We start from the raw sequence: 68,023 nt of genomic DNA on the forward strand, positions 1-68,023 counted from the left end.
ATGTAAGTAATGGAATCTTATATATCTATACGTAATAGATAAACACCGAGATCATTCATGCTAGATTATCAAGACTAAACGTAATTACACATCAGGACTCGTGTGTCGGAGATTAAACATGTTATTATCGGTCACGAACAATCGCCGTCCTGACACCAAATTATCAGTGAAATACTCTTATTAAGAATATATATATCCCTATAATCATACATAATATAAATAATTACACTATCTAGCTAATTAATTATATAATTATATGATCCAGATTTGTTTACATGAGTAGTAAAAACTACAGAGCAACACAAGCAACCAATTTATAAGAGATGAAAAGAATATCATAACACTTACGGGTTTGGGTTCAACTACAGAAACTTCCAGTCGAGTTCTTCAAGATCTAATTATGAGCTCCAGTTACTCGATCTTCAAGCCTTGGTCTCCGGTCTTGAATCTTCGGGACTGGACTCTCATCGTTTGGATCTCCAATGGATGACATCGTAATCTTCCAAGTCGTAATCTCCAAATGACCAACAATAAAGTGTGGGCTCTCTCGTTATCTCACAACGACTATCGATTTAGGAGTTCGAGTCGTGTCGTGTTATTGGGATTGGAATCACGAATTCCAAGGGAGAGAGAGAAAAATCGGACACCACATAGAGAGAATGGTTGAATTTTTCCTCTTATTTTCGTGTATCACACGTGTGTCTTTTGTGTTCTCCATGACTCCTATTTATAGTGGTAGGATGAAGATATTTTAGGAAGCCATTGGGGTTTCCTTATTCTCCTATATTCGTTCATATTTTGTAGTTAAGCATGAACCATTGGATCTTGACTGCAAATACTACATTTTCTCTCATCCGTCGGATCAGAATCTATGATATTATATTTCCTTATTTTTCTCTTATATTTAAGGAATCTAGATATTTGAGAATAATAAGGACGACATCTTATTTTCTTATTAAATGGAGAGAATATCTCAACTATTATTATTCTCATAAATATTAGGAAATTATTTATGAGAGAGAATAAATGACAATATCTTATTTCCTTATTTAATAGAGAGAGAATATCTCAATCATTATTCTCTCCTAGATATTATGAAATTAATTATGAGAGAAAATAAATGAAAATATCTTATTTCCTTATTTATTGGAGAGAGAATATCTCAAACATAATTATTCCCTATCTTATTTATTTAGTTACTAGATTTCTTTTCCATAAATCTAGCAACTAATCACAGAGAGAATATTGGGTATTTAGGCAGCCAACATAGGTATACTGGACCTTGGAATTTTTTGAATTTTACAGTGTCCGCGGGGCCCAACTTAAAATTCAATTAATTAAATACTTGTTCCTAGGGATGGCAATTTGACCCGTTACCCGCGTTCCGGCCCGTTACCCGATTTATTCGGGTCGGGTAATACCCGTTCTTTTTGGGTAAACGGGTAATACCCGTTAAGGTTTTAACGGGTCCGGGTACGGGTAACGGAATAGCCATCCCGTACCCGGTTACCCGGGACCCGACCCGTTAACTTTTAAATATTTAAAAATATAATAAATCATATGTTTACCTAATTAGATGATATATTTTAAACATTGTTTTTATACATAAGAATAAAAAAAAAAAGTTGGTTCTTTCATATAGACTACAACCAATCTTTCATATAGCACTTTAATATTTTTCACCTAAATTTTATTATTTTTAAACTTTATATTGTTGAGAGATTTTTATTTTATAAACGGGTAAGCGGGTCTACCCGACCCGCTACCCTTTTTTTAAACCGGGTAAACGGGTAACGGGTCTAATATTTTTAACCCGCTTACCCGGCGGGTATCTCCGTTACCCGGCCCGTCTCAAAATTCGGGTAAACGGGTCCGGGTAACGGGTAAAAAATTATAACGGGTACGGGTAACGGAATAGGTGTACCCGGCCTTACCCGTACCCGTTGCCATCCCTACTTGTTCCAACAATAAATAATTAATTCCACAATAAATATTTTATTCGTCAAATAGACAAATTTCTGAATGAATGCTGCTAAGATAATTAACAGTTGTAAGATCGTAAACAATGAATCTTATTATTACTTGAGAGTTCTTATTCATTTTTATCAGAGCCGACTGGGGGTTTATGGACCTAGTAACAAAAGCTCCTACAAATCTTATTAATATAGACGAAAAAATCATTTATCTTATTTAATCGATTCGTTAATCTTGGTGACACTCCACAAAATGAGCCAAGAATGCACTCTTCTTATTACTATAATTATATTTTACTCATCGTAAGAGTGTCGGTTCAACTCGTACCGAGTAAGGTCAATTATTATGTTACTTTTCTTGATACATATGAGCCATAAGCATCGTTGTTTCCCCAACGAAAGATTCTTTCATACGTACTTACTACGAAAGTGTGCACAATCAATCGGTTCTGGAATCAACCCTTAGGTGAGTGAACATTGACCTTCTTTCAGGAATGTTGGATTCCGTATCTGGAATCAGTTTCCGCTCAGATCATATCTCAAATTCCCAAGACATAAGTGTTGTAGCATCTTCAAGTAGCCATTAACGAATGAGTCAAAGAACCCGATAATACAACCTAGAAGTTCATGACCACTTCAGGATTTATTCTTAAGTCTCACTGTGACCATCATAGTGACCCTGGTTAGTGTGTCGTAACGGTACTTAAACGACACATCAACAACCAAAATCAGTCCAGGTCATACACTCACCAAAAGTGTAGAATGCTCTCACCAAGTGATTCTTCACTTGCATTCCACATATATGATTTTAGATACATCTGTCCAGGCATGTATCAATCATCGATCAAGTTTTGGTTCACCGCCCGAACTTAGATGCCCAACATGTAATTCAGTTTAATACGGAGACTAAGGATAATAGTTGTTATTGATTCTCACCACAAAACAACTCACTAATCAATCATGCTAATAAAGTAAACTTCTTATTAAATTCAGTAAACATTCATGTTTATTTTATTATCTTCAGTGGGTGATATTCGTAACAATCTCCCACTTTGACCAGAGAAGATAAGGTAGATAAGGTAGTTTCCTTAGATCATTAATGCTTAGCCATCGTAGAACAAACAGCTTCGATCTCTGACCAGGATTGAGATTCCCTACTTGTGGATTTTCTCCTTAATTTATATTTCAATTATGTTGATCAATGTCCCATTAAGTATTCTCCAAATACATGCTACTTTGTAAGTGTTCTTTGACTTACCAATTAAGGTCAAGTCAAATCGTTCGTAGGAGTTTTACTAGTGAATGCACACTTCACAAATCTTTTTAGATCATACACACAACTTTATATCTTTTAAGATAAGAAGTTCACCCATTCTTGGTGTATATCCCATTTGGTGCCAAAACTAGTTGCACCACAACATGTTTCAATATCTCACTACTATCCATAGTGTGATTTATTGAACGTATTTAAAAGAACTATATTGACATATTTTCATTACTTGGTTATTTATAGTTTGTCCTTATTAGTCGTTCTCATATTCAATATACACACTACTAAAGATTTACTATATTTTAATAACCTAAGTATCTCACTATTTCCAGAAATATTAGTGTTCAATACCTTATTATTTCTTGGAAATTTACTTTTGTCAAAGGTTTGAATATTAATCCTCTTAATGACAAAGTTTCTAGCCTCGCCAATCAAGATTATACCTTATTTCAATAAGTATGTATATGAGACAAAATAGAATGAGTTTGTCGTTTCTAAACTTCAAGTTATGGAAACAGTTAGCTCAGTCAATTTACTTGTATTATAAACTAGTCGACCACTAAATATTGGTGACTTCATTCATGACACATACTTAGGAGTTACACAATGAACATTTTTCAAATTTCAATTTCAGACAAGCCTTTATGTATAATTACATGTGGTTTGTTTAGCCCTTGAATCAGCTTTTCGTATTTCAAAAAGTTTAGAAGAATAACTACCTAGATCCATGTCATAAATTTTTCAGAACTTTATCCATTTGGACTATTCATCTTCTTATTTGAAGACCCTGATGAACTAGTTCATGGTATCAGAGAGAAGAGCAAGATCAATGTCAATGTCTTTTCTCAAGGGTTAAATATCTTCTTTACCAATTAGCTTTTAAAGGTCGAACACATTCATATGTCTATTTATATATCTTTACGTTTCCATTAAGTTATTGGCTTGAATGGTAGATCTACTAAAACGGGTTTATAACTTTAGCTAGTTAGTTTGATCTCTTGTGATATTTCATGATCAAGTCTTTTCATTCAAGGAAAGATATTGTTGATAATAGTGATAAGGATCCAGTCAAGGATTCTCCCACTCGTTTATTAATTTCGGTGGCAAGTTAACTAAAAATGATGCTCCAATGCAATGATTGAATAATAAGGGCAAGATTCCAGTTAAGGATGATCCCACTTAATTATTGAATAATAGTGGCAAGGTTTCGGTTAAGGATGCTCCAACTAAATCAATATATTATCAACATTAACTTTTTGTTGTGTCTTCTTATTACCTCCCACTCGCACAAATCATTGTTGATATAAGGTAGGTAATAAATATTTAGACGCAATCATTGCTCTAAATAGTTCTTTACAATTAAATATATTCAACATAACAAATAAAAAAATCAATAAATGCTAATTAAATTTCTAACAGAAATTTATAACTTAGAAAATATAATTGTGTTCGTCTATAGCATATCAACGTCATTCAATTCCTTCCTATTCTATTCAATCATAGGGAAAAATATTCATGCTTAAACAATATCATAAAGGCATCCAATAATAAAGATAGAAATATTCAATGACACAAGCATGTGTTCATAAATAATGTAATAAAATATAAGGAAAGATAAGATTCATAATATCCGACACAATAAATGAAAGTAATAAAACTAGTGAGAAATTAGATCGTCATTGGAGCATGAGCTTCTCTACAACTTAGGCTTGAATCCGACATTGTTTAACAAGCTCATTGACACTTTCATGCTCCATCAAATCTGCTCTGCAACACAAAAAGAGGCATGCTCGTGATTAATTTTCCTCAAACAAGATTTTTAGGATATCTTTAATCATGGATTTTAAAGTATCATACCAACATTCTTCTTATTTTTCTCAAGCTCGTTCAAGTACAAAGGACAATGCATCTTCCAATGACCTTCAGTGTTGCAGTGGTGACACTTACCAACATTATCTGGCTTCTTCTCTTTCCCTTTTCCTCTCTTCTTGAATTTTCTCTTTTCCTTCTTAGCAGGTGCTTTCCCCTTTGAAGTACTAAGGTGTGCCTTAGATGACTCAGCACCAGAAGATCATTTCTTCTTGTTTTAGGCGCCCTCCAGCGAAATCATCTTGTACCGCCGTTTGGCATCAACGGGACATGCCGCCTGACCCTCGTCATTGTCAGGAAGACGTTCGACACAATGCACTCCCATTACAAGGTCATCACATTGAGGGCTTCTCCTTCCACATCGCAAACACAATCCAAACTCTTAATGTTCCTGAACATGTGGCTCTTATACCATTTGAAAACACCACGTGTTAGATGATATATACACCAATATTTTTTTTAAAAAAAAATCAGTTATAGCAATATTATATAGTCATGATATATATTTAGTACATTATAAAAGTTGTTTGAGATAACCAATATTAAACAATCGGATAATGAAAAGTTGTGAAATTTTTTATTGTTAATTAGTTAATTTAGATATATAAGTAATTCAGCGCTTCGGCGCTGAAATATTGGTATATATATATGTATATAATCTCGGAATTTTTTTTTAATTATTCAATTTTTACATGATACATCATATCTTTGATTACATTGAAAATTTAAACACAAATTACAATATTTAATCTTCAAATGTTAATATTGTATTTATTAGGGATTGAATCCCTTTATGTAGAGGTCGTTTCATAGACTAGAAAATCTTACCATCAAGTTAAGTCTTTGGAGTGGTAATCTTGATGGCCCTTAAAAAACAAAATATTATCTTTAGCCTTAGCCCTTGGGGCTTAAAAAAAACAAAAAATTGGCTACGTAAGCCACTTAAGTTTAAAGAATTGTAAATTAACCAATTTTTGGTAAATAATTTGTAAATAACCAATTTGCATACGTGGCAGCCAATTAACTACCTAAAATATATGTTTGGTTGTGTTAAATAAGGCTTCTATTAATTTGTTAATAAGTTTACTTGGCTATTTACAAGAAATTAACCAAATGTGGGCTATATCTCAATCCACTATATCCGTGTGGCTATATAACTTAATAACCCTAAAAAAAAACTAGATAATCTTAAAATTTCTAAAAGCTCTCGAGAGGTCCCACACAATGGTTGCCAAAACTTGACCACCCACATGACATGCTTTACTTTGGGGTAATTTAGCTTACTGCCCTTAAAAGTTGAGAGCTTTTACTCCGTACCCTTAAAAATTTCATTTTTAAGTGAGTACCCTCTATACCTCTCTCAATATACCCTTTTCTTTTTTTTCTTTTTTTTTAAACAAAACAGCAAAAAAAAGAAAGGGTATATTGAGAGAGGTATAGAGGGTACTCACTTAAAAATGAAACTTTTAAGGGTACGGAGTAAAAGCTCTCAACTTTTAAGGGCAGTAAGCTAAATTACTGCCCTTAAAAGTTGAGAGCTTTTACTCCGTACCCTTAAAAGTTTCATTTTTAAGTGAGTACCCTCTATACCTCTCTCAATATACCCTTTTATTTTTATTTTTTTTATTATTTTTTTTAAACAAAACAGCAAAAAAAAAAAAACAGCGTACCTACTCTGCTTGGTACAGGGTTCTCGCTTGCACACCACACCAATCATCGAGTCAAGCTTCATTCGGGCGGTAGACATTCCGGTGGCGAAGCCGAGTTCCGACGACGGCGACGATATTGACGGTGCAAAAACTCAACCCCTAAACAAATTAGGGCTTTGTGTTTAGGTAGTTTCATGAATGAAATTTTTATATTTCGAGTTTGATACTTCTTTTTGTTGTGTTAGATTGAAAACTTTGTTAGTTTTGAACCAGAAAAATATGTATCCAACTCGATGAAACTTTGATTGGAAAATATTTGAGAGTTCATACCCTACACATATTCGCACTAAACAAACACTATATAAATACTCCAATTTGTCTCTCTCTCACAATATCAACCTTCCAATCAATCGTCTTCCACTTGAACATCCCACCCTAACCAAACATGGACGCCCGACCCACCATGGTCACCGTCGACGAGGCTCTCCGAGTCGTGCTCGGAGTCGCTCGCCGCCTTCCACGTGTCACGGTGCCACTCCACGACGCGCTGGGCAAGATCTTGGCCGAGGATATCACAGCCCCTGACCCTCTGCCTCCATATCCAGCTTCCATCAAGGTGAGGTGACCTCTAATCTCACTTCCCTAACTGCTTATTTCGGACATCTCACAGATCTTTTGATTAGGATGGATATGCTGTGGTGGCTTCGGACGGGCCTGGCGAGTATCCAGTAGTTGCAGAAGCCAGAGCTGGAAATGATGGTCTCGGAATCACCGTCGCTCCTCGAACTGTTGCTTACGTCACTACTGGAGGCGAGTTAGGCTAACTCAAATGGGGATTGCTTATCATTCATGTGTCTTAGCTTAACGGTTCGACTAGTGCTAGGTTACTCTGCTTTTCATTTTATTCTCATGATATGTTTGGAACCTTGAAAGTGATTGGAATGTTCGTATGTCTTCCTTATTGAGGATATATGAAGAACAAATTGGTAAAACATGCACAACTAGAATTCATATATGTATAGAGTACAGTGAATTAGAATTACAGGCTCAAGGTTTTACTCTTCGGATTTCATACGCCTCTCCATTCCCTCTCTCACATCTCGTGCCTTCATCGTGTCCTCTTATTTTCCTCGACTTCCTTATATGATACAGAATTTTTTTTATTTTCCCTAAAGTTATTTTCTCACAATTTTCGTTTTCCTTAGCGGTGTGATCAGGTTCCAAACGGGGCCATAACGACATGGTACTTGTATTGATGATCATTGTGTAACACTCTGCCTTCAGGACCAATCCCAGACGGAGCCGATGCGGTTGTTCAGGTTGAAGATACTGAATTAGTTGAAGAGTCTTCTCTAAAATCAAAGCGAGTTAAGATACTGATACAAACAAGCAAAGGGACAGATATCCGCCCAGTAGTAAGAGCCCAAAACTCTTTTCTTTTCTGTTAATATTTGAAAATATATGTTTTAATCGCTGAGTTTAGAAAGCACATTCATGTAATTATTGATTTTCAGGGCTGCGATATTGAGAAGGGTGATGTGGTGCTAAAATCTGGAGAGACAATTGGTGCTTCGGAAGTTGGCTTGCTTGCTACAGTGGGAGTCACGATGGTGAAGGTACTTGAAATGATGATCTACTTTCTGCACGACAGAATAGTGATTTTTGTTAATATCTAGTGTTTTCGAGCCAGGTTCTCCGTACCCCAACTATTGCTGTTCTATCTACCGGAGACGAACTTGTAGAACCCGCGACGGAGTGTCTAAATCGTGGGCAGGTACTATATTTTAGAAATACTTGCGAGAAACTCACAAAAGTTCATCTTGCTTTCTTTACTATGTTATCTGCATTCTATAAAAATTTATTTAATGTTGTGTATGGGTTCTGTTATATGAGTAGCTTGCCTAACATAGTTTGTTTTGTTGAGTGAATACAACTCTCTCTGAAACTGCTCAAACTAATTATGTACTATATGTTAATTTCATAGCGGTGATATACACCTTGGTTTTGATTAAAAGTCGAGAATAGTTTTCCTGAGTGGTCTGGATAGTTCAGCTGAGATTTGGATCTGGCATCTGCAGATTAGGGATTCAAACCGTGCTATGTTATTGGCAGCTTCTGTACAGCAGCATTGCAAGGTAGTTGATCTCGGGATCGCAAGAGATGATGAAGCTGAACTCGAGAGGATTATGGATACTGCAATGGCTTCTGGGGTCGACATTCTTCTGACTTCCGGTGGTGTTTCCATGGGAGACAAGGATTTTGTCAAGCCACTTCTCAAGAAGAGAGGAACGGTTCATTTCACTAAGGTTGACTAAGTTCATAATTTGTATATATATCTTAGGCTGTCAACGGGCAATTGTTGCTTGTTTAGTCCAGTTTTTTTTTATTATATAAAAACTGATATTTAAGTGTGTGATTATATGTCAAACCACAAATGTTGATATACTTGATCAGATCAATGGTAAAAGTTCTGTCCAAAGAAGAAGATAATGGAAGCATGTAGTACTTTTACAAGTAATTTAAGGGGAAAAAATTCCCTGATAGAAATGGAAGGCGAACCCTGATAAGAAAGATAATGATTACAGTGTGTAAGACAAACAATAATATTCTGCATTCAATTAATCTCCAAATTTTTTGGGTCAGGTTTGCATGAAACCAGGAAAACCTCTGACTTTTGCAGAGATTGGTGTGAAGACAGCTGAAGAAATGCCACAGCATAAGATTCTTGCATTTGGGCTGCCTGGAAATCCGGTTAGCTGTTTAGTCTGTTTCCATCTCTTCGTGGTACCAACGATCCGCCATCTTGCTGGCTGGGAAAACCCTCATCTCTTGAGGTTGTTGAGACCTCTCTCTCTCATCTTTGTCACTCTTTTCTCATCTACAAATGTATCTGTATGTCTAAACGACACTGTCGCAGTGACTTTGTAGAAAATTTGGCAACTAATTAGCATTTTTTTTTCCTATGTACAGAGTGCAGGCCCGTCTTCGTCAGCCCATAAAGACTGACCCATTCCGCCCAGAATTTCACCGCGTTAAATTACGGTGGGAGGTTAATGACGGATCAGGAAACCCTGGGTAAGCTGTGCAAAAAAATGACCATCTTGGAATCTTGTCTCATCTTGTCTTATTTGATAGACAGCCACAAACCTTGATAAGCCGTTGCTGTTCAAGATAAGTTAATACAAGATAATACTGGTAACCGAGAGACCCGGATGTCTCCATAGATTTACGCCAATTCAAAATACTACATCCCTCCCGGATATCCATCTACTCATAACCAAATAATATTTATAATCTAATTTCCTCTACGTACTATCAATAACCCTAAACTCCAATAGTATGGTATCTATCCTAGTTCGTCTAGTCTCATTAGTTCTATTTAGTCTGTAGCTGTTTCTTTGAAATTTTAACTCAACTGTTTAATTATTCCAGATTTGTTGCTGAGAGTACTGGCCATCAAATGAGTAGCCGGCTTCTTAGTATGAAGTCTGCTAATGCTTTATTGGAGTTGCCAGCTACAGGAAGTGTAGTGCCTGCTGGTTCTTCTTTGTCAGCCATCGTGATTTCAGATCCAATGGCTGTATCTTCTACGAACTGTCCTGTACAAAAAAACGCCAAAAAAGAATCGAAAGCTGTTGACAATCCGGTATCAGAGTTCAAAGTAGGTATTCTTACAGTGAGCGATACTGTTTCATCAGGGGTGGGACCTGATAGAAGGTATGCCATTTTGTATTTCAATTTATCGTAGAGTTTCGAAAAATGGAACATTATGTGCATCTATGTATATTTGGTGTTTTCATGAACCTGGCATTTGTTCCGAACAAAGCGCATCTTCCTATCTATACCTATTTTGAATCATGCTTTCAATAAGGTCGCTTTCTGGATGCTAAATTGGTAGCAGATGTGATGTTCCACCTTCTCAAAGTTTTGAGTAGGAAACGGTGATTTCTCTGCAATAAAAGTTTTTCCAGCTTGTTTAGTCCACTAGTGGCTAATGATACATTTAAATCTATTAATCAAATGATGAACCCGATTATCATTGCTTGAAAATGAATCACTGTAAAAAATCGATTGCATCTGGATACTCCTTTTTGAATGTTTGTTTCATAAAGGTCACTATTTGATGCCAAAGAGAGCAGAATTAATATACTCCTTGTTGAAGTAAAGCATTGGAGTTACTAAATGCTTTGCAATATATTTTTAATCTAATCTCAGCCCAGTCATGAGTAGTCGAAGGTTCATTAATCAGATATCTGTCTGATCAAGGCTAGCATTTTAACATTGAAAACTCATAGAAGTTGGACTTGCTCTTTTATCTTCTTCCAGGCATATGAGAGTCTTTCACTGATTTGAAACTTCACTTGTCTTTGTTTGAATTTGAGTTTAACTATGGCTTCTGTATGTCCTGACGTGATTATAGAAGTTTCATATATTACATTTTTTTCCCTCAGTGGTCCCAGGGCAGTTTCTGTTATAAACTCTTCATCAGAAAGATTGGGTGGAGCTAAAGTTGTTATTACAGCTTCAGTCCCTGATGAAGTCAGCAAAATCAAAGATGTTTTGCAGCACTGGAGTGATATTACCAAAGTGGATCTCATTCTCACCCTTGGTATTTTCTTTCATTTAGCGAAATATATATGCTTCGTATCGTGTATCTCAAAGCTTGGATTGCTAAATCAGATTTCTTTATAATAAAGGTGGTACTGGGTTCTCCCCTCGGGATGTTACTCCTGAAGCAACAAAAGAAGTTATCGAGAAGGAAACGCCGGGACTCATCTATGTCATGATGCAAGAGAGTTTGAAGGTAAGCATCGTTTCACAATGCCCTCAATTGTTTTTTTTTTTTCTTCTTCTTGATCTGATCAAAACATTTGAAGATGACTAGAACAACGAAGCTTAATGGAACGAGGATATAAATGAGAGAAACTTTGGGACATGAATTATATGCAAATTCGTTAAATTCACTCAAATTATGTAAAACTGGATGTCTTGTTTTATAAGCTAGTTGAAATTTAGGTTTGGGATGAAAAAAGTTAAAAGTGGAAAAGAGATGCCATTTTTTGGGGGATCAATCTTTCTTATTTTGAAATATTTGGATACATTAAAACCTCGCCTCTCTGTATCTAAAATAGGTGACGCCATTTGCCATGCTCTCACGATTTGCTGCAGGAATTAGAGGTTCAACGTTGGTAAGAGCTATAATTTTTTTTCTCATCTCCCATTCTATCCGGGGAATTTCCCCATAAAATGAATTAGTTTTCGATTAGAGTAAATTAGATGAGTTTTGGCAATAAGAACATATTGGCTATAATTAATTGGATAAATATTACAGATAATCAACATGCCCGGGAACCCAAACGCGGTTGGCGAGTGCATGGAAGCATTGTTACCTGCTCTTAAACATGCTTTGAAGCAGATTAAGGGCGACAAAAGGGAAAAGCATCCCCGTCACGTTCCTCATGTGGAGTCCGCTCCAGTGGACGAGTGGGAACGCAGTTATAAATCGGCCTCCAGTGGCACCAAAAAAGGCTGTTCTTGTGACTAAGAAATTCTGGATAAAGTAACGTCAAGTTTGTGATTTTTGGTCTCTGCACATCAAATTAACTTTACCCATGACAGAATGAAGGACTCAACTTTTTCATGCCTAACTAGGAGAAGTGAACGGTGGTGACTAACTGGTAAAATGCGGATTCGTCTTGAGAATCTCTGGAAATGTTGATATCAGAAAGGGGCTCTTTGTGTCTTATTTTAGTTCTTGCCTGGACGTAATATTTGAAGTTCAATTTTCCGAAGAATTTTAGTTGTGAACAAAATGTATGTTGTTTAGATCTTAAGTGGCCATATAGGAAAATAAATAAAAGGCAGAAGCTGAATAATGTTGCCACTGGTGGCATTAATTTATCTTGTTTCCTTTGTTAGAAGCTGAGGAGAAGTATTTACCCTTTTGATTATGTCCATAATTATTTTTGTTTTATATAAAGAACGGATGGGAGATTTATGTCGTGTTTGAGTCTTTTCGACTGAAGACCACTTGAGAGAAAACAGGAGAAAGTTCTATGAAAAAAAAAATCTTGATAATGTAGGAGATTGTCATATACACGAATGAAATGATACATTTTATTAACATGATATAAGTGCAACATGTGTTAATTGGCATGTTGGGTAATATGTTTCGGCAATAACAGTAGCTCAATCTACATCATTCGGTAAATAAAAAATAAGCGACTCAATCTACACCAAGTATAATTAATTCCTAACAGAATATTGATTTTAGTTATCAGAAGAATTTAAGTATAATCAATTCCAAACCGAATACTGATTTTAGTTAACAGAAGAATCCTAAATCCAATTTGAAATGCAAATCGGTAAACAAATAAAAAAAAAATGTATCTAGTTTTGTTCGTTTGAATGAGGCCGCGCATCCATATATTTTTTTTTTAATCGTGGTACCTAAGTTAGATGCGACTAAAATTCACGAAACCCTGACATTATCAATTGGGAGATACTCCAATGGCCCCAATTGTTGCTTCTAAGGGGGACGGAACTAAAGAACTATAAGGTCCCAAGAATCACTCTTACCACTACTGGACCAACGTTGATCTTGGGATTCGCATCCATATGTTTCAAATGAAAGAAATGGTTATCAGACTCGATTTGATTCAGGACTCAATTTTGAACTGAAGATGACAAACTAGCATGCGACATGTCATCCATACCAACGGCTGAAAGGCGAGCTCAAGGTTTGGCGACATGATCCAAAAGGATTTAGATGTTATATAGCAATGTTTTTCAGGCGCCCAACTTGGCGTCCGAAAATTTGAACATGTCCACACTTGGGTTTGAATTAGGATGCTTGACCACCACTTGAACAGGCCAAGCATTGTTCCAAACAAAACTCCAACACAAAAGACAGTCGGCAACCAGAGGTTTATCTATAAAAATTCTCTCTTATTATCTTGATCAGGTGATACGCTAAATTTAGTTTTATTTTTTTATTTTCTAATTAATTGTCATTGCTGACAGAAAAACCCGCGCTGGAAAACTAAACTCCGCTTAAAAACAATGGAAAACCCACCTCATATCGCTAATTAGCCTAAAGGGCCGTTTTTCACAAAAATTCATGTTTCCTAACTCAAATAAGACCTGACCTCCACATAAACAGTCACTTCCTTCAACACCCTTTCCTTCACTTCCAAAAGCCTATAGAAGCAAGTAAAAAGAATTCTACATCAGCAACCGCAGAGTGATCACTACCGTAACGGACTACCCACAATAATCAGCCTCTATTGCTGATAATTTAAAACCGACTTGGTCTTTGTGCATAGGAAAAAATAGAGGCTTTGAACATCTGGCCAAAAGCCTTGTCTACAAGCTCCGGTAGTCTATAACGGTGACTTCGTCTTCGGGTGCATCTAGATCTTGGTAGCTGCGCAAATAAACCGACTTACTATTATCATACTCCAAAAAGCACAAATAAAGACATATATAGATATATATAGGATCCTTAAATGTCACGATTTAAACTATAGCGTTTAGATCAACTATGAGCACGTTCTCTGTTGTTGATTACTAAAGCCGTATGTTAAGCCCAAACTTTACAAGCTAGCACGGTCCAATGAGCATGCACACACTAACAGTCTATTTATTTTCCCAAAAAGCTAAAGGGAAATAAAAAAAAAGGTATAGCTTCATCGGAGAGTACCTTCTTATACGCCGTGGGTCCTGGCGCAGTGCTGGCGATAAAGCGATGAGTGGGGACGGGCCGTGTGGTCCCGGCATCCCGTTCCTTCCGCCACCTTCGAAGGGGGAAGGACCACCCTGATCGTGAAACATTCTCATCGCAACCTCAGGCGGAGCCGGAACAAAAGGCCCTAAGGGTCTGACATGGAAATCGTAGCAGATAAGCTTTTTCAAAGAGAAAGGAAACACCGAGACACATAACGCTTCGACAACTCAATGATACGAGGACATACCCAGCGCCTGGAACAGGCATTAGTAATGGCGGTGCTGCAATGTCCGATGGGAAGCTCGGAGCAACGTGTATCCCTTGCCCACCAAATGCGTCGTAAATCGGATTTTCAAGATTTCCAGCGTTGGAACCATCACCGTGCTGCATATTTTCAGGTCTCTCAAATCTTTCGCCTCCATTGGCACGATTATCCCTTTCCCTGCGGTTACCATGCCCACCCTTTAGCCTGATATCTCCACCAAACCCTCGTCTCTGTAGCCTGTCCCTCTACAAATACAACGACAAAAGGGTAAGGATTCGCCAAAATCATTGAGCTACAATAAACAATACTAGTGACGAGGAATGAAATATGAAGCCAAGTATAATGAAAATTCATCCCGAGGAAAAGAAAAAAACACGAAAAATCAACAACATGGTCTATTTGCGTGACTTGTATATTCATCACTAAACAATAAAATGGATACTACTTATGATATATATATTATACCTGTACAGGTTGCTGCATGATAGGAGTACCACCAGGTGCATCAGAATCGCTGCACATAATATCAAAGACTTGATCATCTGAAACAGTCATCTATAAGATATAACAGCATAAAAGAAGCATAATATTTTTTAACAGAGCAGAAAGAGTATTATTAAACAATGTACTGCCAAACTCTCAACTTACTTCATGTAATTCTGGAAATACAACTCTTCACGTATTTTCACAGTAAGATCCATCACAATTTCCGGGTGTTTCAATTTAAGGTGTTTGAGAACAAACTCAGAGGCGTGAAAAAGCTTTGTGCAACCCTTGGCTCCACAACCATATTTCCACCCATATTTTTCATCCCTAATTTTACGGACAAAGGGATCTAAACCTTCAGCAGCAGTTGTATCTATCTTATCCTTAGCAGTCATTATTTCCAAAGGATCTTGACCCTGCAGTCTCTCTTGCCACCGTGAATCAAGTTTCTTTTGCCACTCTGCTGCTTCGTTAGTAGTGATGTCACTGCTCTCTCCTTCTGCTCTCACATGCCTGAGACCCTTGGGATCGGTTGCTTCAACCATTCCATAATAATCCACTCCATGAATACGCCAGAGATAAGTTATAAGTGTGTCTAATAACTCCGTACCCTCAAGTCCCTTGACAGCTGTCAATCCCCGAATGATAATGATCGGACCACTGGAGCTAGAGTGTGACTTTTCCTTGTTCTTGTCATTATCGCATAAAATGTTTTCCTGGATTCCTTTTTCAGAATCTAGCTTGCGGACAAGAGCCAGTGCTTGTTCTATGTCAAGTTGTATTTGTTTGGGTTCGGAACTGACTGGGTGAGCCTTAGGGGCAGCTGTCAGAAGATCAGCATCCTTAGTCGGGGTCCTACCACGGCGCCTTCTTTTACCACCAACATCAACTTCGTCCTCGGAATTTTGATCAGTGGTCTGTCCTGATTTATTTGGAGCTGAGGTACTGTAACCTGGGCCTCTGCAAGAATGTATAACTATTAATCTTCCACGACAGAAATAGAAAATCGTTTCTACATTGTGAAAACATGAATGTATAATTTATCAATACTCACAAGTCCAGTGCTCCACTCTGCAGATTAAGCAGGAAATCTTTAGCAGCCTTCCGTGCAACTTCGTTCCTCCTGACCATAGAGATACGCAAGAGAACATTCAATATCAAGAACAACGGCAGAAGATCAATTGATCCACTCAAGAGCACCGCCATAGTTCATGGGTTCCTTCGGCTCAAAGTGAACAGTTTAAATTCTTCATTTATTATATTAAGCAGGAATACCTCTCTATCACAGCAAGTAAACTTGTCGGATGATACTTGTCCTTCATCCTATATGATATTCAAATTCAAGTAAATAACAAAAATTAAATGAACAGGAAAATGAGGGACTCAAAGAAAATTGTTAAAATATGCGACTTACCATTCCTCATCCTTGTGAGCATTAAAATAAACTCGCTTCTGGGTTGAAATATACTCAGACTTGTATTCTTTATATCTGCGCTCTGCTTCACTTGGAAGAATATCATCTTCAAGCTCCTGAATGAATTGCTTGTACGACATCAACCCTTCCCTGGAGACATTTATTTGTCACTTTGCAAAGTAAATTGAAAGAAGTGCGTAGTGGTCATTTTTCTACAAATGAAACTGCTGATACAACATAGTCGAGAAATCTCTGATCTCATCTAAGCAGTAAGCACTACAAAACCTTGAGCTTATTGTGAGCTCCTTCAAGCTAGCTCTTTATTGGATTCAAACAGTCATATGTGTCCAACACCAATGACTACCCATACTTAACCGCAATGTTCTTGAATATGGTCATCCGAGAGTTGGTAATCACTGCGCTATTTACCCACTGATTGACAAAGATTAAACAATAATCGGCCCAATTGGACTAGTGCAATCAAGTAGTTCAATTGAGTCGACTATTATTTAATATGGTCGATCATGAGAGAAATGATCATCTTCACAGCAGGAACATTAAGAATGATACAATATCTGACAACTCTCAAGGCTTATAAGGCAGTAGAAACACTGCTATCATTATGGTGCTAGAAAGCTGAGAAAAATATGGTCTCTTGATGAAAAATGTCAGTTCAAGTGGTGGTGACAAAAATGGAAATCTGAAAAATCAGCTACCGTGAGTAGGTGGAAGCCAACAACATGGTCGAAAGTTAGGAATACCATATGGGCTTGATCATAACTTAGCAGAACTTTCAGAAAACTCAAATCAGTATAAAGTTAGTGCTAACCTTGAATTTCCCCCACCAGAAGAATCACCATAAGCACCACGATCTGTGTCCCCCCATTCTGCAATAACACGAGTCAAGAAATAGAAAAACTGTGATCATTTCCATTCCGTTCTCTTCCCTGGTGAAACCGCACCTATTGCTATCCTACTTAAGTTAACATTTCTTGAAAATTTTGTCCAACATTACTCTTATATTCAAAGCCTTCCTTTCAAGTTGTCTAATCATATATCATAAGGAAATTTATAGCATGTCATTTTTCATATTATTTCTTCTTTTTACTCGTTTTTCTAGACCTGAAAATATAAAAAGTACAGTCACCTGGAGGTCCATATCCACCAGATGAGCGTCCGAACCGTCCATGAGATCTATCATCACCGTATCCAGACCTTCCACCCATTTCACGGTCGTATCCGCCACCATGATTATATCCAGATCTGGGCCATTAAAATTCATTGGAATAATTTGTCAGACTCTAACGCAACGAACCCAGAAGAACTCAACATATGTAGACATTAAACATAAATAGATTACTCAAGGGTTTGTAAAGGGCGTAGAAATTTATTCAACAACGAAAGGCTGTATTTTCGTTTAGGCCATCTCCTTAGAAAGCATTGCCTTTCACATTTAACTTATATAACACTGACGATAATCTTTCAACAGAGAGAAATGGTTATTATACTTAAAAAAATGACACCGAAGTGTTTACCAATACAACTATAGGAAATTAGCACAAAAGAATCTGACAGCCAGCACAATGAACTCATGTATATCAACTTAGGCCGAAATTCCCAACAATCCTCATTTTACCGAAATGCGTACCCAAATTCTTCAAGTACACGAAATTTCACAGAGCCAAACTCAAATAATAAGGATAGCACAGACTCGCCTTCTATCTCCGTGACCAAAGCCTCTTCCGCGAGGAGGACTTCCGCGGCGGCCATCGTATCCAGCGTCGTCTCTCCGGGAGCGCTTGTACGGAGGCGGAGGAGAGCGCCGGGAAGGGGAAGACTGTCTCCGGTCCCTGTACGGTGGAGGCGGACTGAGGCTTCCGCGGCGGCGATAGTCCCTGTCCCTTATCGGCGGCGGCGGAGAGCGGTTCCGATCGTGGTAGTCTCCGCGGCGAGGTGGAGGACGGTCGTCGTCCCTCCGGTCTCTCTCGTCCCGCTCGCGCCTCCTCGACGGCGCTTCCGGTGGAGGAGGCGGCGAAGGGGGGGACGGCGACGAGCGTGGAGGATCTTCGGCGGATTTGATGGACTCAACCGGCATGTTCATGACCTCGGCCATGGGTGAAATCTTTGGAGGTCGAAGCGCGAGAGTGAAACCCTAGAAATGTAGTCGGAGAGAGAATATCCAGTAAGACCTGTGTCCTTGGGAAGCGTGAGTCGGAGTGAGTCCAGCCTAACCGTGTGAGCCGGGTTAGGTTGTGCTTTTGGACGGTGGATATTTAGGGTATTTATACTTCCTTTTCCTTGCTCTCTTTTATTTTAGCAATTAAAAGTTAAAACGATACGCAATACGTTTTTCAAAACAAAAAAAGAACGACACACAAAATATGAATTTTTATCTAAAAAATAGACAAAAATGTCTTCCTGATAAATTAAACCCTCATTATCTCTTCTTCTCTCGCTTGAGCTCTCTCATTTTGACACTCAAAAAGATTTCCACAACCACCTACGATGGAATACGACCACGTACGACAGAATACGAAGATTCTTTTACTCTAACACGTATAGTTAAGATGGTAACTTCGGATAAAATTCTTCCGACGTATTCAAGGCCAGCCCAAAATCACCAGGAGCTCTAGGCGATTCAATATTTTGGGCTCTATAATACTAATAAAAATTTAAATTTTCAAAGTAAAAAATATAAATTTTTTAAAAAATAGATCAAAAGTGTAAATTTTTAAGGGTAAAAAAATATAAATTTTCTTAAAAATAAGCAAAAAGTGTAAAATAATTTTTTTTGTGGCCCAACTCAATTGGGGGCCCAAGACACAAGTCTTGCCCGCCTTAGGTCAGGGCCGCCCCTGAACGCATCTGATAGTTTGTTCTCTGGATGTCCAAGCTTTTATATACGATATGTTAACACCTAATCTTATCTTCACCTCCTCCCTGACATTATGCGCCGAATACCCGGCCAAAGAGTTAATAGTAAAATTTTCTTTAAAGACATGACCAATGACTCATGGTACAGCTCCTCGATGACCCTCTGTTCGAACGACACGCGAACAGGAGTGTATACTCTTGTAAGACGTAATCTGCCATATTTCATACCACTGTACAACACCCGTCAACTTCCACGTGCATTTTAAATTTTTTGTTATGATATACCATCTTCTTTAAATTTGAAATTATATTTCGGGGCGTATAGGTAGATATGTTTCTTTAATTCCTTCTTGGTCTCAAACTCCTGCCCAATATATAATTCTTCTGAGCTACTTGTTACTTTCAATGGTTAAATATTTAATAACGTAACATTTAATTTGCAAATTTAAGTAACAATTAATTTATATTACCTGTAGAAGAAACTAGACAATGTCTTGGTTCTTTCTTCACTACATCATCGCGGTTGAATTCAGGCGTTTTCCATGAATAAAGCACACACTCTATTGGTGACTCTATTAAAGGAGGCTCAAATGACGGTTTACAGGACCGAAATCTTTGCCACAAATTTTTCATATTCTTCAAAGCGAGAAAATTCTCCAACCATCACATTTTTCACTTTAGGTACTCTTCGGTATGCATCGTTACCAAGCTTATAGAAAGTGAAAATCTCATACGATTTTTGTGCTTCATATAGTACGAAACAAGAGCATCGTTCTTCAAAACCACATGAGCCATCAGAATAGTACCAATTGTGTATGGGACTTCAAGTTGTTCGAACGTGAATCTGTCTATTTCAATCGTCTCATATATCTTATCCACTAATTCTGTGTATGTTACTTCTTTCGAAACTTCAAAACCATATTTTGTAACAGCATTCTTGAACATCCATAAGTATCCCTTTTTCTTCCAATTGCCATTAAGCAATATATAAACTGCAAAAACAACAAAAGTTAAGCAAAATTAGCATATGGTATAGTTCAGCATCGTACAACATCGTACGTCATCGTACAACATCATACAACATCGTATTTTCAATTCTCTATCGTATCCTATTGTATATTATCATATAATTTCATAGTTTTTTTTTTTAATTTCATCATACAAACTAGTATAATATCATATTTCATCGTAGAAAATGTTAAAATCCATATTTTTCACTATGTAATTCAGATATGAACGTCTATACTACCCTACATGCTATACTATTAAAAAAAACTTATTTAAAATGACTAAATAAGTAAACTTATCCATGATTCCACGAAATTCATTAAGTAGAGAGGATTTGAGAGCTAGAGAGAAGATTTGAGAGTTATAGTGAAAGAGAATAGAGGAAATAAGAGAGAGAGAGAGAGATGTGATAAATATTGAATGCGACGCGAATGTTCTGTTCTTTGATACATTGTAACAAACAAGACGGACTAGTATATATATATATATATATATATATATATATATATATATATAAACCGCTTGTTTTAATTAATATGATTAATATGAAATGTCGACCAAAGTCATTACAATACTACTTTTCTAATTGCTGATCCACAGTAACTCAAACACATTTAATGTAAATATATATCTAAATATACAATGATATGATAAATGTTTGTTTAGATTTAAAAAGTTAATAATTTGTGTATATTGATGAGGATAATTTTTTTTTTCCTTTTTAATTTTCTGTATTATAAAATGATATAATTAATGTTGAACTAATTTCAAGAAAAAAATATTAATTTTTCATTAAATTTGAGGCTTTCACGTAGTTTTTTCATCCAACATAACGAAGAAGTACCTACGGCGCAATTAAAACATAGCATTATGTATTATTGCAGACACTAAAAAAAAGGTTACAGAAGTATCGTTTTGGGTAAATATTAGCTATTTTTGCCGCCATTAACTCATGCAAATACGGTTAAATCATACTATTTTTAGGCACAAAAATATTACTATGAAAACCTTATGTTGTTCTAAAGAAAATTATCCCCAACTAAAACACAATAATTTTTTGAAATAGAATAATATGACCTTGTAAAGTATTATTATTAAAATCGTTTTGTTTTATTATTTTTTTAAATAGCTCAATTTTAATTTTATTTAAAAAAAATTGTCCACCAGATCCGCAGTAAATTTAACTCTTAGTTAATATAATTTACTGTAGACTGGTGGACTATTTTTAATAAAATAAAACTTGGACTAGAATATTTTAAAACGAGCTAGTGGAATGCCTAATTGCAACGAATTTTTGAAATAAAAATTGATGCAAAATTTTATTTTTTTGAAGTTCAGATAATTTCTGAGGAATTTTGCAACATCCAAAATGCCAAATGAAACTCCATCGCTATCGTTATTTTTATTTTTACTTTCTAGAAATTGACGAAATTGCGGTCAAAATTAAATTTTCATTGAAATTTCGGAAAATCCAACACTTTTCAAATAGGATTTTAAATCTCTAAAAAATTTGTCCACATTTCCCTAAATACAAAAAGAACAACAAAATCAGCGATGACAGATATATTAATACTTGGTTAAGAGTACGACTATGCTAACTCGATAAAATTCGATGAGCTTTATCATAAAAGAAAATAGAAACGATTTTTGAAAACCAAATAGAGTTGGATTTTTTTTTTTTTTTGTCTTACACGAATTTTTCATAACCAGCATAGTTTACTTTTTAATTAACGATTAAGTTGAAAATACAGAATGTATGAGAAATAGGTATTCATTGAGTCCTCTTGTTGAGATCTTCATGTTGGCATCACGTTTATTAAAAGGGTGATTTTGATTATGAGTTATATAATTGTTTAGACCTAGTGAATGAAGAGTGAGACGACATTTGTTTAATTGATGAAAACTTAATAATTGTACTTCTGTTCTTCTTTTTTGGTCCACTTGGTATTTAAGCGCGCATACGAATTTCATGTCTATGCAAGTCAAAGATGTATTTCACCGAGGCAAAATTACAAGAGGGCTCAAATTGTTGTCGGTGTGTAGTTACAACTAGATTACATTTCATGTATCATAGGAAAATCATAAACAGGCTACACATGAGTCAGGACTAAACTAACTATTCAAATTTCAATGGACATCGCTTTGGTAGATTTCTGCTAAATCTTTACTTTGCACAGCCAATATTCAAAACCACTGATTCGTTTCCGCCTTAGAAAAATGCAAGCTAAGCCTCCATCTGCGAAGTTGTCCTGAAAATAGCAAGACAATAAGAGCGAGTCTAGTAATTCCTCGGAAGAAATGTATATCTACAGAATCAACGAAGTTTCAGTAGTACCTCGAAACCATCTTCCGAGAGAACGCGAATTCAGCACCAGGTTCAGCTCCCGCGATCGGAACCTGTGACCTCTGTCTCAGTCAGACATACATTGCTTGATCATCAAGAGTCAAGTTTTTCGTTGGGAAGCTGAGCAAATGTCTCACCGTTGGGACTACACCCACTGACGATCATCTTCTCGTAGACGGCGTAAGCGCGGCCGTGGTTACCCGAAACGCAATAGGTCCGAATGAGAGCGTTGTACGTGAAAACGTCCGGCTCGAGACCCTTCAAAAGAAGCTCCTCGTACACACTCTCCGCTCTCTCTGCCATCCCGGCTTTCCCGAGATTGAGAATCATCAAGTTGTACGTGTACAGATCCGGGCTGATATCGCTCCCACGCATCTCGTCGTAGAGAATCAGAGCTTCCTCGACCCTGTTCGACCTCCCGAGAGCGTTGATCACGAGGTTGTAGGAGACCGAATCGGGCCTCAGCCCGGCCCGCTTCAGCTCCTCGAAGTAGCCCACGGCTTCGTCGACCCTCCCGGTTAAGCACAGAGAGTCCACGAGGATCGTGTAGGATTTCAGGTCCGGTTCGATCCCTTCGCCGACCATCCGCTCGAAGAGCCGACACGCGGTTTCCACGTCCCCGGATTTCCCGATCCCGTTGATGAGGATGTTGTAGGTCGCGCAGTTGGGCTTGCAACCGCGCTCGCGCATCTCGTCGAAGAACGAGATCGCCTCTTCTCGCCTCCCCGACTTGAAGAGCCCGTCGAGGATCGGGCCGTACGTGCACGGCGACGGAGAGAAAGCGCCGCGGTCCACGAGATCGTAGTAGAAATCGATGGCCACGTCCACGCCCCGATATCTCGCCAGGTTCGATATCACGATGTTGTAGGTGATCGTGTTGGGCTTGCACCGCACTCTCATCATCTCTTCGTACAGCCAGAAAAACTCGATCACGCTGTCGGACTTCCCGTGGGCGTCAAGGAACAAGTTGTAGGTGAAAGCGTCCGGCGAACAACCGGCGACTCTCTTCATTTCCTCGAATCGCTCACGGGCCTTCTCGTGGAGACCGGCTCTGAGAAGCCCTTCGATCAGGGAATTGTACGCGTACAGCGTAGGCTTGACTGCGAGCGTCTTTGTGAATTTTTCGAAGAAGAGATCCGCTTCGACGGCTTTCTCGCACTTGCACAAGGCCCGTATCACCGGAGCGAGCATAGAGCCGTCGAGGCAGGTTTTGCTCGACGCCAGACGATCCACGAACGAGATCGCCGAGTCTATCTCCGAGTCGACCAGAATTCCTCCCACCAAATCTTCCCAAAACGCGCCGTTCGCGTGGCTCCCGACCCGGCGCACGAAGATTTCGACGATCCTGAACGCGTCCTCGAGCATCCCTTGCTTCACGACGCCCGGGACGAGGATGAACAGTGTCACCCGGTCGGGGTACAGGGATTTCCTCATCTGATGGAAAACCCACATCGCGTCCTCGACTCTGTTCTCTCTTACCAACCCGTGTATTACGGTGTTGTAAGTGAAAACGTCGGGGCGACAGCTCATCGTCGACATCTTGGAGAACAGTTCCAAGGCCGAGGCGACCTCGCCGTTCTTGCAGAGGCAGTCGAGGAGCGTGTTGAAGGTTACGACGTTCGGAGGACAGCCGTGGCCGGTCATGGCTTCGAACACCTCGATCGCTCGTCGGACTTGACCCTCTTTCCTCAGCCCCGCGAGCAGCGTGTTGAAGGTCACGACAGAGGGGCTCAGCTTCAAGCCCTTCATTCTGCGAAACATCTCCCACGCGAAATCTCCTCGACCCGCCTTGAAAAGCATGTCGATCAGAGAATTCATCATCATCACGTCGGGCTCGCACCCTTGCTTCTCCATATCCGAAAGCAATCCGACGGCTTGATCGATTCGTCCCACCTTATTGTAGCACCGCATCATCAGGCTGTACGTCACGGGGTCGGGAACAAGCCCGTAGCCTTTGATCCTCTCGAACATTTCTCTCGCCTCTTTGAGTCGGCCCATTTCGGCGAGACAATGCAACGAGGCGTTGCAAGCGACGATATCGGGAACAACGCCTTCCCTTTCCATCCTCGCAAAGGTCTCGATGGCTTTGGCCGCATCGCCGGACTTTCCGTAGTAGTCGATGAGAAGGACGTACGTGTAAGCCGTGGGAGAAACGCCCGAAGATTCCATGTTCGCGAAAATCGCTAGGGCCTCGTCCAATCTACCCGCCCGCAAGAGTCCGCAGATCAACGTGTTGTACGTCTGAAGGTTCGGAGAAGCTCCGTTTCCGCTCTCTTTCATGGACTCCAGAGCTTGAAACGCTTCATCGAATTTCCGAGCCTTACAGAGAGCGTCGATCATGATGGTGAAGGTGACCACGTCGGGGGCGTAACCATCGGCCACCATTTCGTCCCAAATCTCTCTCAAACCATCCAAATCCCCCGAATCGCCCAACTTGTTCAACAGAGTGACGTAGGTCACGCGGTCGGGTCTGTGACTGCCTTGCTCTTTCATCTCCGCAAACAGAGCTTTTGCCTTGTCAAGATGTCCCGCGCCACAGAGAGCGTCGATCAGAACCGTGTACGTTACAACATCGGGCACGCAGCCCGAATCGCTCATTTGGGTCATGAGACCAGAAGCCTCGTCGATCTTCCCAGCTCTCCCGAGAACTCTGATGCATATCGCGAACGTGTAGTTGTTGGGCCTGAGCCCCAATTTCTCCATCTCTCCCAAAAGGCCCATCACAGTCCCGACGTCCCTTCTCTTCCCGAACGCGGCCATGAGAGCCGAGTAGGTCTTCAGGCTCGGCTTAAGCCCCTCCGAGACCATCCTCTTGTAAGCCTTGAGAGCCTCGCTCGGAAACCCTGCCTGGATGACCAAATAGATAAGGCCGTTGTACGAATAAGCGTTCAGAACAAACCCGGCCTTTCTCATCCTCTCCAACGAAACCGAGACCTGCCTAAATCCGTTTTTCTTCAAGCCAAGACCTCGGAAGATAGTCAAGTAAGTGTTCAAACTCCGGTTTATCATCAGGTTCTGCATCAAGCTAAACACAGTAGCCATGTCCTCGACTCTCCCATGGTCCATCAAAACCCCGAGCATGTAATTGCAAGTCTCAGTGGTGTGAACGAGGCTCGGCGATTGAGCGATGGACACGAAGCGAGAGAGAGCGCGATCCGGGTCGACGCTCGACTTGAGAACCCCAATCACTTCCTCGGAAGAACTCGCCGAAACGATTCTCTCCTCTTCCGTCTGGATTTTCATGACAAACCCACGAAACCCCACTCTTTTTCTTCTCCAGGGAGTCCGGACCGTTACATTGGCGACGAAGAACCTCCCTCCAATGGAGTCGCTGCGAATATGAGCGGAGATTTTACACTCCGGGAACGCACAAGTGACACTGCCACTACAGTACATGTTTGGAGAGAAAGAATGAGTGTCGGAGAACGAACCTTTGTCTCTCTGGCTTCGAATATCTTTTTTTCTTTCTGACGAGCTGTGGAGACGGGAGTGTTGGTGCTAATTGAGAGAATATGAGTATGGGGTCTTATCTTCTTCTTGAAGCTGAACTCAGCTGAACCGTTGGACTTGAAAATTCCATGACCAGTTCTCGTTTCGTTATCTAAGAGCGAGCGCAAATGGCTGGAAATATCTATCCTTGAATTTTGAGGAAATATACACAAAAAATTATTGGCGACAATTGATGTATATTATAGAAATTTATAGCAAAACCAACAATTGAACATGTGAATAGTAAATCCTCCATTTTTTTTTTTATATAGTATTAAGTTAAATAGCTACTATTTAACATAATATTAAATTTAAATAAATATCAATAACATATAGATACGTTGTACATTAAAAAAAAAAGGATTAACTGTTCAGTTGAGAATGCTCTAATTCAAACGGAATAGCTCGTTTTCCACAAAATTTAAGATCTATCTTCATCTCATATGCAATTTCTTTTGTGAAAATCATAACGAATACAAATCAATTTTCACGATAATTTTCAAAAAAAAAAAAAGGTCCTTTAGTTGATCTATAACATCGTCGACATGAATATCTTCACTTTGAAAGTTTTTGTTAACCGAATTGACATCAAACAAAATAATCATACCTAGCAAAAATTCAAAATCCTCCAATTCATATATTTCTAGACATTAGCTTCACTCTTTATTTAGGATCTTCACTTGTTTCTTCTAACTCGAATAAAGTAAATTCGAGGAGCTTGAAATTTAATTGCATTAACACTTTCAATATGACTTTCCCGGTGAGTTTGTGATAGTGGCTTGACTGTAAGATTGTATATATTATTTTATTTTTTAAAAAAAATTCATCGTTCATGAGAAGAAGAAAATAACGAATACATTCGTTGAAGAACTCCCAAAAAAAAATACGGCCATAACACAAGAATTTGCAACATCACAAATTACTAGATTAACAATATGACAACCACAAGGAGTGTACAATGCTCTAGGATTTATATCTAATAATCTTTTTGCACACCTTGATTTTTTGTCATTTTATGTTAGAACCATTATCATATCCTACTTGACCTCTTGCATCTTGTATATCAAGCACTAAACATTTAAGTTCTCCTACAAGCTCATCAAAAAGTCATTTTTTTTCTGGAAGTGTCGTCTAGATTTAGAAATCCTAAAAGTATTCTTGAATCGTAATAGAATTTCTAGAAATATAAGATCATAGTCCTGTATTCTTGATGGCTTACATCCGGAGTACAATTAAGAATAATAAAGTAATATTTAGCTTCTTTTAATTTATTGTTTTCAAAATTGTAGTTTTCACCTCTTTTGCTAATACTTGAATCAATTCATTTTGAATATTATGCCATTGTGAATTTCACCCATTGTTCTCTTGATATATTTTCTCATTGCGTCCACGAAATGCCAAATTATTTTTTTGCTAGACTTTTCACAATGGCTATGATTCTTACTAAGACATTTTTCCAATGTTCGTTCTTTTTATTAAATTTATCTTGGAAATCTTTGTCGATTGTTTTATTCTTCGTCAACTACTTCAAAATCAAACCAAACACTCGTATTAACCAAATGTCCATATTGCTTGTCTCGTGACTCTTCAACTTATAACTAAGGTTTTCCATTCTTTAGTTTTTTCATTTTCTAGTTATACATTGTTTAACACCAAATAGTTTGTAACAAAAACAATATACTTTGTCTAAATCTTTAGAATAAACAACCATCTCCTATCATGTTCCTCTTCATTTGATAAATTTCTTACATAATGAGAAATTGCAAAGTGTCTATAATTTTATCTTTGGGAAATTTTATACCACTTTCTCGTATTGGACCTTTCTCTACTACTAAAAAAAATTATTTGTTATCTGTTAATCGCGTTTTTGGATTAGCACTAAGAACCGTCCGTGGTTCGATCTAGGGCCGGACCCTATGACCGCACATAGGTTGGGTTTGATGAAGTTCTTCTCTTCTCATCGTGTTTGTGTTATTCGGATTTTCGGGTTTCCGAGTCCTTGAATTTTCGGATCTTGGGATATTTCGTGTTCTTCGTTGAGTTCTTGAGTATTTGCTTCTTTGAGTCTTCAACCCTTTGAATCTTTCATGTTCTTCGTGTTTTTCACGTGTTCGTGTTCTTCGTGTTCATCGGATCTTCTAGTGTCCGGGTCTTCGGATCTTCGAGTCTCTGGGTCTTCGAATCCTTGCACTTTCACCTAACCACAAGAAAACGTGAATTTAGAGGGATGCGGAGGGTTTTCCCTCGGCGCGTTCTCCGACGCTCAACATTAGTCGTGCTGTATTGTGTTTTTGGTAAACGATCTGTACTTGTCTCTATGTTTTCTAGAGAGAGAAAGTGGTGGTGTGATTTTTGTAGAGTTTTTCCAAGTTGAGAAAAACTTCCCTTGTGTTGTGAATGAGTGGGGTATTTATAGGAGCCAAGAGTTTGGTGAAAAGTACTTGATTGGGTGGTGGAGATGGTCTTGACCGAGTGAAGACGACCGGGTGATCTTGGCCGAGTGAAGATGACCGGGTGGTCTTGGCCGAGTGAAGATGACTGGGTGAAGACGATCGGGTGGTCTTGGCCGAGTGAAGACGACCGGGTGGTCTTTGGCCGAGTGAAGATGATCGAGTGGTCTTGGCCGAGTGAAGATGACCGGGTGATCTTGGCCGAGTAAAGATGGCCGGGTGGTCTTGGCCGAGTGAACATGACCAGATGATATTGACCGAGTGAAAATGACCGGTGGTCTTGGCCGAGTGAAGATAACCGGGTGATTTTGACCGAGTGAAGATGGCCAGGTGGTCTTGACCGAGTGAAGATGACCGGATGGTCTTCTTTTTTGGCCGACCGGGTGGTCATTTTCTTTGGCCGACCGGGTGGTCATTTTTGTGTTTTTGTCTTGAAGATTTGTCAAGAAGTCTCGCTTGAAAACATTCTTTCAGAGTCTCTTTTGAAAGACATTTTATGAGTGTTGACTCGGAGTTTGGCGCATGAATTTGCTTGTGGGTTTGGACCTTACGTACGGGCTTGATGTTTCATTTTTTGTTCTCGGAGTGTCATTTCTATCTTGCAAAAATCTTACCCAACATTATCTAAATTTTTCCATCTTCCCGGATCGTAAATACGACTCAAGTCATCATTGGTTTCTTGATTTTCATTATCACCTGATGTATTTTCAATTTCTTGTGTATTCTCTACAATTGGATCATTATTACCACCTAATACCTCTTTATTTATTTCTTCATTTGATTCTTTACTTGAATTTATTTGATCTTTTTTAATACATAAGGCAAATTTTTCAATCGCTCTTTTTTGTGATTTAACATAGCTTTTTTATTTTTTATTTTTGAATTATTTTCATATCTCGATGGATATTTTCTAGGGTCCAGCGGCTATATAGCCCAATAGAACTTATAAGCTTTTGCAAAATAGCCATAGTTTGTCAACTATAAGCAAACTAGCTCAAGTAAGATTAATCTAGGCTGGATTAAATTTAATCCCAACAACGATCTATAAAGACAGAATGTAAGTTTTATGAAGGCTGGATTAAAATTAATCGAGGCAGGATTAAAAGTCGTAGTACTCTTAATTGGCTATTTTGCTATACCTAATGAAACTATGTCTATTTTGCAAAAGTCATAGTTTGAATTGGCTACTTAATACCATTTTTCCTATTTTCTATTCGACATATCTAACACTTTTACTAATATGTTGACAAAAAAAAACACACATACACACAAGCAAAACATATAAAATAAAAACAACAAAACTGATAGAAAGAAAATAGTAATAAAAAATAAGAGTTAAAAGAAGAAAGATAAAACCCGAAAAATATGAAAATAGCTTGATCTCTTGATCTATTTTTGCTTGCTTCTAAACTTGAACATATGACAAAAAAAAATTGAAATTTTTTTATATTATACAAATCTCTCGAGCTCTCTTTTTTTTTTTTTTTTCTCTTGAACGTGTATTTTTTTTTTTTTTGTAACTTTAAGTATTGTAAAAGTAATTGAATTAGACAAGTATAAATAGGGGAACAAAATATCAGTTTAACGGTATAAAAACGTTTGAGTTTTCAATATTAAACTGTTTTAATTTTTAACGTTAAAATTCATTAAAAAAAATCGCAACATTTATAATATCAGAGACCATAAAAAATCGCAACTGCTCTGCTGGGCCTTTGTGTATGTTGCCTTTGCAAAGCAACCAGAAAAGATGTTTTCAAAATGGGTCATATTCCCTAAAATAGCAAAGCCCAAATAATTTTTCTTAATGGGTTAAGGCTTTAATGAGTTGCTGAGTATTTTTTATATTGAATATATGAGAATCGGGGCCTTTGCCCCACTCGCCCCCTCTGGGTCGGGCTTGCCCTCTACACACAACTCTCACGAGACATTGATGACCTATCCTATAAGAGTTTTATGTGCCTTGGGAGGTGAGATTCGCGAGCTTTGCTCCAAAGGGGTCCCTTCAAAGACCTCGACTGTTTAGGGATGATATCTAAACCAATGTGACTCTAAGACTTGATGACATATTCATCTTTCTGTAAATATTATATTGGTAGTGTAATTATAATAGTTACACAATTTTTACTCTGCAAATATTATGTTGATGATACATGTTATTGTTGAAATTTTGAGAGGTGGTGTCATCCAAAATCCCAAGTGGTGCCATGCGGCTTGAAGAATCGAGGTCGGCTCTCGAGAGTCGAGACCCTTTAACTAGGCTTGGACTGACTTTGGGGTTGAGGTCGAGATTCTTTATCCCTAACTTGCAATAACCTCTATATTTAATATGATTAATAATGTAAATTTAGCTTTTTTTTTTAAACGGTAACTTCAATATATATATATATGAATAGGCGAAAGCCACTTTACACAAAAGAATGGTCGTTTATAGCTAGCTCCCTGGATCCAACGCCAATCGAGCACGCGAACCCGGGCTGAGCCAAACCATAAAACGAAACCACTACCAAAAGCTAGCCCTAAAGGCCTTTACATAGAGGAAAGGTGAAACTTAGATACAAAAGCTAATCTAGAGCGGGTCTTAAAGAGACATCAACCAAAAGAGACCATGTAGGTCTTTGTACATAAAAACTCTAAGGGGACAAAAGCTCCCGCCCCTGGTAACCGGGATAAGACACTAAACAAAAGGAAGGAACTTCGTTCTTTTCGGCTATCATATGGCGCTTGCCCAATCTCTTTGTAAATCTGCCAGAGAGTAGCCTTTGAAATCTTTCTCCGAGCTGTGAAGCCACAGAGCTATAAGTCTGTTAGATGTATCTTGAAGACCTTCTGCGCTTCAGCCTTCATCTTCGAAGATGCATTTGTTTCGTAGAAGCCAAATCGCCCAAAAACCCGCAAGCACTCCTGCTTTAACTGCTGCCACCCATCGAGCATTTTTTCTAGTCGCTGTGTGAACCTGGAAAAAGTCAGCCAACAAAATAACAGAAGAAGCGTGGATACCGACTTTACCGAAGAACCAACTCCACCAACTCGCCGTTGCGGGACAGTCAACAAATAAATGTTGGTCGTCCTCAGCAGCGCGTTTGCACACCATACAGCAGCTGGGAGACAAAACCCGCAGTGGGTTTTGCCTTTGAATGCGATCAGTCGTGTTGACTCGATTGATAGCAATCCTCCACCCAAAAATCTTCACTTTTTTCGGAGCTGACGATCTCCAAATGACGCTGAAAAATGTCGCTGCGGGGACACTAGCCACCGGAGAGATGGCTGCGGCCATACTCTTTACCGAGAATTCCTCTGAATCGTCCAGCCACGCCCTTCGATCCTCCAAACCTGCCCACAAGGGCACTTCTTCGAGCATGTCCAATAATGTAGCCAGTTCCATCGCCTCACGGTCTGTTAAGTTCCTTGGGAAATTGAAGTTCCAATCCACGACATCAAACAAAAGCGAGGAAGGGGAAGCCAGACTCGCGATAGAGAATCCTTTCGATGGACAGAGACGGTATAGTCCGGGGAACCTCTCTTTCATACTCGTTCCTTCTAACCATGAATCCTCCCAAAACCGGATTCTTGATCCGTCGCCCACTATCCACTTGCAATGCTTGAGAAAATCCTCTTGGACCGCCATGATTGATTTCCACGGGCTGCGAAGTTTGCGTCCTGTAGCGTGCCCAGGGTCCCACCCGTTGTCGTGGTCACCGTAAATGGCGACTATCGCCTTGTGCCAAAGAGCCCTAGGCTCAAGTGGAAAGCGCCATAGCATTTTGCGAGAAGCGCCACATTTTTCTCTCTCAAGCCTCCTAGACCCAAACCGCCCTTTTCCTTAGGCCTACAACACACTTCCCAAGCGACTCCGGGGCTGCCTTTCCGGCCTTCAAAGCCTTCCCAGAAAAAGTTTCTCATAATCTTCTCTAAGTCGTCTGCCACCACTATAGGCATTTTGAACACCGACATAAAATACGTTGGAAGACCGGATAGCACCGACTGGATCAAGGTCATCTTGCCTCCTTTCAAGAGAAACCCCATTTTCCACCCGGCTAGCCTTTTAGTGAACTTTGAAATGACGGGGTCCCAAAAAGTTTTGCTTCTCGGGTTATTGCCTAAAGGCATACCAAGGTAGGATATCGGCCACGATTCCTTTTGACAACCGAGAATGGCAGCCAAGCGCGAACAATCGACCGGGTCTCTGTTGATCCCAATAAGGCTGCTTTTCTCGATATTTATTTTGAGCCCGGACTCGTCGCAGAATCTGGAAGTGATGTCGATCATATTCGTCCAATTCCGATCGTCAAACTCCCTGAAGATGAGCGTGTCGTCTGCGAATTGAGGATGGGAGATTGAAAGGGCGCCCAAAGAAAGAGCGTGGAAATGTCCTTCCACAACTCCGCGCGTGATGCGTCTTGACAAAGCATCCGCAACCAAGATGAAGAGGAAGGGCGACAAAGGATCGCCTTGTTGAACCCCTCTCGATCCCGAGAAGCGTCTCCGGTCTTTACCGTTAATAATTATCGAGAAAGACACCGAGGAAAGGCAGCCTTTGACCCACTTCCTCCATCTACCATCGAAGCCTTTGCGTTCCAAAACGAAGTCCAGAAAGTTCCAATCCACCATATCGTACGCTTTTTCAAAATCGATTTTGAGGACCGATCCAACTTTCTTGGTCCTACTTGTCTCCTCGACCAATTCGTTGGCTATAAGTATGAGGTCCGTAATCTGCCGACCTTTGACAAAGGCTCCTTGGAATTCAGAAATGGTTTTTTCAAGTACATTATTAATCATCTCTGCCAAGACTTTAGCCAAAATTTTGTATAGACCCGTCACCAGACTTATTGGCCTAAAGTCCTTCGCTCTGCAAACGTTTAGATTTTTTGGGATTAAACATATGAAAGTTTCGTTGACGCTTTTGTTGATTACTCTTGTTTCCCAAAATTCTTCAAAGAATTGAATGATGTCATGTTTGATCGTCTCCCAAAAATCTTGGAAAAATGCCAAAGAGAAGCCGTCTGGCCCGGGCGACTTGTTCCTTCCACATGCGAAAACCGCCGCCCGAATTTCATCTTCCGTGAAAGGTAAAGAGAGACTTCCGGCGCTCACCTCGTCTACGGGATCCCATTCAATGTTGTTCCACTCACAGTTTGTTTTAGGGCCAGCCCGGTAGAGAGTTTCAAAAAAATGATTTATTTCCTCCACGATTTCAGCCTCGACTATCGTGATGGACCCATCGTTCCTTTCCAGTTTCCACAGTGCGTTTTTAGCTTTCCTAACGCTTAGAAGATTGTGGAACATACTCGTGTTACCGTCGCCGAATTTGGCCCAACTGATTTTTGACTTGAACCTGGCTGCTCTTTCTTCGTTTGCTAAAAGGCCATCTAGTTGACCCTTAAGGAAGGCTCTCTCATGTCTTAACTCTTCCGCCCAGTCGATACCCCCTTCGGCTCTGTCTAAAAGGGTAATCTCCTTCTCGATTTTGAGTTTTTGGCAGTATCTCCTTTCTCTTTCCCCTACGGACCAAGCCTTTATTTTATTTTTGAGTTTGTGGAATTTTCCCATGATTCTGTGTCCTGACCTGACCATGATACCAACACCGTTTCTGACCATGTGCTTCTAACCAGGTCTTTGAATTTTGGGTTGTCCAACCAGTCGTTATCTAGCCTGAAAGGACCCTGACCCCAAGATGCTCTATCCGTGGTTATGACCAACGGGAAGTGATCTGAAACCCCTCTTAGCTGAACCTCTTGTTGGTAATAGGGAAAAATTCTCCGCCAACCTGGTGAGAGCAAAAACCGGTCCAAACGTGAACAAGTCGGATTCTCCTGGAAATTAGACCAGGTGTACTCGCCGTTTGTAAGAGGGGGATAGAACAAGGAAAGCTCTGCGATTATTTCGTTGAAGCATCTCATGCTCCGCCTTGCCCGAACGGTTTTGTTCTTTTCTGATGCGAATCTAACAACGTTGAAATCACCTCTCACACACCAATTCTCACCACGAATTTCCCCGAGGCCAGCCAACTCATCCCAAAACTCATTCCTTTCTCTCGACCGGCATGGCCCATATACCCCTGAAAACCACCACGGGGAATCACCATGCACAATCTTTATCGACACCGTAAAATCTCCCAATAACGATTCCTCCACCGAAACCCTCCTAGAGTCCCATACAATCACTATGCCCCCTGAAGTACCTATGGACGGGAGGGAAACCCATTCCTTAAACCTTGAACTCCAAATGCTACCTATGAATTTTCTGTCTATGTGTATTCTCTTTGATTCTTGCAAAACCAAAATATCCGGTTTAACTTTGCACACTAGGGACTTAATTCCCCTACGTTTGTCGGGGTGACCTGTACCCCTGACGTTCCAAGATAATATCTTCATAAAGACGGTACTTCCCTCCTTTTGAGCTTTGAATTCCCGTAGCTCATATTAAAATCTAGGTTTTTTAATTCTCTTCTGGCCCCCTTGGAGCATATTGGATTTCCTTTTCGTTTACCCGAGACTCTGGTTGCCTTTTCTACGCTTTTCCTAGAGCAAGCTTTCCCTGAATTTAGAGGAGCGGCCGACAGGGGAGATATAGGATCCTTAGGATTTATCCTGCCTTCCGAAGTGAAAGAGCCACCCTCGGATCTATTATCCTCCTCGGGTCCAAACAGAACAGCCACTCCTTCCAAACCATCAGCCGAATCTGATCCGTGGTCGTCTTCAGAGGAGCAAAAGATTTCTTCTGAAGAACCCTCTTCCGGGGAAGATTCCCCGAGCATGTTTACCATTGCCCCGTCTTGATCGGACCCAACTTTATCATCCTCGTCCAAACCTCCGGGGGGAGGTTTGAAGGCCGACTCTTCCTCTTGGTAAAATTTAGCTTTTATAATTATGTAAAATTTGACTAATTTGTTAAACCTTGGCCAACTGTTTTAAAAATCAATTGTTTGCTTAAAACCTTATGTATATAGACTTAAGTAAATATTTTACAATGCTTTATTCTCATATAATTTTTTTTTTTTTTTTTTTTTTTTTTTTTTTTTTGTATTTTATAATAGATAATATTAAAATACAGTGAATAGCAATTCAAACTCGTTGCTAAATAGCAATCCAAAGGGGCCTAGATTTTTCTATTTTTTAATTTTCCAATTACATTGAATAATTCCCCGAAATTCCCTGAATCACACTTCACTAATCATTGCATAAAAAACCCATTTATTTGTTCAGTCGCCTACGAGGCAGAGAGAGGCGCAAATCATCCATGGAGGTACTCGCAAACGCCTTCTCGGTTCTAGAGCTTGACGCCGAAGACGACGACCAGGCCCGAACATCGTCGTCCAACGATTCCAATCCCGAACCAGACTCTTCTTCTTCGAATTCCGGTCAGTTGTCTTTTTTATCTGACTTACGATTGCTTCTAAGCATTCCCCTTTTTATTGGTTTCGTTTCAAGTCTCATATATTTTTTTTTATCGCCGAGGAAATAAAAGAAGACTCTTCCATCTCCAAGCTTATCTCAGACGTAGCTTTTGTGGCTTCATTTCTTTGTTAGTTCTATGTGCTCGTGGGGTTGATATGGAGTTAAATTTGTTCTTTTCTCGCTTATTCCTTGTTGCAGTTTTATATAGTTTTCGTGGGTTTTTGGTATCTTTGAAATATTTGAGTTGTATTTGCATAGAGTTCTTCTTCAGCCTTGGTTACTACCGTCATATTATTTGTAATCTTTGTGTGAGTTTGTGTTCTCATCCGAAATTTTGAAAAGCTTAGAAGTCATGATTATTATCTAAGATTATTGTGAATCTTCTTAATTTATACTCCCAGTTTATCGTATTTAGTTTCTAAATGTATTCTTCACCATCCTATGTGTTCCACTTCTCAGGTAGACACCATTGCATATAAAACTCTAGAACGGGCTTTTAGGAAATTGAGGTTCATCCATTGGCAAAGTTTGTTTATCTTCTAACATGGGAAACAAATTGATGTATAATCTATCTAGAAAATGAGTTTTAAGCCGTGGATTGTCTGCTACGGGGTACTGTGTTATTTTCTGTCTGATATACCCGGTTCTTGTTTACTTCACCAACCTTGTCTACCAATTGGACATAACTCACTTTCCCTTGACTTACTGGAAGAAATTCATGCACATTTCATTTCCAATCTTTGTAATTATTAAGACTTTTTGATGCAGGCCTTGAGGCAAAGGAAGCTAGCAATGGTGACGCCAAGGATGTAGAAGAAAAAAATAGCAAAAATCAACAAATTGTTGATACATATTCAACAGGGCACTACAAGCTGCCTCTTGTGTGGATTGACTTAGAAATGACTGGTAATTGGGGCACATGTCCTATATAATAAATTCTTAGGTCGTTTCCTTGTGACAAAAGAAACAGCTTTCACAAATGCATTTTTTAGTCCTAAAATGACTCTAGAAAAGGTTTATTTGCTTCCATTTTCAGTGTCGTACTTGCTGGTATGAAGTCCAGTAGCAGTAACTGTTTTGTTATGTTCACTTGTGTGTATGCAGGTTTAAATGTTGAAGTTGATAGGATACTTGAAATTGCCTGTATAATTACTAATGGAAGTTTGACCAAATCAGTTGAGGTATGGACCTACCGTTCCGTGCTGTTTTGTTTTACTTGTGAACGTACAATATATATATATATATATATATATATATATATATATATATATATATATTCGGCACTTAGTTCTTGTTTAGTTCAGTTGGACCAATTATTTATTAAGATATTCTAGCCTTTGTTTCATTAGCTCGAGATGACTGATCATAGCATCAAGTGTGCCACAGCCATTCTTGATTGCATCATTCAATAGAAGTATACTAAAAACCCAATTGAATGAATCAAAGAAGCCCACACGTTGAAAAGCTTCATTCTAGCATTGGCTCTTGTTGAGTGATCAGACCCATGGTTTTGTTCCCACGTAGTTTGAGGTTCAATTCCTCCCAATGGACATTCCAAAGAATTTACTTCAGTTTCCTCATTCCAAACGTTGTAGGGTTTCAGCTAGTAGACCCGATAAATAAAAAAAATTAGAATCAACTCTTCATTTTGTGCTTCCACTACCATAATAAATTTGAATTGATAATGTGGCTTCTAGCTTAAGTTTAGTCCAAAGGTACCAAGACATCAAATGTAGATGTAACCTTTTGTTTAGATACACGATCCCTTTCTACTGACCTAATAACATCACCGTGCAACAGTTCTGATGTTCATTCAGCTGTATCGCGCAACTTTTTTTTTTTTTTTTTGGTACTGTCTTTTCATTGTAGTTTTTCTTTTCCTTCTAGGTCTCTGGTTTCTGATTCTGATTAGTTTCCTCTTCTAGGGTCCTGATCTGGTAATTCACCAAAGTAAAGAATGTTTAGATCAAATGGGAGAATGGTGTCAAAGTCATCACAAAGATAGTGGTAAGTAGTTAATATCAACTTGTACGTAATTATCTCCCATTGCTAGCAATTACTTTATCGTTTCACATTTGTGTTTCAATACTCGTATTATCATTAATATGTATCTCACCTGTTATTCATCTAAATGTTTAACCATATCCAGGGTTGACGAAGAAGGTGTTAAACAGTAAAATTAATGAAAGAGAAGCTGAAACGCAGGTTGGTAGTAACTTCACAATTTTGGCTTGAATGATCCAATTTCCAAAATGTGTTTTTTTTTTTTCATGACGTGGTTCACTGATCTTGATGAGTACAATTTTAAGTCAGAGGATCCTGGAAATAGTTTACTCTAACTTAAAACGTAACTAAGAATTTTCAGACAACTTTGTGTTCAAGATAGAACCAGAGAAATTAGTTGATTTAATTTGCATAAATGATCTCATTATCCTTGCAATAGAGATATTTCGTGTAATTTCATTGGTATCATGTTATTAGCCCTTGTAAATCGTCGCTTTATGTTCTGTGGGCTATTTGTTGCATCTCAAAACTTTGGTTGAAAATAATGCGTGTGACTGCATCATTGGGATGTGCAGGTTATTGAATTTGTGAAGAAACACATCGGCGCATACACACCACTTTTAGCAGGAAATTCAGTTTACGTTGATTTTATGTTTCTAAAGGTGATAAGCTCTATCTATTATTTTTTTTTTTTTGTTTCTAAAGGTGATACATTTCATTGCGTCTTTTCTTTCATCATCTTTGGGTTCAACAATGCCTGTTCTTTTTCAAAACCTGGTGTTTGGTATCACGGGTGATTTACTTGAGAAAAAAAAATTGTAGTACTGCACAACTATTTTAGAATTGCCAAAAGGCACTGATTGCTATTTATATCCATACTTATGGATGCGTTCACACCAACTACCACTGGCCCTACCATTCAATTGGCATTTTGATCTCTTAGTTTGTAGGATTGCTGTGCTTATTTCCCCCTCGTATATAAGTTTTTTATTTATTTTTTTTTTCATTTTGTTGGAGAAAACTAATGCAGTAATAGCTGTATCTCGGTTGGTGTTATTTAACGTCAATCGTTTTGTGACCAGAAATACATGCCAGAGCTGGCTAGCCTTTTCTCACACGTGGTAGTTGATGTCAGCAGCGTCACAGCTCTATGCATTCGCTGGTTTCCTGGAGGTAAAAAAAAAATTCTTAAAATCTATTGCATGTGATGTTCGTGCATTAGGATATTGTTTTCCAAAACTCGTGTAAAAACCCAGTGGAATGTGTAAAATTTGTTTCAAATCTGAATCATATATTGTTTGATTTCAAGATAGAAGTTCCATGGTTGGTTGGACTAGAGTTTCTGGTGTTAAAAGTTGCACCAGTAAATCTGAGGTCTTAAATTATCTTGGCGATTCAGATCTGGTCTTTCATTGTACTGAAAAATGCATGACCACGCATTGAGTTGGTTTTTGCGATAGCATTTTCATACTGACTGATTTTACGCTTTTTTATTAATTTTTTTATTGCACATTCATCTACCCCTGATAGGCTAAAAACCCCGAAACTGTTCTCTGTTTGCTAACTATTGCAATCTTGTAGATCCTTGAGATATCTTTGAGGACTGATTTTCACTTATTGACGGCTTAAATTAATCCCATTAGGTCTTTGTTAATCCAGGCTAAAAAGAGAGTATTTTTTTTACTGATCATATTTCCATTTGCAGAAAAGAAGAAAGCCCCAGCTAAAGAGGGCAAACACAGAGCCATGGACGACATCAGAGAAAGCATCAGAGAGCTTAAATACTACAAAGAGAATATTTTCAAATTCTCCAAAACCAAGAGGTGAATGGCCAGAACAGATGAACAAAACGTACGCTAATGAATTGTTTTGTGGGGTCTAATTTTATGATGTACCCCTCTCCGATTCCAAGCCTTGTTATTTCAGCGGTGCTCAATGTTTGTGAACATTAAAATCTTTTGGCTGTTTATAACATTTTCTTGGCTCACAGCAACTGAATTATTTTGAAACAAAACAAGATTATGTAAATGTACCATACTATTTGTTACTTTTTTTTCTCACAATGTCACTTTGAACGAGCCGCTCTGGTTGCTTATGAGTGTTCCCACCTTATACTGGGTTATTTTCCATTTGGTCTCCATCGTACTTAGATACTCGTTATTAGTATTACTAAATGACATTAACAGCCAAACATTATAAGAATATGTTTGCGATAAGGAGACTTGTAGCTAAAAAATATTGAATACATACATAATTCATACCAAGGATTGACTTTTCGGTGAAACCGATCGAAAATCGCCTTACCGGAGGGTACCGGTACCGGTTCGACGTTTACCATTTTCGTTCCAATTTATCGGTGCTTTTCGGTACTTTTCGGTGCTTTTTGGGGGTTTTCGTTCGTCACAAGCTTTTTTTGTCAACTTTCCTTGATTTTCGGTAGGTAAGTTTCGGGGGTTTTTTCAAATTTTGAGATTTTTCATTTTTTTGATCATTTTTTACTTTAATCCATGATTTCAAGGTTTTGAGCAATGAATATGATTTTATTGGTTGTTTTGTATGGTTTTCTATGTATTTTTAGGTTTAATCCGAATTAAAATATTGATTTTAATCCGAATCTGAGTTTTTTGGTGTTGTAGATGATGATTTGATGATGAATATGATGATATGATGTTCTTGAGATGAATATAATGCTTATGATGTTTAATGATGATTAATGATGTTCTTGAGTCTAATATGATGATTTGATGATAAATATGATGATTTGATGATGAATATGATGATTTGTAATGATGAATTGATATCATGTATTCGTTGTATGAACTATGAAGTTTGAAATATGAAAAATATGTTTATTTTTGTAAAATATTTGTCTGAATACCCTTTGGTTTATTACAATTTTTGTCGGTTTCTTCTACGGTAAGAGGTTTTCTGCCAGCACTGATTTTTTTTTTTTTTTTTGTCTGAATACCCATCGATTTTTCCTCCGATAAACGGTTTACCCCAAAAATTGAAGTCCCGGTACGATAACGGTAATGATAGGACAAACATTGATTCATATATAAAATAACCTATAGTAGGCATTCTATGCGGAATGTCCAAGATAAAAGATTTAGCACTATGTTGTTAGGATTTACGCGATCCCTTTATTTTATTTGTTAGGTAACTTTTTAATTGTAAATGGTTGGTGGAAGGATGTTGTTTTCCTAATGGGTGTGATCTTGGGTTCATAACACTATAAGAGGAAACATTACCTTTTGTGTAGATATCATTGTCGGATTTGATAGAGTGTGTTTCGGTCAAACGAGTGGATTTGATATCCGAGCTCTTAGACTCGAGAATCGTGACTTGGGGCCTATCGGTTTTGAGGTCGAGAATACATTTGTGGTCATAGTCTTACTGATGTCTTGACCTTAACATTCTCAACATCTTTGATCTTGCTCGATTCGAGTCGGTTTATCTATATATATATGACCAATAAAGCCAACCTTATGCCATTTAACGAGTTTTATGAGATTATTAATCGAAGAAAGGCTCCCGGGAAAATTACGTAAAACTACGTATTTGACGGTGCAAATGTAGCATATATTGAGATTTTCCAATACAACATATATTGAGAATTTAAATTATATGCTTGTTTGATGGTTCACTGAAACTATTTTTATTTTTATTTTTTGTTTTTAGTTTTTATAATTGTAATCTAATAATTTTTTGCATCCGTTTTCAAATAACTGTTTGGTAGAGATTTCAATTTTTTTATTAAGTTTTTTGTAGTTGTAGTGTAATAATTCACAGAAGAATCAAGCGTCGAGATATATACTAATTGAAAGTCTTTGCTGCGAATAACATTGTCGAACTTTTAGTATTGGTCACATAGTCATTGGAAAACACCACGTTTGTCACCGGAGTCGGAACGACAACTGTCAGATTTTGAAACCTACGTTTGACTACAAAAAATGAAAACTGATCTACTCGACGAGAGTGAAACAAAGTTCCAGTTGTTGAGATATTAGAGTTTAAAGTTTTCACGCTAGAGTTGTGAAGTTTGAGATTTTTCGGGGAACGAAAACAAATTCGATAGTGAAGAATGTAGAATGATGTTGAGAGGAGGGAATGAGATGTCAAGAGGAAGAGGAGATAGTAAAAAAAAAAAAAAAATTGAGTGAAAAAATTGGAAAACATCTCAAAATTGTTTTATGATTTCTTTCATTAAAAAAAATATAACAAAACTTTTGAGATGACCGTTATCAAATAAACACTTAATTCAGTTTTTTATTTTACTATTAAATTTAGAAAATTTAAAAACAGTTTTCAAGTTATCAAACAAAGTAACAAACATGCTTTTTTTTTTTTTTTTTTTTAAATGTTAGCTCCCCAATTCACATGTCTGGCCCCTTCTTTGCGGTGCATGAGAGAATTTTTTTTTAATACTCTAAAGTGTGGATGATAAGCTTAATTTTTTCAATTTCGATAAATATGAAGTTAAAAATCAATTTAATGTGTTTTTAACGTCAATCAAATTTTGTATAAATAAATCATCATTTAGTGGCTATTATGTTTTTTTTTTATAAATTATTGGCGGCAAAAATATTCAATGTTTTCGATTTGTTGCAGTTTAATATATACTCAATCTTTAAAAGTCGGTGGGATTATTCCGGCGAGAACAGGGAATCCGAGATTCCGAGAACTTTAAAGGACGTTTCGCAGAGATGTTTCGAGGAACCGAGGCTCAGTAATGGCGTCAGAGCTCTTGTTTGGCTTAACGATCTTTTTTTAAAGATTGAGTATTAAATTGCAACAAATAAAAAAGAGTGATTTTTTTTCCGCCAACTACTCTTTTTTAATATAAGATTATGACATTCACTCTCTCCAATTATTTTATATATCGTTAAAATAATTTTATTTTGATATGTAGTGGATTAAACCTATCAAGTATTTGTTGCAATTAGCTAATCTTCTACCTCTTTTTAAAGATTTAGTCCAAGTTTCATTTTATTAGGGAAACAACCCATCATGCTGAAATTAATTTAATGAACAGTTAATATAACTAACTTCGGTCTGGTGGACCGTTTTCTTAAATATAATGAAACTCTGGCTATTTTTTAAAAGAATGATGATCTATTGGGCTATAGGCTTAAATGCCCCTAAACGTATTCTATTTTTTTTTAAGACAACTTTGCTGCGAGTGTGGATTGAACCCACGACTCAACTTTAGAGGTGGTGTGGAATTGTCAATTAGTCTATGCTAGGAACTACCCTAAAGCTACTCTATTAAAGTCACTTTTTTATAAGATTATTATTGTTTTTTTCTGTAAAATTTTATATGCATCTTTAAATAAATTTATTTTTGATATAATGTGTGTGTATGTTTTTTTGGGAAAAATATCATATGCATCTCGTATGTTTAATCAAAGAGATTTCTAAGTAACTAGGCCACCTATAACATTAGGTTTGGGATCTAGCCAATGTTTGGAGATTTTTAGGGAAATAGCCAAACGTATTAGGTGGCAAAATAATTTTTACTTTTTTGTCCTTCAATAATGAAAGTAGTTTTTTAAAATCACGTTTATTTTTTTTTCATTTTTTTGTGCAATTAAATTCCTATTTTGTAAAAGGTAGTTACCAAATATTTGAATCCACGTTTTCTCTCTCTTCCACGTTCCTTTTCTCTCTCTCTCTCTCTCTCTCTCTCTCTCTCTCTCTATCTCTCTCTCTCTCTCCACAAAATAGATCTGGTTTTTTTTAACCACGTTATCTTTCTTTTTCCTCTGCACGTTCTCCTCTCCCGCCGAGCCTTCGACCAAGCCCTTCGAGCCCTCCCCGTGACCCAGCACGACCGAGTCTAGGGACCCTATCTCGCCCTGGTCTCCCTCCCCGGAGTGTCTTCCGACACGTCTCTGCGAGTCTTCGGCGATACCTCATGTTCGACCCGACCCACGTCGAGGATTTCATCGAGTTTCTGCTCTTGGCGGGGCTGTTCCAAGAGGCGGCGGAGCGGCTCGCCGGAGTCCTCAACGACGACGGGTTCTCGTCCGTGAAAGGGAAGACGAGGCACCGGCTCTGGCTCGAGCTCTGCGATTTGCTGACGAAGCGCGCCGAAGAGATCTCGGGGCTTGACGTGGACGCGATCATCCGCGGCGGGATCAAGAAGTTCACCGACGAGGTACAGATGATTTATTTACAGTTATTTCCATTTATTTTCATTCGAATTACTTAAATGTGGAGAATGAGATAATTTCTAGTAATTTACGTTTATTATCTGTGTTGACAGGTTCCCAACAGTAACATCAGTCTTGGTGAGCCGTTCTAGATTAGCGCGCCGCGTGATTAATGATATCTTTGATAAAATATTTTGTTGAGATTTGTTAGAGGTTAAAGGCTACGTATAACAATTTTGAAATTGTCTGTTATTTTATATTGTTATTGCCTATTATTTAATATAATTATATTCATTATTTCCATTTGATTAAGTAAAATGGCAAATTAGTCTATTAACTATTGACACCTAAGCACGTTGGCTATTTCCTTAAAATTTATGAAACATAGGCTAAAAACAAAATCTATAGTTTCAAATTGGCTATTTTTGCTACAGTGCCCTTAATTAAAATGCTGCGATTATTCTCACAGTTTTAAAAAATTCACATGTATCCTTTTAAATTGCTATTTATAGCATGTTTATACCTTATAAAAATGTATTGAGTCAAACATAACTCTTTTCATAATTTTTAATTGACTTTATAATTAAAAAATTATATTAAATGCACATAATACCTTTGATAAGATTTTTTTATTTATTTATTTTTCATCTGTATAAAAAAAGAATATCTCCATTTACTTTTTCATTTTATTAAAAAAATAAAAAAGTAAATTCTCATTCATCTTACGATGAGTTTGTAGATTGGCTCCGACGGTCAAAAAAAGCGATAACGATGACCTTGGAGTTTTGTGAGTTTGTTGAAGAAGAAAAAAATAAATGTGTAAAATGTGTCTTCACACTAAATTTTTTAATTTTATAATTTATTTATAATCTTTGAGAATCACGAAATGGTAGGTATTCATTAATATATTTTATTTTTTCATAAAATAAAAAATAAATATGTGATATCCTTTGGGTAATAAGTTAAAAGTCAATAAAATTTTAGTTTAAGAGATATATTTGATATGTAAATGAGTTTGAGGGTATAATTATGATATTTATAAAAACTGTAGGAGTAATCACATTAAACATAAGATATACATATAATATTTTGCCATGTTTTTTTTTTTTTTTTTTTTTTTTATTTATCAGAAACCAATCTGATCGCAAAATATACAAACCATGTTAATTTGTTTTTATTATTTCCAATAATAATCAGATTCAGAATTCTTAGTAGCAGTTGATCTTAAAAATAAAAAAAACATTTGACTTTTTTTTATTTGAATGCAGTTAAATCAGCAACTATAGGTTGTATGACTATGACTCCATGTAGAAGCTGTGAGGGAACGAGGACGACATACTGAAATCGAGATATGAGTCTCCTTCCAGAGATCAGGGATTGAAATCTCAATAAAACTTAAGACAAAGGTAAGCCCTTTCTGTCCTTTCAATTCGTAGTAATGTTACTTTAGACTGTAAATCCCACTTATCGTCAAATTGCGTTGAGTAATAAGTTGTGGCTGGAAAGGAATGGAAGAGCTTTTGCTATGACAGTGATGATGAGACAGAGAAAGCGTCTATCGCGAAGATATGCAAAATTTTATAGCTTTTTTTCTTTTATTTTTTTAATGAGGCTTTAACTGCCAAACGTCTTTGCTTTGGGAATATGTCAATTTGGGTGTTTTATATTCACAAAATGTCACCTTTAAAGCGTATGTTTTGGAAATTAGTCTTTGTACTAACTTGACATTTGACGAATGCTAATTAGCAAAACTTCCATTGTAGATGATATGGAAGGTCTGAATTGAGACTGTTTAATTGATTGTATTTATAACTTCTTGGTTTGATTTGGGAATTTAAATTCACGTTGCCTTTGTTTAAAACCAGGTCATTCGCGCGTGAAGAGGTTTGTTTGGACACAAAATCAAGTAGAACGAAACCATGGTAAAACATAAAATAAAACTTGTCGATAAAGTATTTTGCAGTACTTCACAGTGGTAGTTTGTTCTATTCAGTGTTGGACGGTGAAAGTTTTCTTCATGATTGTTTTTTTCTCAGAATTATATCATCGGAGCTTTCAAGCAACCGTGTACCGTTTCAGTCTCATTTGCCGATGGAAGAAATCGGAAGCAGGTAATCCACTAATAAATGTACAGTGTGAGAAAACACAGCCCTCTTTCAAATAGATCTGGAAGTTCACTTGCATCAAGTCAACTATGCGTATGTGCTAAAGAATATAAGGGTTGAATTACAGTCTTTTATTTTTATCTGTTACTTGTAGCTACAGATTTTTACGTTTTAAATATATTGTTTTCGTTCTCTGTAAAGCACTAAAGCTATTGATTATACCATTTTTCTAAAGCTTAAGAATCTTTCTTATGGAAAAGTGATCAATGTTGTCAAGTTTTTCCCCCAAATTTTACCTCCAATCTTTCACTTGATCATAACTCTCTGCTTTATTTCAGGTTCCTGTAAAAAGGGAAAATGGTGTATCGGTTATGGTTCCTGTCTTCCAAAATCAAGAAAACATTGTTGGGGAGGTACTAGCCGTTACACTAAGCTTCGTTTTTTGGGAATGTATTTATGGTATACCAAAAGTAGATATGCCATTACTTTTCCAGATAGATATATAAAATAACTTTTGCAATTTTCCATTTTCAGGTTCTCATAGAACCTGTGCAAGGGAAGAAACTGGAACATAATGGTGTCAAAATTGAGCTTATTGGTCAAATAGGTTTTGCTTCCTTCACATATTATGCCTTCTCTACGACATTAAACATTTATGTGCTTGTGATTATATTTTTTTAACTTTTTCATTACAAGTTCTTTTATTTTCTGAAGCTATTTAATGTTTTCAATTATTTATATAGTGTACTTGTTACAATTCGATACTTGGTATGATATTAACATTTGCAAATGCCTCAAGAAGTAAACTTCACGGAATTTTAACCAAAGTATTTGCAACACAATGTTTTTCCTTCTACTATATATTAATTGAACAAATCCGCATACCTTTTTTGAAGCACTTCAGAACTTTTTTTTTTCTTTGGGTATTTTTGGTTCAGATTTTCTGTGCCCGTGCCTTGAATTTTTTTCTCCCAAATTTGTTTCTAGCTTATTGTGTTAAGTGGTATCCCATGCGAAAGGGTTGGCCGATCTATTGTTTGTAATTCTCGTAGTCAAGCCTTCCCTTTTTTTTATATATAATAATTTTTTAAGAATATACTTTTATTTCCCTGCATTTCGTCTTACTCAATTTCCTTGTTTTCAGAAATGTATTTCGACAGAGGGAATTATTATGATTTCACATCGCTAGGTAAGATCATTTGATTCTTCACTTGTACTTGGTAATATATTAATTTTGAGTGTACAGATAATATATATTTCATCACTCAATTTCAATTTATAGATACTTTTCAATGTTGGTTTCTTCAATTCATATGTATGCTAATATTTATTCTTTTTATTTCTGATACTGTGGTATGATTATCTTATTTCCGATATTTTTTTTTTCCCATATGTAGCTGAATTTTGAGCTTTTCTGTCGTACAATTAATCTTTCTTGTTATTCAAATAAAAAAATTTAGATTAATGCTGAAAATAAAGAAATACATGTTACAAGACTAAAAAAACCCAAACCCCTTTTTCTCCATTTAGTGCGCGAGCTTGATATTCCAGGGGAGTTGTATGAGAAGAAAACATATCCTTTTGAGTTTTCAACAGTTGAAATGCCACACGAGTCATACAGTGGAGTCAATGCAAGACTAAGGTATGATATATTTCAAAAAATAAAAATAAAAATATTCTTGCTGGATATTGTAATAAAAACCATTTGAGTATGAGTTCTTGTATAGTTGTCTTTTCTTTCTCTATCCTTTGAAATTTTGCAAGCCATGCTTAAAGAGTTCGTGCAGTCTCTCTCATGACCATTTCTCGATTATTGTGATAGAACTATTAAAGAGGCACTAAAGCCTCGAAAGTAATGAATTCTTGCAAGGGACTACAAGAATAGAAATTGTTAGGACCTTAGACATAAGAGAATTATATTAGGGCTCTTTAGATATGTAGTCACAATAAAACTCAAGTTCTGTCATATAGCCAACCTTTGGTAAATTTTAAGTAAATAGCCACGAGATTTTATTAACAAAATAAAAAAGACATTAATAGTTGTAAATATTCGTTAATAAATGTAAATAACCATCAGACTCTAAGGACATAAATGGAATGCTAAAAACGTCCAAACAATGCCACATCACTATATTGGCTATTTACTTAAAATTTACAAAGTTAGCTATTTAGCAAATCTCCAAATTTTGGTGGCTTAGTAACTCAATTAATTGATCATATTAGTAAGCAAGGGCTTTACATAGAATGCTTAGAAAAGTTATCTTAGCCCATAAATAAGAGGGGTTAGGTTACTAGAGAAGATGATCATCATCATGATCATTTTACGATAGTTTATATGGAGAGAGAAGATATTTTTGTGGGACAGCACGGATCTCTTGAAAAAGTCCGATATCCACCATTGTCATTCTATCTTTATGTATTTCCGTTTATACAAATCATACTAGCGCATATCATAAATTAATCTATGTGTCGCCGATCGCAGGTACATACTGAAGGTGACAATCAGTCGAAATTATGTCAGCAACATTGTGGAGTACCAGGATTTTGTGGTAATCTGACATAACCCTGTTACAGCTTTAAGATAGTGATATTGTTTTTTTTTTTTATTTATTTTTTTATTTTTTATAATGAGAGTATGGGAAAATATAGCACAGAATTTCGAATATGTAATAGTGACTATCTAGCGTTTAGGATGATGCTTTTCATCAAATCTTCATTTGTTTACGATATTGTTTAGGATGATGCTTTTCATCAAATCTTTATTTGTTTACGATATTCTTTATATGTCAATTTATACGCTAATACGACTATTGCTGGCATCAGGTCCGAAACTACACTCCAACACCATCAATCAACAACAGCATTAAGGTCACTTTTCTACTAACCACTTTATGTTCTCTATGATTCATTGATGTTGAGAGTTTATGTGCATGCGGTTCTCAATGTCGCAATAATCGATCTCGATACAAATTCTGACACTGTAATATGTATCATTCGCTCTGAAACTCACACACGTGTCCATTCAGTGATCATGTATTCTTTTCTCTAAGCTATACATACGACGAGCTCGCATGAATACCATGCCTTTACCTTTATCCCTAGTCACTCTAAACCAGCTCTATTTTAGCTGAAAGTCCTTGTACCATCGCTTCAGTCTAGCAACATTTCTATGGAAAACCATATCGACTGATTGATGAGGATTGTTTTGTGTTGGCTTAGTAGTAGTATTATCATCACAATTTTGCTGTTATTTGTTTGCTTAAAAAAGCTGTCATTGGTCTGTCTTGCAGATGGAAGTTGGTATAGAGGAATGCCTTCACATTGAGTTTGAGTACTGCAAAACTAAGTGGGTTTTATTTTATGTTCATGATGTTTCACCCAATCATCCTTTTTTTTTCTTTCTTTTTTCTTTCTCGAAGAAGACAATTCATCATGCTTGTAATTTTGATTTTGATTCGTAAAGGTATCACTTGAAAGACGTCATACTCGGAAAAATTTATTTTCTCCTGGTGAGAATCAAGATGAAGAACATGGAGCTTGAGATCAGGCGGCGAGAGTCAACTGGGTCGGGTCCAAATACATACGTGGAAACCGAGACACTCGCGAAATTTGAGCTGATGGATGGCACCCCTGTTAGAGGTACGCACTTTTTTTCCTTTCCTTGCGGTCCAAGGAATGTCATTTATTTTAATTCAAGTGGCTTTTGCTCTTTCCTTCATTGTTCTTGCTGATTTCATCTCTGCTATGCACTTGTTTGGGAGGTCAATTCTCTCACCATCCATTAAGCAGTATTTGGAAATGAAATCAGTTTAGATTAGTGTTTGTGCAAGTATTTGGAAGTTCTAAACCTTTTATTTCAAAGTCATTAAGTGCCGATTTCCCTAGTTAATGGTCTTTCTTTAGAAGTCATCCCGAAAACATCCAAAACTTGAGTATTTCAAGTGTCGGATTTGACAACTATATTCGATGACCTGCTCGAATATTTTTTTAACCCGACACGTGAGATTTTCTAATACATCTGTCCCACCACTTCTTTTTCTTGTAGGTGAATCCATTCCGGTTCGACTATTCCTCAGCCCTTACGAGCTCACCCCAACATATCGCAACATCAACAACAAATTTAGTGTGAAGTACTTTCTTAATTTGGTTATGGTGGACGAGGAAGATCGCCGGTATTTCAAGCAGCAAGAAATTACTCTTTACAGGCTTCTTGAAACTTGAACCTGTCTTCAAACGAATTTTTTAAAATGAAGCGGACTCGATTTGCGGAAGATCTTTATTTCTTCGTTGGACCAGAATTTTGATCATGGCATTTTCTCCCGACTAGAAATGCAAAATTCTTATGTATTTTAAGTATGGCATTGAAAAAGCAGGTCATGGCCGATATTTTTCAAATGATGATTATATCTTGGTCATCAAATCTTGCAGACTGTTAAATTGATATATAAATATATATATATATATATATATATATATATATAAATATATATATATATATATATATATAAATATATATATATATATATAGAGAGAGAGAAATTTCATTAAGTGGGCTTAATAAGCTATTAAATATCAAGATTAGACCCTAATATTTAAAAATATCTAAATATGGACTTTTGACCCAAAATCGGACAAAAATACCCCTCTGAACCTTATACATCTCTCACACTTCATTTTTATCATTTCAATCACACTCAAATCCACTCAAATCCTCTCTACTTAAGCGGGTTTCAAAAGAATCATGGGTAAGATTACTAACTTAATCATTTTTACAAAGTTTATGATTGTATATGATAGAATGTAGCAAAAAAAATCGATCAGATCTGAAAACAAAGTCCAAAATCTGGGTTTAACTTGTTTGTACGATGGTATACGATGATGTACGATGAAATTTAAATTTTTGTACGATGAAATTTAGAATAAAAATTGCGTTCTGTACGATGCTGTACGATGCTGTACGATTCTGTACGATGTTGTACGATGCCGTACGATGCCTTTCTGTAAGATGATGTACGATTCTGTACGATGGTGTACGATGCTGTACGATGATGTACGATATAGAAGCTTATTTTGCATAGTTTGACTGTTTTTTGCAGTTTTTGTCATGATTAACGGCACTTGGGAGAAGGAAGGACACCAATGGGTTTTCACCAATGCAGAATTTCGTGCATTCGTAATTCCGAAAGAGGTAACATACACGGAGTTAGTAGATTTCTTATACGAGAAGTTCCAGTTAGACAGATTCGTGTTCGACTTAAAACTCGAAGTCCCATACGCAGTCGGTACAATTCCAGTAGGTCCTGCCGTATTGAAGGACAATGGTGATGTTTCGCATTTTATGAAGCACAAATATCGTAATAGATTTCCACTCTGTGTAAGTTTGGTACCGAAACAGATCGAGGTCATTGCACCTATTGCGTATCGAGGAGTATGTAAAGGGAAAGATGTGGAAGTTGGAATGGTGTCTCGCAATGAACCGAAGAAGAGACGGAATACTCTTGTTATCGAGGATCGACAAAATGATCCTATAATTGAAAACAAAGACGGTGGCTATGACGATGACTTGTTTAACGAGTACAAGGGTGCCGGAAACGGTGATGAAGTATACATGCGTGATAGAGATTGTAATCACAACAGTGACGAATATGATGGACACAATGGTGATGAATACGAAGATGGCGAAGGTGATGAAAACGAAGGTGGCGAAGGTGATGAAAACGAAGGTAGCGATGGTGATGAAGAGAATAGTGATGGATATGACGGAGATAACAATGGTAGAGGTGAAAAATTTGAAGAATTCGCCAATCCCGAAGAATATGAAGAATTTGTGGAAACGTTTACGGTACCAACGGGTCATTGTGAACCATCGAGTCAATGTCAGCGTGAGCCTCCGATGATCGGATCACCTATCGTTCCTTATTCATGGAAAGCACCCGAGTTCAGCGCCGATGATGTTGTGAAGGAAAACCCGAGTCATTATCCAAGTCATTCTTCTACAGGTAATTTAAGTGGATTCAAATGAGATTCAAGTATAATATGAAACCACATATTGTTTAACTAACCTTTGAAAGTAACAGGTAGCTCAGAAGAAATATATATTGGGCAGCAATTTGAAAACAAGCATGAACTGAAGAAACATATCCACTTGTACACGTTGAAACATAATTTCAAATTTAGAGTGAAATCTTCTTCGAAAAAGAGATGGTATGTTCTATGCAAAAACGAGAGATGCACATGGAGGTTGAGGGGTGTCGTGCAGTGGTCTGAGATGTGGGAGATTACGTCGTACGAGGGTAAACACTCATGTGGGCGTGTTGTTCGAACAGAGGGCCATCGAGGAGCGGCACCATGGGTCATCGGTCACGTATTTAAAGACAAGTACTCAATTAACTCTATGGCGGAGTATTCGGCGCATAACGTCAGGGAAGAAGTGAAGACAAGATGGGGTGTGAAAATATCGTATTTGAAAGCTTGGAGATCCAGGGAGAAAGCTATTGGGTACGTGCGGGGTACGTCGGAACAATCGTACCAGAAGTTACCGTCTTGGCTGTACATGTTGAAGCAAAAGAATCCAGGGACGTTAACAGACTTTGTGCAAGATGGTGACAAATTCAAGTATGCTTTCTTTTCCATTGGGGCGTGTCGTAGAGGCTTCAAAGCATGTCGGCCGGTCATAGCATTGGACGGTGCATTTCTGAAGACAAAATACGGGGGACAGTTGCTTTGCGCAATTGCAATGGATGCGAATTCACAATTATATCCACTTGCATTCGGAGTTGTAGATAGCGAGTGTCATGCTTCTTGGATTTGGTTTTTGAGAAGATTGCGAGAAGCTATCGGTGAAGATGTACCTTATTTGGCGTTCATATCTGATCGCCACGTTAGCATCATACATGGTGTCGAGGTTGTGTTTCCTGGTATCCCTCACGGAGCATGTTACCATCATTTACAATTGAATGTCCAACACAAGTTCAAGACAGACCATTGTCGCTTTGAACTTTACGATGCGGCTTACGCCTTCAGTAAAAATGTGCATTCGAAGCTAATTTTAGACAGTTGAGACGTAAGGATGTCGAGATGGCAAAGTATCTCGAAGAAGTTGGTGTCGATCGGTGGGCCAGAGCTTTCTTTCCTGGAAAACGGTAAGAGTCTAGAACTTCTTTTGTACTGAATTTTTTATGTCGTTGATTATATAAATCAAGTATGTTTTATATAGGTACGACCTAATGACGAGCAACAACGCAGAAAGCTTCAACAACAAAACAAAGAATGCGATGACGTTTCCCATTACGACGTTGCTCGAGTTTATTCGATTCACACTCCAAACTTGATTTTTTGAACGAGAAGAGATAACGAACAAGTTGAACACAAAATTGACACCAACGTGGCAAAATGATCTCGCACAGCTAAATAATAAGGCACAGTTCGTCAATGCGTACGGACTTGGTCTATATGAATGTCATGTCAAAGACGTAAGAGGTGATTTCGATGTAGACCTTATGGCGAAGACATGCACTTGCGGACTACCACAACAATTGAATATCCCGTGCGAGCATTCTATCGCAGCAGCCCAACATCGAAGCGTGGACGTGTACTCGTTATGCAGTGACTTTTATTTGAAGGAGACGTGGATTGAGATGTACAAGGAAACCATATATCCGGTTGGCAATGAAGATCAATGAGATGTCCCGGATGAGATAAAAAACATGAAAGTTTCGGAACCCGTTGAAAAGAAGCAAGCCGGTCGACCGAAGAAAAGTAAACAAGGAAGAAGAAGAATTAATCGATACCCATCTCAAGGCGAAAAGATTGTCGTCCAGCGAAAATGCGGGAAATGTGGTGGTAGGGGACATAACAGAAAAACATGCACTTGGAGGGATTAAAACTTTAGACTTTGTGTTATTTTTATTTTTAAGTTTAAAACTTTAATGTTTATTTGAGTGACCTTTTTATCTTGTTTAATGGAGTGTCATCCGTCTCATGGACCTTTTCGCAATTCAACTCTGTGAGAACGACGAAGATCTCATCTCGCTTTTGTCCCAAGACTCGTTTTCGTCCACAAATGTCTCAAGTTCTAAACCCTTTGTGAATGTGTGAATTTTTTATGTTTTTTTTGTGAATCTCTTTCATTGAATTACATGTTTATAAGGTACAATAAAAAAACATATTCAATCAATAGTCAACAAATCATCTCGATAATATGTTTATAAGGTACTATTACATAGAAAACCAAAAACATAAAAAATAAACATCCGAAAATACAAAATCACGGGATAAGGTGGTTGTAGAATAAGTCCACGCACCATTTCTTCCTGAACGTTCTCATATTGACACTTTGAAGAGTGTCAAATGATTCGTTCAGTACTAGGTGCTCGACATACTTCAGTGCGAACATCCCGCAATCACCGCTACAACACAAGAATAAGTAAAAGAAATTGTCAAAAAAAGTTGAAACATAACTTGAAAAAAAAAGTTCAATTAACTAATTGTTTAAAAACATAAATTGTCAATATAAACATAATTGTTTAAAACTTGTCAATAAAAACATAATTGTAAAAAAAAAGTTCAATAAACTTGTAAAAAAAAAACCAAACTTCTAAAATAACTTGTCAATAAAAACATAATTGTTTAAAACTTGTCAAAAAAAGTTCAATTAAGTAGTCAAAAAAACTTTTTTAAAAGAATATGTTTACCTGTATGCACATTGTGGGACCTTGTCATCGACGATCCACGTCAGGTTAGTGAACTTAATTTCACCATGCACAGTCTCCCGGTAAGAGTTGGGATGGTTCTTGAAGAAACCACCTATGGCCACAATCCTAGCAAATGCTCGACTCCAAGTCTGAATAATAAACATTTTAACAATGTTAAGTAACCCTTATAATTTAATTAATTGTTGCTCTAAGGTAATAATTGTGAATAACATAACATTTTACGTACCTCCATCAGCTCAGTGAAGTCCTTTTGATGGTTCGACGACTGCATGAGATCCTTTTGGCAGTCGAGGACGGTAATGGTCCAGGCCTCGATGTCGATCCGAAATGTGAACCAATGAATGTTCTGGAAGTTCACGACGAACAGGATCTCGCGAGCACCATCCCAAGGCAAAATATCGGTGTTCCTATACCCAGTCATCGGGCTAATAGTTGCCCTCATGTCCCAGTCCACGGGTTCGGGCTCTGCTCCCAGCTCGATGGCCTTCTTGATGTTCGCTTCTTCCGTTCTGAATCGGCCGTACACGTGCTGGACCCACCGACAATCCATGATTCGGACGTCTTGCCGATATCCGTCGAGAGCTCGTTGGCGAGCCCGAACCATGTGAATCATAGCATCAATATGCCGAACCATGTCTCCGTCGCACGTCTTCAGTCGAACAGACTCCATGAACTTGCCGTCCCACTTTTTTATCCGCACCCACTTAACGAAATTATCAAACTCTTTTTGCTTCGCGTCCTTCAACGGCTTGAACTTGGGGATCGGCTTTTCCAAATACTTGGGCCTCGTCGGATCAGTGAATTCGGCCCAACGCGACGTCTTCTGTCGCACTTGCCGATCTGGACGTGCCGGAGTAAGCTGTGCCTTATGTCTTTTCCTTAGAGGAGTTGTGAGCGGGCGTAGCTTATCCGAAATGTCTTCTCTACGAGGACTCGACGAAGACGTCGACAACCTGGGAGAAGTCACCGGCCTGATCTCCGATCGCTTCGACGACTCGCGATGCGTTGAAGACGGCTTCTTCGTCTTCTTCGATGACTCGCGATGCGTAGAAGACGGCTCTGACTTCTTCGATGACTCGCGATGCGTAGAAGACGGCTCTGCCTCATGCGATGGAGACGCCGGCTTTTGACTAGCCGCCGGAGGAGGAGGAGGAGGAGAGGTGTAAAGGATAACTTTTGAATCTCGCCGTTTGTAATTCACGTTTAATAAATGAGCTTTCGTGTGTTACAAGTAAGTTCTTGAATGAATTATGGACGTTGAAGTTTAGAGAGTTAATTTAAATTATTTTAAGGTAATGGAAAATCTCGGAATAAATAAAGGATTTATCGAGTTCGTCTCGAATAATAAATTATTTTCCGAGGAAATATGCCGGAATTTAATTTAAGAAATAAATTCTCAAGGATGAGAATTATTTTCGAGAAACCTTAAATATATTTAAATTAATCAAGAACGAACGAGGAAAGTCTCGATTTGAATAACTTAATTAAAAGTTCGAGCGAGTACGGGTTTTAGTCACAAAATTTTGTGACAAGGACGTGATTGTAACGTTTTTGGAGTTATTTGGAAATAAAAATATGAGAGTGTGGTTGATTTTAGAAAGATGGAGGAAAAGTAGAGTTAGTAATTAAATAACCCATTCTTTCTTTTTCTCTTATCTTCTTCTATCTTCTACTCTCTTCTTTTCCCTTCTTCACGTAACTTCTTTTTTCTTCTTCCCCTCCACTCGCGCGCGACTCTGCAGAAAACAAGAAAGGAAAAAAAAAAAAAAATTTCAGCAGCCATCAAAGCTCGGGAAACCCCTCACCACTCGGCCATAGTCACCTCATCTTCTCCCTTTTCCTTTCTTCTTCTTCCTCGTCTTCGTCGCTTTGTCTCCCGCGCGTCTCACAGCGACCGCGCGCGCGCGCTCCGGCGAGGAGAACGGCCGCCGCGAGCTTACCCAAAGCCGCTGACCAAGGAAGAACCACAGGAATCGAGAGAGAGCACGCCGGAGAGTCCAATACCTCCATAAACAAGGTAAATCTCCTTGACCCGAATTGGAAACTAGGGTTTTGAGAAATTGGTTTTGGGGATTTCGTGTTCTTTGATGATTTATGAAGAATTGGAGGTGATTAGTTGTTATTTGAGTTTGATAATCGATATTGATGACTTGAAATTGAAGAAATTGAACTCGAAATTGTTTGTTGGCCGTGTGACGTGAATTTTGGCCGAGAGTGTTTTTTTTGGTTTTGTTGGATTTGTGAATTGAATTCGATTTGGTTTGGAATTGTTTTGGCTCTGTGTGTTGATTTGAAATTCTGAGTCAGTGAGGATCATTGTTGTGCTAGAATTATGAGGCTGTGATGATTATGAGACGTTAAAATTGTTTAGTTGATGTGAAAATCTTGGCCGTGTGGTTGTTATGCCTGTGTGACTTGTTGTGGCTGTTTGGGTGTTTGTAACCGTGAGCCATATTGTGATATTGTGGCCTTGAGACTGTTGTGTATCTATAATTTGAGCCTCGGGTCTTAATTCTTGGATTTGGTTAACGTGACTTGAAGAAATGACATGAGTTTTGGATTATTATGATTATAGTTTCGGGATTTGGGAATTTGGAATTTAAAGTAATGATTTGTGATTTGAGATGAGTTGTTCGTTTCGAGTTTGGTTAGCTCGTTTTTGAGATAGAAAAGTTATGTCAAGTAAAGTGAATTTGTTGACAAGTTATATGGTTTATTGACATGTTTGAGAGTTTATGACAAGTTGGAGATATGGTGACTGATGAGATTTCAACTTTGGATTTTAGTTTCTCGACACTTCAGAACGTGTTAACGCTCCAGGTCGTGTAGAGTCTCAGGAAGCGTGAAAGAAAGGAAACTCCGGAAGTCAACAATTTCCAGACGATCTTTTTCCGGGTAAGTGTGGAGACTTAAGTCAACTACATACCAAGGGAATAACCCTGTTTACGTGCATTATTGTTTGTTAGTAAACAAGAATAGGGAAGCTTTAAAATCGAATAATCTCAAAGATTAAGGCTTCGGCCGCTTTTCCTGAAAACTTAGCGTGAGTTCGCTCAATAAGTTCAAACGTAAGATTTGTGAAACCCAGCCTCTGATATGTGATATAGTTATTCCTTAGGATCTGTGATTGACCCGTTAGAACGGGGGAGACAGGAGAGCCATGTTTAACTCTCGAATTCAAATCGAGGGTAGAAGTACCGGGAGTCACATCCCGAGTCTTCAACCTAAAACACTAACGAGCATAAAAGGGAAATGAAATATCTTTCAGGATTTATCCTGAGTCGCTCTCCTGTAAGTAGCATAGGTGTGTACTCTGAGTGCAGCAGAGTACCCGAACCTTAAAGAATTGTTGTGTCGATGGTACCAAAAATGAAATGGACCCTGACGGGCTATGAGGGCCTGGGGGATGGCGCTGAGTACTCATTTATCGGGAAGTCGACCAAGAGTCGCACCCGATCTTGTTACCAGGTTATGAAGACCTGAAGAATGCACCTTGACGGGCTATGAGGGCCTGGGGGTTGCGTCGACGTCGAATGAAGTGGTACCATTAGTGGATCCCAGACTAACATTAAAACTCTTAGGCCGCCGGACGACTGCTGCTCGAAGTCTAAGGCTGGTCTCTTGTCGTTCTGAAGGTTATAGCGGGGGATGTGTGTAACCTTAAAGACGACAAGTACTAGTTAGAATGTGTACACATGAGTCATGCTCTAGACTTGTTAGACTTGCATCCATGCATTCTTATGTGCTTGTTTGCACGTCACCTGTTATAACATGGCATTTAGTCGCTTTATTTTTCTAAGTTAGACTCCCACTTGCTGAGTCAATCGACTCATAGTTTATGACCCTTGGTAATGTAGAAAAGGGCAAGGCGCCGATGTGAGCAAGGAGTTGAAGATGAAGACCGGACGTGTATCTCTTGACCTTTGGGCTATGGAGACTCTTTCGGGATCAACCTCTTCTATAGTTATAACTATATTTTGTTGAACCCTTTCCTAAACTACGCTCCTAAAACTATCTCCTGTAATTATACGTAAACCCAGGAGCTGTTATGTAAATATTTAGAGTCGTAGTGAGACTCAAAGTTTGAATTGAGAAAAACGAAAAATTTACCCAGGTTTTTATATAACAACTTATAATACTTATATGATATCATATTATGTTTAACATAAGTATTAAGATTATTATGTTTATTTGATTCTGTTTCTGTTGATATGAGATATATTGTTATATTGATGTTGTGACTTGTGACGTAACCCACCGTCACGGCTCGTGAACCGGCGACGAGAGGTCGCGGGTCGTGACAAGAGGTCCGGCGTTTATGACCATCAGCTTGGGTCGTGGGAATTTCACCCCCAGGCAAGCCCGTTGCGTCCTCGAACAAAATGTTCAGCCTCTTCCACATAGAAAGCTGAAAGTCAAAGTAATAAAATATGTCACAAAATTTAAACTTGTCACAAAAATTTAAACTTAACTCTAAAACGTTAAAATAAAATTTAAACTCAACTCTAAATTTTAAACTTAACTCTAAAACGTTAAATTATATTTAAACTTAACTCTAAAACGTTAAATTATATTTAAACTTAACTCTAAAACGTTAAATTAAATTTAAACTCAACTTTAAAACGTTAAATTAAATTTAAACTCAACTCTAAAACGTTAAATTGATTTAAACTTGTCACAAAATCTAACCTGTCTAACACTCATGCGCTCAACTCTACGGCCGGTCGTGCAAAGAGAACGTAAGACTATCCCTTGTGACTGAATCATTCGTTTTTGGGATGCTAGCAGTTGTTCTTGAGGTGCTCGCAGTTGTTCTTGGGAAGCTCGCATTTCTTCCCACATTTCCCGTGTTATGACAAAGGCCTCGGGAATGTCGGCGCGAGAGGTCGCTGTGGGCCTCGATCCCATTGCGGGAGTGGTCGGACTAGCAAGACGAACACGTGGAGTGTCTGACACGTGTTCGTTGTCGGAGTCTCCGACGATGGCATCTTCTGCAACAGTCGCGACTCGATCTATTTCTTCTTCGATGTCTCGCGGCTCTGTCGCATCTTCTCCCTCGACGTCTATGGGATACAGACATTTGCTCGTCTGTGTCTCGAGGAGAGTGAACATTTCTTTCTCTGGTGCCCTTGGTCTCAGCATTTGAAGAACACCCACCTACAATACATTAATAAACGTTACCAATATTCCAAAATAATGTAAAATACATTAATAAACGATAAATAATAAAAAGTTACCGTTTTTTTATTCAAGACCGCCTCGATGTCTTTGCCCATTATGAGCACATTACTAGACCACGAGTGCATCCTGGGCACCCGAATCCCCTGGTTCGACCCGAACCTCATCCCGATCTCTTGGATAGCCTCGTACGCCCAGTAATGAAGGGTATGGAGATTACCCGTCAATGTGTACTTGGCCTCTTTCTGTGCCACATCCGGCTTGTCCTTCAACTTCTTTTGCAGCGTCTCGTGATAACGCCGTAGGTTCACCGACAGGCTGGAATACGTCTCTGCCCAACTCAAATTTCCCCAAAGCATCTTGAAGAAGACGGGGAGGTCTTGAACGATGTATAGAAATTTCTGCCACCTTTCTTCGATGGCTTTGTTGGCCGGCTTCCCCAGAAGATACCCATAGACGAATACGAGCAGCCTGAGCTTGAACGCAGCGTCAGGGCTTCGACATATGGTAAACGCGTTGATCAACGCGCTCAACTTGCTTCCGGCAACGCCGTTCAAGTGATCCGTGATCAATCCATCGTTGTTTCGCTCGTCTTGTTCGGCTTTGGTCGGACCGTCTTCATAGGTCATCCCTGAGACGAGTGCGTACTCGAGGCGTCCAAATCGTACTCGTTTGCCTCCGATACCAAAATTTATTTCCCCCCGTACCGTCGCCTCGATCTTCTTCTAAAGGAGAGTATGTACGAGCACCGGTGAGAAACCAAGCTCGCTCTCCGTAAAAAATTCCTCGAACGGAGTCCCGAGGATTCGTTCTTTTATCCCGAGCTCATCGAATCTACTCCGTACAAGCTTCAAGATCCCGGTCCCACCGTAGGTGATACGCCCCGGGAATGAGACGTTGTACATGTAGTTCAAATTGTCCTAAAAAAACAACAAAATTAAATCAGAATCACAATTCAAGAAATTAAATTTTTTAAAAACATCATCGTATAGCATCGTACAGCATCGTATATCATCGTAAAACAAGAAATTAAATTTTTTTTAAAAAACTCATCGTATAGCATCGTACATAATCGTATATCATCGTAAAACAAGAAATTAAATTTTTTAAAAAACTCATCGTATAGCATCGTACAGCATCGTATATCATCGTAAAACGAGAAATTAAATTTTTTAAAAAAATCATCGTATAGCATCGTACAGAATCGTATATCATCGTAAAACAAGAAATTAAATTTTTTTAAAAAATCATCGTATAGCATCGTACCGAATCGTACGACATCGTACAGAATCGTACGACAATTTTTTGAGAAAACATAAACCTATCGTACACCATCGTATCGCATCGTAGAGCTCTATGAATTTCATCGTACGACATCGTACAGCATCGTACGACATCGTGCGATGCATCAATCTCATCGTACACTGGCCCTAATTTCAAACCCTAATATACTAAATCCGACCCAAATCACCTCAAATAAACTCAAATCAGAGAATAACTAAGTCCTAAAACCCTATTATAACTATTTTCAATGAAGTTCAACAAGAAATTACATGAAAACTTACCTTTTTACTTGGTTTTGAAGCTCGGGATTTCTGATCTCCACCGCCGCCCGAGATCGAACCTTTTCCAATCGTACGCCATCGTATTCACTCGTACCAGATGGTATCACGTCGTACACGGTCGTATAAGGTCGTACTGAATCGTACCGGAATTTTTTTGATTTTTTTTTGTTGAGAGAAAGAGAGAGAGAGAGAGAGATGTCGAGTGAGACAGGAGGAGGGAAAGCTTATTCAAAATGTTTAAGGGGTATATTTGTCCGTTTTAGGTCCAAAAGTCCATTTCTAGATATTTTAAAAGGTTAGGGTCTAATCTTGATATTTAATCAATTTTTAAGCCCATTTAAAGAAATTTCTCTCTCTCTCTCTCTCTCTCTCTATATATATATATATATATATATATATATATATATCAGAAAAATGTAAATTGATATCAACTTTCTATGATAAAAATGGAAGTGCTCGTTTCATGTTGAGAGTTTATTTAATATATTTGTTTACGATACTGTTTATGTTTTATCTTTTTATTATTTTGTTGAGAAATTGCTCAAACTACCACCTTATCACTAATTTTTTTCAAAAATCCACCAAAATATAATTTTGGCCAAAAATACAAGTTGACCACTTGTGAAAAACCAAGTTTACCCTCCACTTTACATTTTCTTTCAATCTCACACCTACCCTCTCATACCTCATTTAATCCATTCTGAATTAATTTTTTTTTTTTATCTCTCTCTCTCTCTCTCTCTCTCTCTCTCTCCCTCTCGTCAGAAAAGAGCTCAAAACCAAAAGAGAACCAAAACCCTAGATTTGAGCTCACCCAATCCTTGCCAAAGTTGAGTTGACCCAAACCCTTGGATTTGAGCTCCGACACGCTCAAGGAAGCACGATCAAAGCTCATAGATCCGGTCACGACGAAGACCGTAGCTCCGACCAAGCACGTAGCTCCGATCCTCGCCGAAGGTTAGTTTTGTTTTTTGTTTTATCAAACTTTTCTTTCATTTTTGTGTATGTTTATTTTGGGTATGTTTAAATTTGGGGCAAAAATAAGGTTTTCGTGATTCTGAGTAATTTTTGAAGTTGTTTAGCGAAGTTCGTAAGTTTCGCAGATGTCAACAGTTTACGTCAACAATTGACGTCAACAGTTGACATCAATTGTTGACATCTTATGTCAACAGTTGATGTCATCTGTTGACATATATTGTTGATGTATAATGTCAACAATTGACATCAACTGTTGACGTCAACTGTTGACATCTGATGTCAACAATTACTAACTTTGGATTTTTTCTTGATTTGTACAGTGATAGGGTATTGAACAAAACTAGCGAAGTTCACTTCAGACGACACCATAATTCCGAAAGATCTTTTCTCATGATACCGACCAGGTTCAACCAAAGTACCACCGTGCTTGAATAATAAATAAATTTCTGCCATCACTGTACAAATCAAGAAGAAATCCAAAGTTAGTAATTGTTGACATCATATGTCAACAGTTGACGTCAACAGTTGATGTCAACTGTTGACATTATACATCAACAATATATGTCAACAGATGACATCAACTGTTGACATAAGATGTCAACAATTGATGTCAACTGTTGACGTCTGCGAAACTTACGAACTTCGCTAAACAACTTCAAAAATTATCCAGAATCACGAAAACCTTATTTTTGCCCCAAATTTAAACATACCCAGAATACACATACACAAAAGCGAAAGAAAAGTTTGATAAAACAAAAAACAAAACTAACCTTTGGCGATGATCGGAGCTACGGTCTTCGTCGTGACCAGATCTATGAGCTTTGGTCGTGCTTTCTTGAGCGTGTCGGAGCTCAAATCCAAGGGTTTGGGTCAGCTCAACTTTGGCAAGGATTGGGTTAGCTGAAATCTAGGGTTTTGGTTCTCTTTTGGTTTTGAGCTTTGAGCTCTTTTCTGACGAGAGAGAGAGAGAGAGAGAGAGAGAGAGAGAGAGAGAGAGAGAGAGAGAGAGAGAGAGAGAGTGAGATAAATTTTTTTTAATTCAGAATGGATTAAATGATGATATTAAATGAGGTATGAGAGGGTAGGTGTGAGATTGAAAGAAAATTTAAAGTGGAGGGTAAACTTGGTTTTTCACAAGTGGCCAACTTGTATTTTTGGCCAAAATTACACTTTGGTGGATTTTTGGAAAAATTAATGATAAGGTGGTAGTTTGAGCAATTTCTCTATTTTGTTTTTGCACTGTGCATATAATGTATATATTAGCCTGCTGTGATTTGGTTGGCAAATCCAAATCGGTACTTTTTTTTTTCTTTTTTTAGAGACAGCTTCATGTAAACGATGATTGAACTCACAACTACCATTTTGGAAGTGGTATGGAATTACCAATTGAGCTTTATTAGGTACTACTGAGATATACTTTGTTAATCGTGTAAAATCTACTTAGATAATACTCAAAACTCAAAAGTTCATAACAAAGTAGTCGGAATACTTAAAACACTTTTAGGGCATGTTGCAACATTTCTCTCGAAAATCGTAAACCTTTTATTTTAACAATTAGTGGAACGGGTCCTTACTTGCGATACTCCTTGTTATGAGATTTTCACTCGTCACATCTAGTGGAAATTACATCTAGTACGTAGCATTTTTTTTCATTTTTACAAAAAATGACGGGTGAACATTTTACATTACGAAAATAACGAATTTTAAATGTGAGTGGTCATTTTCCCCTTACTTCGCTTATATCTTAGTTGCTTTTAGGTTTTGAGCCGGTCATGACTTCTTTTGTCGTAATGATTGTCGTTGTCCAATAAACTTAACGTATACAATATACGGTTAACATACAATATAGATATATAATTTAATCAGTAGCATATATATATATATATATATATATATATATATATAAATCTCTATCATATATATTTTATTTAATCACATGTTGGTTATTGTTTACATTATATTGATCATGTGACATGATAATGTGATTATTGTATACTGTTAGCGTTGGATTTGAGCATTGGAGTTACGACGACGGTGGAGATATTGTATACAATATACTGATAATGCGATTATTGTATACTGTTAGCATCGGAGAGGAGTGTCAGAGCCACGACGACAATGGAGATATTGTATACAATATACTGATAATGTGATTATTGTATATTATTAGCATCGGAGTCACGCTGATGGCGGAGACGGCTTCCCATGGGTGTTCGAGCTCCGACATGACAACGCTAAGTTTGGCGCGCTTTCGCATCTCGTAGATCTAGTTTATATACTATATATTGATACCACATGTCGAATCTGCTGAGGTGTTAGAACCGGGAGAGGACGAAGATGAGTGTTAGAGCCACGACAATGATCTCTCACGAGCGTTCGAGCTCCGACATGACAACGCTTTGAATAAGAGAATTTTGATCCTAAAAAGTAAAATCGGTCACTTTTGTAAAGTTTTAAAAAAGTAAGTTTGTAAATTATCAACCAAAATCCGATGTTTCTATAATTTCTCCTTACATTTATCAATTTTTACGGTTCATAAGAAAACTCAATAACAATCATACATAATCATACGTAAAAGCAATCCACATCCTTTATTTGTTGAGCCCAACACAACTTATTTTATAATAAAAGATTCAAATATAAATCATATAACTTTTCATACAGTATTAATATGGTCGATTTAATAAAATATTATTAGTGTGTCTTTTAATAAAAAAAAAAATCCAATATACATATATACATGTACATATATATATATATATATATATATATATATATATATATATATATAAATTTAGACTAAGACAATGCCAGGTAAATTTTTTCACTAATATAAATTATAAGTTTAAAATATTATAATTATTCAAAAATTTCTTTTTTTTTTTAAGTTTTCCTCAATTTTTATTTCATAACTTACAGTGTGCAAATTGCAAATACTATTGTTATTAGCCTCATAATAAAATAAACAAATAATTAGCAAACTAATCATATTTATATTTTTAGATTATTATTTAATCAATTTTTGATAAATTGTCAATTTTTATTTCGATTACAATTATTTACAATTGTTATTTACGGTTGATTACACAAAAATTGATTATTTATTCAAAGTTGACTAAATAACAAATTATACACGTAAGTAAATATGCTTACATATCTACTGGACTCTAAAAGCAACGGGATCAAACTTGTGTGTGTGCGCGCGCGTAAATAGCAAATTATATATATATATATATATATATATATATATATATATATATATATATATATATATATATTTGTTAACGTTCAATAAAATGGGGTAACTATGTTTCTTATAACATAATGAATTTCATTTGTCAATCAAACTGCGGAAGAATTAAAAATAAATAATAAGCTTTTGTAAACAATGCATTACGGTATTTAAATTGGAAAACAAAAACTGATGTAATCACGTGGAAGAGTATTGTTCCATTTCCATATACCACACACACACACATACACACACACATGGGTAGAGATCTGGAGACCCACGTAATGAGAAAATTCACATACCAAAGCAAGACCAAATATATTTACATCATTGCTTATGGATGCACATACGCACATGCACCAAATGATTATAAAAGTTAGAAAGAAAAAAAAAAGTCAAGAAATAACGCCTACAGTCATATTTCGTACAATTATCAATTCCCATTTTTGTTTTCGTTTAAAAAAATATTCGTGTTGTTTTTTGTCCTATAGAAAATATTTCATGTGTTTTATTTGTATATATTGTAATTAACCGACCAAAGGCATGCAGCTTTATTTTGGAAAAAGATAAATTGCTTACGTAATTTTCTTCTCTATAAAACAAATTGCTTTTAGTGATGTACCTGCACTATATTCATTTTGAAAAATAGTTTGAATAAAATATTCGTAATGGCTTAATAATTTGTCCTTATGTTTTTTTTTTTTTGACAAAATATTTTAGTACTATTTTTTAATTTAGTTTTCTAAGGTATTTTATTTTTAACTTCATATTTTTTAAATATTAAATAATAATAAAATAATTCATGTGTTATTAATTATTATATATATTTTTTACCAAATTTGTCTCGTTTGTATTCATATACATATCTCTCAATCAATTTAGATACGAAATTTTCAAAATATTAATAATCATATGTTGACACTTCACGTGAGACGTGACAGAGTTGGTAGACAAAAATTATAAGGAGCCAGATTATAAATAATATATCATCAACAACATGCATTTATTGCGAGCAAAAAGACAACATGTATTTAGTTTGTGGTATAGAAATTATGGACAATTCTATTACACATCCATAATAAACTTCCTGAACTCTTGGGTTATTATTTAAATCCTTGGCCATTGATCCTACACATGGTTGTCAAAATTCAATTATATTTATTGACATCTGACAGCTTATATCTGGTCCCCATTTATCACTTCACCACAAAATTCACCTAAATTTGTGAAAATTTAGAGGTGCAACGGTTTGGTTTCGTCGATTCCGAGTGATATGGTATTATGTATGGTATAAGCTGTAAGCGATCCGATAAGACCTCAATTCTGACTTGAACACCTAGAATTGATCATTGTTGTCAATTCTTGTTCGGTTCTCTCTTTGATTATTTATGTCATCAACTCTATTTTGCCTCTCTTAAAATTGAAAATTTATTTAAATTACCGTTTGTTAAGACTTCTATGCGGAATTTAGCCCAATTTTTCACAATTACAATTGTGATCGATTCCTTGGAATTAAGAATAGACTATCTATTGATTCTGTTCTAGCTCAAGGTCTGAAAACGGAAAGAAAAAAAAAATTCCTTCTTTATAGTTTTAATGAAATGTAAATTTTATCCGTCAGCTTCCAAGAAAAAACATCATTTTATCCTAATGATATGACACCAAATTATACCCCTGTAACATTTTAAATATTTTGACTGCCAATATCACCCTCACTTTATTTTTATTTTTGTATAACTGTGGGTACCACACTTCACCCTAATAAACCACGAGAACCAGAAAAGCCTCAGTCAATAATGAAACCCGACAAAAAAAAGTTAGGTGTAGCAAATTTATAGTAGGGCACTCTAGCAAATTCGTCATTTTGAAACGTTAAATTTC

The 68,023-nt window shown here is 37.5% G+C and overlaps 5 protein-coding genes across 8 annotated transcripts; 3 read left to right on the plus strand and 2 right to left on the minus strand.

Annotated features, from left to right (window-relative positions):
- Window positions 1–7,140: 7,140 nt before the first annotated feature.
- B73 (molybdopterin biosynthesis CNX1 protein / molybdenum cofactor biosynthesis enzyme CNX1 (CNX1)) lies at window positions 7,141–12,766 on the plus strand. The gene is made up of 13 exons (XM_089601009.1): window positions 7,141–7,377; window positions 7,445–7,571; window positions 8,046–8,176; window positions 8,276–8,377; window positions 8,452–8,535; window positions 8,840–9,067; window positions 9,405–9,595; window positions 9,732–9,836; window positions 10,194–10,478; window positions 11,213–11,370; window positions 11,459–11,565; window positions 11,894–11,950; window positions 12,094–12,766. Exons 1-13 carry the CDS (start codon window positions 7,207–7,209, stop codon window positions 12,304–12,306), a joined length of 1,959 nt encoding a protein of 652 aa, XP_089457135.1. The 5' UTR covers window positions 7,141–7,206; the 3' UTR covers window positions 12,307–12,766.
- A 963-nt stretch (window positions 12,767–13,729) lies between these two features.
- LOC149380970 (serrate RNA effector molecule-like) lies at window positions 13,730–18,926 on the minus strand. The gene is made up of 11 exons (XM_089630605.1): window positions 18,368–18,926; window positions 17,800–17,915; window positions 17,482–17,539; window positions 16,653–16,802; window positions 16,514–16,561; window positions 16,293–16,361; window positions 15,401–16,198; window positions 15,218–15,266; window positions 14,735–14,997; window positions 14,464–14,640; window positions 13,730–14,187 (listed from the first exon to the last, which is right to left on the minus strand). Exons 1-11 carry the CDS (start codon window positions 18,763–18,765, stop codon window positions 14,127–14,129), a joined length of 2,187 nt encoding a protein of 728 aa, XP_089486731.1. The 5' UTR covers window positions 18,766–18,926; the 3' UTR covers window positions 13,730–14,126.
- A 3,573-nt stretch (window positions 18,927–22,499) lies between these two features.
- Window positions 22,500–26,546, minus strand: PGR3 (proton gradient regulation 3). 4 transcript variants are annotated; one of them, XR_016302029.1, is made up of 3 exons: window positions 26,310–26,546; window positions 22,870–26,209; window positions 22,500–22,783 (listed from the first exon to the last, which is right to left on the minus strand). XR_016302029.1 is itself a non-coding variant. In XM_089630253.1 (3 exons), exons 1-2 carry the CDS (start codon window positions 26,272–26,274, stop codon window positions 22,912–22,914), a joined length of 3,279 nt encoding a protein of 1,092 aa, XP_089486379.1. In that variant the 5' UTR covers window positions 26,275–26,546; the 3' UTR covers window positions 22,500–22,783; window positions 22,870–22,911. The 4 variants fall into 4 exon arrangements, 2 of the variants coding, with proteins under 2 accessions (XP_089486379.1, XP_089486378.1); XM_089630253.1 differs by having other exon boundaries at window positions 22,870–22,931; window positions 23,016–26,546; XM_089630252.1 differs by having other exon boundaries at window positions 22,870–22,940; window positions 23,016–26,546.
- A 9,408-nt stretch (window positions 26,547–35,954) lies between these two features.
- On the plus strand, window positions 35,955–40,342 carry LOC149380972 (Polynucleotidyl transferase, ribonuclease H-like superfamily protein). Its single transcript, XM_089600723.1, has 8 exons — window positions 35,955–36,174; window positions 36,980–37,117; window positions 37,316–37,392; window positions 38,137–38,218; window positions 38,361–38,416; window positions 38,791–38,877; window positions 39,298–39,388; window positions 39,921–40,342. The coding sequence occupies exons 1-8, from the start codon at window positions 36,054–36,056 to the stop codon at window positions 40,040–40,042; spliced, it is 774 nt and encodes a 257-aa protein (XP_089456849.1). The 5' UTR covers window positions 35,955–36,053; the 3' UTR covers window positions 40,043–40,342.
- A 5,199-nt stretch (window positions 40,343–45,541) lies between these two features.
- On the plus strand, window positions 45,542–50,895 carry LOC149380973 (vacuolar protein sorting-associated protein 26B-like). The gene is made up of 12 exons (XM_089601898.1): window positions 45,542–45,776; window positions 46,236–46,292; window positions 46,407–46,481; window positions 46,814–46,888; window positions 47,010–47,082; window positions 47,620–47,664; window positions 48,006–48,117; window positions 48,958–49,024; window positions 49,299–49,343; window positions 49,766–49,821; window positions 49,939–50,114; window positions 50,521–50,895. The coding sequence occupies exons 2-12, from the start codon at window positions 46,290–46,292 to the stop codon at window positions 50,694–50,696; spliced, it is 903 nt and encodes a 300-aa protein (XP_089458024.1). The 5' UTR covers window positions 45,542–45,776; window positions 46,236–46,289; the 3' UTR covers window positions 50,697–50,895.
- The last annotated feature ends 17,128 nt before the right edge of the window (window positions 50,896–68,023 follow it).

Source organism: Urtica dioica, chromosome 11 (assembly GCF_054948205.1).
Source record: "Urtica dioica subsp. dioica isolate 48M chromosome 11, U.dioica_male_clone48M_v1_H2, whole genome shotgun sequence".
In the NCBI taxonomy this organism is placed as follows: domain Eukaryota; kingdom Viridiplantae; phylum Streptophyta; class Magnoliopsida; order Rosales; family Urticaceae; genus Urtica; species Urtica dioica.

Bases quoted from the DNA above. Each gene is read 5' to 3' on its own strand.
- B73 (XM_089601009.1), top strand. From the start codon at position 7,207: ATGGACGCCCGACCCACCATGGTCACCGTCGACGAGGCTCTCCGAGTC. The intron at 8,378-8,451 runs GTACTTGAAATG...TTTTCGAGCCAG, and splicing joins TGGGAGTCACGATGGTGAAG to GTTCTCCGTACCCCAACTAT. The intron at 11,951-12,093 runs GTAAGAGCTATA...TAAATATTACAG, and splicing joins GAATTAGAGGTTCAACGTTG to ATAATCAACATGCCCGGGAA.
- LOC149380970 (XM_089630605.1), bottom strand. From the start codon at position 18,765: ATGGCCGAGGTCATGAACATGCCGGTTGAGTCCATCAAATCCGCCGAA. The intron at 16,199-16,292 runs GTGAGTATTGAT...ACATTCTTGCAG, and splicing joins CAGAGTGGAGCACTGGACTT to AGGCCCAGGTTACAGTACCT. The intron at 14,641-14,734 runs GTATGTCCTCGT...TTTCCATGTCAG, and splicing joins ATGCCTGTTCCAGGCGCTGG to ACCCTTAGGGCCTTTTGTTC.
- PGR3 (XM_089630252.1), bottom strand. From the start codon at position 26,274: ATGTACTGTAGTGGCAGTGTCACTTGTGCGTTCCCGGAGTGTAAAATC. The intron at 22,941-23,015 runs GTGAGACATTTG...TGACTGAGACAG, and splicing joins CAGTGGGTGTAGTCCCAACG to AGGTCACAGGTTCCGATCGC.
- LOC149380972 (XM_089600723.1), top strand. From the start codon at position 36,054: ATGGAGGTACTCGCAAACGCCTTCTCGGTTCTAGAGCTTGACGCCGAA. The intron at 37,118-37,315 runs GTAATTGGGGCA...GTGTGTATGCAG, and splicing joins GATTGACTTAGAAATGACTG to GTTTAAATGTTGAAGTTGAT. The intron at 38,219-38,360 runs GTAAGTAGTTAA...AACCATATCCAG, and splicing joins AAGTCATCACAAAGATAGTG to GGTTGACGAAGAAGGTGTTA.
- LOC149380973 (XM_089601898.1), top strand. The intron at 49,025-49,298 runs GTAATCTGACAT...TGCTGGCATCAG, and splicing joins TGGAGTACCAGGATTTTGTG to GTCCGAAACTACACTCCAAC. The intron at 49,344-49,765 runs GTCACTTTTCTA...TCTGTCTTGCAG, and splicing joins CAATCAACAACAGCATTAAG to ATGGAAGTTGGTATAGAGGA.